The sequence below is a fragment of the Pseudocercospora fijiensis genome, assembly GCF_000340215.1.
Source record: "Pseudocercospora fijiensis CIRAD86 unplaced genomic scaffold MYCFIscaffold_9, whole genome shotgun sequence".
In the NCBI taxonomy this organism is placed as follows: Eukaryota; Fungi; Ascomycota; class Dothideomycetes; order Mycosphaerellales; family Mycosphaerellaceae; genus Pseudocercospora; species Pseudocercospora fijiensis.
This window is the reverse complement of record NW_006921540.1, coordinates 750042-817079: the sequence shown is the minus strand read 5'-3', so window position 1 is coordinate 817079 and position 67038 is coordinate 750042. Positions and strand designations below refer to the sequence as shown.

The window sequence follows — 67038 nt, the reverse complement described above, 5'->3', positions numbered from 1 at the left end:
AGGAGGTCCTTTACTCGGGTTCTATATACCTTCTTTAGGAGCTAGATAGTGCCACCTTGAAGCACTCTCACCCTCGGGCTAATCTAAAGAAGATCGTTAAGTTATACGAACTTACCCGCCCTCCGCCGACGGAGGAGGAAGTTAGTGCCTCTACAGACCCTCTACCGTCCTTAGATGCCTATCGGGAGGAGGATCCTACCGCTATTATAGATCCTGTTCTGCCTAAGAACTATGCCTATCCCTAGGTTCGTCTTAGTAAGCTATTAGGAATAACTTAAGAATAGAGGGAGGGTTATATACGGATTAACTATATATAGAGCGTTTCCGATATTAATTCCGATTCTAATAGTAAACTAGACTTCTAGCTATCTAACTCTAACTCCGAGGAACCTAACTAGTCTAGCGACGAAGACCGCCTAGAATTATAGCTAGATCCTAAGACTAAATAATTACTTGCTCTTCCTTGCCTCTACCTGCCTCTACTACGTTGCTTCCTTGCTCTTGTCGATCGTTCTCCGCGCTATTAATGCAGTACCGCCCTATACCTTTAGTCCTTACCTATTATCTGTTCCTACTAATGTTTATACTCTCGTTTGTTGCTTTTAGTTTATCCTATTATTGTCTTTTACTTTTGCCTTTACCTTCGATTAATGTTACTGTAACTTTATTCCTTCGCTCTTGTTTCCTTAGATAGAACTATACGAGGCGTGTTTTCCTAATAATACCCCGGGGATAGTATTAGGAAGATAGCCGAACCTAACCCCTCTACCCTTCTAGGACTACTTCCCTCTAGATTCCTAGACTCTAGCAACCTTCCTTAAGTAACAACGACAATAAGATACTCTACTAGAGGATGTTCCTGCCCTAATTAGCACTAGCTATATAGGATACTAAGAAAGGGAGGATCCCTCTCCCTTCCTAGCTCTTAGATAGATATAGCAACCTAGGCCTATAGCCTCTAAGAATAGGGACCTTAGGCCGCTAAGCTTAGTATCTAGAAGAAAGAAGAACGCACGGGCTACGTTTACATGCCTGCTGCTATAAAAGGTAATACTATATCTACAACGATAGTGCTATAGGCTAATATAAGCTACGCTAGGCCTAGGCGATTTGCTCCTAGTTGCCGAGCATCTCTAGAGAAAAGCTAATACTACTCCGAGGGTGTTATTAGTCCCGCTAGCCTTACTACTATAGATTACTACTAGGTACTCGAACTAACTAGTTACATTTCGAGTGCGCGGGAATCTACGAAAGCTAGAGGTTAATAAAGGCGCGTAGTCGCTACTAGCAATTAGCTAGATCGATTATTAAACTTTAGCCGCCCTACTAATAAAGGAGTCTTGTATACAGCTTCACTTTTTAGGGTCTATATGTAATTGTTATCCGTTTGCTTTACCGGAATATACGGACTACGCTACCTTCGTACCCTATTTAAGGCGAGCCTTCTAAGCTCTTTCTTCTACTCGAGCACTAACTAACTTACTACCGCCTACCCCCCCCCTCTTTTATCTAAACCCTTTAATTATTATTAACAAGCTACGAACGTTTTTGCAAGCTCGTTACTAACTCCTTTCTGCTCCGGTCGACTAAGATGTCTTCCGGCGCCCTAAATCCGCTAGGCGCTAGCAGTAGTAGCAACCTACTAGCCCTAAACCTAGGCGCACTAGTCCCGATCGAAGCCCCCTCCGATAGCGCCTTAGCTACTACAACTAGCCTCGAGTACTGCTTCTAGATCGTTACCGCCCTTAAAGACCCTTAAGAGAAGATCTAGAACGCTCGTACCCTACTACGCGTTATTAATAGGAACATTAAGAAGGCTACTATCTTAGTTACGTATAGTATAAACAACTTGCGTTAGTCTATCGGTAAGCGTGTCTTTAAGCGCGAGGTCCTTAACGATATAGATATTAAACAAGCCTTTCCTATCGTCTATAGCCTCGAGACGGCTAGTACCTAGATTCGCTTGCGCTTTAAGACCCTCGACTAGGCCTTCGAATATTAGGGAGGACTAAGTAGTCTTCCTAAGAGCCTTATTAACTTCGCCTACGGTAGACAAGAGCGTATAAAGCAGGTCTCTTCGTTCGTTAATAAGTATAAGGTCCGTCGTTAAGGCGCTAAGCACCTTTCCTATACTATAATCTATCGTATGTCTACCGCTAGTAAGAAGGTAGGCAAGTAGTTACTTAACTTGTCCTTTGCGCTTAACGACTTTACGACATCCTACTAGAAGCGGTACTACGATACAATTGTCTAGATCGATCTTAATATACAGACAACTAAGGATCTACTAAAAGAGAAGGGCTATCGCATTAATAGTATAGGTTTTATTATTAAAGGTTAAGAGGCTCCTATCGTTAATGTCCTTAAATGTAAGGCTCTTCGCCTAGAGATAGAGGCCGATACGGCTACTAGTCTCGCGCTCGCTACAGAGATGCAGGCTTAAGACCGTCGCTCGACCCGTAACTATAAAGTCCCTTAGGAAGTTAAGGACGAGCGCGCTAAGGCCGAAGTAGCGCGCAAGAAGGCATTGTATACTCGCTAGGCCCTCCGCAAGGCTACTAAGAAGTATAGCGCCCCTTCTAGGGCTAACTATAGTACTAACTATAGTAACTCGGATATTAATATACTAGATATACTACTAGAAGATATCTCCTCCGAAGGCTCCTTTAGCGAGCGTAGAGATAGAGGGCTCTCGCCGATCCTATTAACTAAGAACATCTATAGTTCTTATAAGGGCGACTCTATTGCGTACCTTATTACTAAGATCGATATAGTTCCTAAAGCCGATATAGGTAAAGCTCCTACTGCCCTATCTATCTATTAATAGCTCGACGACCTTAGCAAGCTAGGAGAAGAGCCGTTCTCTATGTGTGCTAACTATGTTAAGAAGGCCGCTAAGGTCTATAGTCTCTATACTAGTACTAAGGCGATTGTCCTCGTCGGCCGCCTATTAAAGATTAGTCGCAAGGTTCCTAATTAAGACGCCTTCGCTACCCTTAAGGCTAATTAGGCCTATACTAACTAGTTTCCTAGACGCCCTGTTGCCGCCCCGATATCTCTAGGACTCTACGCGTTCAACCCTACTAGTACTATTACTCGCGCCCTTACGCTAACGGATCGCTAGAGTAAGTTCGTTACCGGCATCCTTAGCTAAGGTACTTCCTTCGACCGCTTTCGCTAGACTAGCAATGCTATCTTCCCTTAAGTCTTTAGCTAGTTATAAGAGCCTCGTAGAGTACATCTTCCTTTCCTTATCGACCTAATATAGGAGGAGTTTAAAATATACCTTTAGTATATACGTGCGATGCCTAAATCTAAGTAGGAAGGCCGCAATGCCCTTTAAACTTATAGTGTAAGCAACTAAATCGTCCGCTAGCACCCTGCCCTATAGCTCTTAGCTATCGCCCTTCGACCTAATTACGTATACGAGCTTATCTCTGTCCCTAAGCCTACTAAGTTCTTTAAGGTTAGCGGTACTTATAAAAACTGTCCTTCTAAGGAGTCTACTCGTCTCGGATAAGATATAGTTAAGCTCGCAGCTAGCGAGGGTGCTAGTTACCTACGTATTAAGGTCTGTCTTATGTCTAAGGATAAGACTAGCTGCTCTACTATTGTCGAAGGCATATATTAGCCCGAGGTCTTTACGAACTAGGTTGAGAAGCTTAAGGCTCGTAGCCTAGTCCCGCTAAGCAAGATCGGTAAGCTTACTAATAAGCACCTTACCGACGACGACCTCGACTATATATTCGATAGTTAGCCTAATAGCGAGGGGCGTAAGGCGGAGTAGATCCTTAACCCTCTAAAGGAGTACGAAGTCTCTATTTAGATACTATACCTACTATATAGTAATCTAAAGACTAAGAGCAACCGTATATTAATTAACTTAGGCTACTCTCGCGTTATCGACGGCACTAAGATTAAGGGTTACGACAACTTAACCGTCGCCGAGGTTGCTAAGGCGCACCGCAATCTAACCGCCCTTCTAGGTTCGAACACCTTCGTACCGTTCCCCTTCCCTACCGCTATCTTAGTCGAAGGCCTTAGTTACATCTCCGACGCCCTAGTTAGTAGGATTCCTTAGTTAAGTTACGTTATTTAGAACGAAGTTAAACAGATCCTCTAGCTTAATAACGAGGGACTTAAGGAATATCTGTACGATTAGGAGAATGCTACGAAGGAAAAGGCTACTAACCTCCTCGTTAATTAAGCTTTCTACGAGGGACAGTACTTCGGTGCTAACAGCTTTAACGTATACGGAGGAGATTTCGAGAACCGACTAGTAGATAAGGTTATCGCTAGTAAGGATTACGGCGCGTTAAAGCAATAGTAGGTCTATATAGTGTTACTTAGGAAGTTGTTTTTGCATAATTATAGTATCTAGGATTAATGCTACCCCGGGGGTGTTATTACGGAGTTCTAAAAATGGCCTTAGCTAAGAACGCTAAGGATGTATATATGTTTGTTTTAAGCGCGCAATGTGAAGCGTATCTAGTTAGATACGAAGAAAGGGAGGGATATTAGCTAGTAACCGGCCCTACACCTATAGGCTAGTTTTGAGCCTATATAAGAGGCCTCCTTCTACATTGTAGATAGATTATTAACCTCGTATAGTACATTGTTTATATCACACTTCCACAATGCCTATATTGCAGGGCTCTAGTTACTAGCCTAAGCGACAGTCTCGTTATCCTATCTTGCTAAACATAGCTGCCTATATTGCTATAGGTTATGTTACCCTCGGTAGCCTGTACTATTGCTACGAGTAGTAGTAGTAGTATTAGTTTCCGTCCTTTAATAGGTCCTAAGAAATAGTTTAACCTAATGCTAAGCCCTACCTCGTATAAACGTCGTTGCGAAGACTAGCTTTAAGTTGTCTTAAACCTAGTTAAATATAAAATATATATCTATCTAGCTAACCTAGGTATCGAACTTGTCTCGGTCGCCGTAATAAAAGTCTAGCTTTCCGATCTTGAGAGAATCATTTCCGGTATAGGTTCCTAGTGCATTGCTAATACTAGAGGTAGTACGTCGAGTACTGCCTATCTCGCTAGAGGCGGGAGTTCCCCTTCCGACTTGTAATAAGGTACTTATCCTAAGGGCGTTTAAAGTGTTACGGTTACTCGCGACAGATCGTTAGGTAACTTCTTATTACGTGCAAGCCGAGGCTTCTTTAGAGAGGCTAATATAAGCGGGAGGTAGAGACAGAATAATTAGTACAAAGGTAATTCTAATTAGTAAGTAGGTAATATAAGTTGAACGCCTCGAGCTATAAGGGTATTCCGGCGTTCCTAAATACAAAGGAGACATCTTGTCTATAGTCGTAAGCGACGTAAGCGACGCTGTCGCTCTCGACCGCTCCTATCGCTCCTAGTAAGATAGAGCGACAGCTTAGCCTACTAGTCTTAGCGTCGCTCTAAGATCATATAAGGACTCTAACCAATCAGATCCGTAACAAGGAGTTAGACTTTAATTAACGGATGTTTAGGCTAGGGTTAGTACGATATATGCCCCTAAAGCCTAGCCTTCCGAGTTAGAACCTAATTCACACTTATCGTTATTATCGCTGCTATTATCTTTTCTAGTAGCTATAGCCTTGTTCTTAGACTTAGATTTATCCTTGTTTTTCGATTTAGACTTATCCTTGTCTTTTAACTTTTTCTTTAACTTGTCCTTATCCTTAGATAGCTTTCTATTAGGATATTGTTTCTAGTACTTTGTATTAGTATGCTTATACTTGTAGTGCTAACACTGCTTATTATTATCCCTAACCTCAATATTAGAGATAACTATAAAGGCCTTGCCTTGTTGCTAGTTCTATAACCTTAGAGGCTTTTCCTTCCTAAGGGATGTAATTATTGCTTCGAGAGTCTAGCTAGTCCCTTCTAGTTTATTATTATGCCTCTAGCTTCTAAGCTATTTATAGTACTAAAGACTATTAATAAAAAGTATCCTAATTATTATATCTAGGATCTTGATATCCTTAGGCTTAATACTATATACTCTTTTAAACTGCTTAGTAGCTGTTTTATACTTCTATACCTATACTTAGAAGTCTTTATAGTACCTAAAGGTGCTATTAGATTTTGCTTACTTAAGAGTAACTGTTCTAAAATCCTTTAGGGTATTATAGATATCTACTATAATAATTAGTTAGTATATAGCTGCTATAGTCTCGTAGTAGTCCTTAGTAGTCTTCTAGGTAATTATGCTCCTAAAGTTAGGTCTTAGATCTAGTAATATTATCTCAACTAGAATGCCTATAGCAATGCTATATTTCTCTATAAACTCTCTTAGGGCTTTATTAAAAGTCGGATTATTAGCGTAGTCGATTCTAAGAGGCTTATAGTATAGCTTTGCCTATTTTAAGTTATAAAGTATATATCTATACACTTTCTCCTTTAGTAGCTCTTTCTAAAGGATCTATCTCTATAATAAAAAGTTAGTCGTCCTCGTAAGGATGCGATTTTCCTTTATGCTTTTTACGGATTCTTTAGTATTAGCTATACTGCTAAGCTCTTTCTTAGCTCGCTTAGCTTATAGGTGCTAATTATTAGTTAGATCTAATTTAGTACTAAGTGCAGGGTAGCCCTATTTCGGTAGTTAACTCTAGAGGTATTACTTAATCTATAGCTAGTAGAATTAGCTTTAAACTAGTATCTCTATAATAACAATTCGTCTATATTAGTTAGGATAGGTAAGCGTATACGCCGGGCTTATTATAAGGAAGTAGTGTATAGAGAGTATTAACACGAGTAAATAGTAGTCTTAGCATTTAACGATATCGCCTAAGGAACGAGCGATTCTCGAGGTAGGAATAGGCGCCTTATCCTATAGTGCTAAGAGTTAGGTAACTCGGGGTTACCGGCGAGGCACCTCTAGGGTACCTTATAGGTACCTAGTAAGGGTCTCGGCGGTATAGAAGGGTATTCCCTTATAGTATCCCCCCCTCTCGATAGCCTATCCTTAGGTTATATATTTTTCCCGCGCCGCTACCTCCTCTACTACTTGCGCTTTCTTGCGCCGCTACTAGGTTAGTATAGCGATACGCGGTCTAGTAGTAGAAATATTACTACGGAACGTCGATAGTAGGATAGAGGTACCTCTAAGGTGCCTCTATATAGGGCTTACGCCCTAAGAAGAGTAGGGCGCTAGGGAGTAGTCCTATATAGACCTTCGCCCTACTTCTAGTAGAAACCTCTAGTATCGACGGCAAGCGCTAAACGACTAAAGAGCTATTCGCTAAGGCGTAGTCGTTACCGTATATATAGGTATCCGCTCGGCGGTTACGCTTATTAGGCTTAGCCTTAGAACGTGCTGTTTGTTCCTATTACCTTTAAGGTAGGGTTACGGTACCTTTGCGGTACTTGCTCCTTTACTTAGGGAACTTTTATATATAGGGTTTGTTTACTACTAGGAATTAGATAATCGCGTATTTTTCTTCTACTTTCTCCTTCTCCTAATTTCGCCCTCGATATCTACTAAATACTATAGTTTCCCTAGGAAACATAAAGAGTGCTTATACGCTAAAGCGTAGAAGTAGTCGAGGTCGGTACGCTTAGTTTTTACTAGGGATAACGATTAATAAGGATATGTTTATTACGCCGACCCTTTGCGTTACCTACGTTATATACGCTTTACTCGCGACCTCTTAGAGTTACCGCCGAGGTGCCTATAAGGTACTAGAAGCGTCTATACGCGAAATAAGTATAGGTCGCTAGGGTTAAAAGCACGCGTTTCGTTAAACAACCTTCTTCTTCTTTTTATTAATACTAACTAGTATTAGATCGCCCGCTCGATACTACTCCGCTCTAATATACTTCTCCTAGTCCTTTAAACACTAAGGCTAATACCTCTTAAGCACTACTATTACCGCTATTATTATAAGAGCTAACTCTCGCCGACCCTTTTATTATAGCTTTAGGTTCTAGTAGTAGCAGTAGTTACAACTTTACTCCTATTAATTAAGGCGGCAGCGGTATACCGCGTAGTACTTCGGACAACTCGTTTGCGTACGCTTAGAAGACCTTAGGTCGCGGCAGCCCCTTAGAGTACTATAACGATAGCCGCCTCTATATCGATAGCGAGGCTAATACCCCTTCTAAGGACGTCCTATTTAACTTCTATAGAGTAAGTCCGGTTCTCGAACCTCGCCTAGAGCTTCGTACTAGCTACGCTATCTATCTCGAGTGCGTCCGTAGAAGCTAGAATATCGGTACAAATAAGATAACTATCGGTAAGTAGCTCTCTATACTAGATAGCTACGAATTTAAGGAAGATATAAAGTACGGCCGATATAGACCTATATAGAGTTAGGGTTGTAAGCCTATAAGTATTACCTACGAGGCGCCTTAGAGGCACCCGCTAATCCGCTATATAGATCCCTCCTATAATATAGCGTATAGCTAATTTTCTCGAGTACCTCCGTCGCCGCGCTAAGGTAAGTATTAATAACTATAGCGCTCTTTATTAAGACACTCTTCGCCGTAAGGCGGATTAGCGTAACTACGCCGATAAGATATAGGTAGGCTATAACCGTATCCGCCTTCGCCTAAAGAACGACAATCTCCTTAACTGCGAACTCTCTAGCTAGGATTAGTCGAATTACGATAACTAGCTAAAGGCTAACTATTAGGCGGCTTAGGAGGCTTTCTCGAAGGGTCGCTTAGTCGATCTAACCGCCGAGGGTTAGAATATAACTATCGATAGGGAGATAGAGTAGCAGTACTTTAAGGCGATTAGTAAGGAGCATCTTAGTACGAAGTTTTAGCGTCTAATCTTCCTTAGCCGTAAAGTCCGCTAAGGGATTTTCGAGAGGTATCGGAGGTACCTACGAGGGATTTAGGTTAAGCGGGTAGGGTATAGAGTATTGTTTTTATAAATTTTCGAGCGAGAATATACGCGACTCGAGAATACCTTAAGTACGCTTAGCGTATAAGTAGAGATAGGAAGGTTCTACGAACGGGTATACTTTTAATACTATTATCCTAAATAAGAAGAGGATACTTTAGATAGCTAGGAAATTAATAACAGTTGCCCGGTAATATTAATAACTTCTATAAAGTTTATCTACTAGTACTGTTTTAATTTGCCCTTAGTCGGAGACTAGGCCGACGAGAAGAAGATGCTTTAGTCGTCGGTAGGGTCTTACGAGCCCTCTTAGAGGGCCTCCGAGGTACCTCTATAGTGCTTTAGATACCGGCGGCGTTTTTAATCTTCTCCTTATACTCTACGAGTAGATTTAGAGAATAAGCTAACTGCTCTTCCGTTATCTAATCGTCCTATTTAGGTAAATATCCCTTCTATCTAACCCTAAACTTCTTGTTCTTTCCTCTTCCTTTAAAAGCGACGATCTCCTCGACCTTATATTCTTCCTCCGATCTATCCTCCTTAATATCGTCGATAGGGGATAGCTAGTAGCCTTTACGAGCGTTATATCCTTCTAGTAGCGATATATAGAACACCGAATATAAGCGCTTTATCGACGGAGGCAGGTTAAGCTTATAAGCCTAGCTTCCGAAGCGCTCTATAATAGTAAAAGGTCTAAGATATTTATTATCGAGCTTGCGGTAAAGACGCTTCGTACGAATATTCTTTACCGATAATAGGACTTAATTACCGATAGCGAAGTGCTTATCCTTCGTTACTCTATTATAGTAGCGTTATTATAGCTCCTAAGTATACTAGAGCGAGGAGCGAGCTTCTTCGAAGTCTTTTAGTCTATCGGATAGAAACGTATACGCTTCTTCCGCGAGCTTCTTAGTCCTCGGCGGTACTAGCGAGGTACTATCGAGGTACCCTAGAGGTAGGTACTCCCTACTCGATACGATCTTAATACTATTAGGAAGGTTCGGTTTAATACTAAAGGCAACCTTAATTAGAGATTTACTACTAAGTCTATTATGCGGCTTACTATTATAAGCAAACGTAGTAGTATATAGCAACCGAGCCTAATCGTCTTAGTCCTAATTATAGTAGATATAAAGATAGTTCTTAAGCTACTAGTTTATACGCTCGGTCTAACTATCGGTCTAAGGATAAAAAGTAGTGCTAAGACGGCGTTTAATAGCGAGATAGTAATAGAAAGTACTCTAGTAAGCACTAGTAAAGATTAATCCCCGATTAGAAACTAACTTATTAGGAGCTCCGGTATTATAGACGACCTTATTAAAGAAAAGCTCTACTAGTACAACCGTGTTAATATCCTTTGTAACAGGGAAGTAACGTACTATTTTAGAAAATCGATCGATAATAACTAAGACGGAATTATATACACGACCTCTAAACCTAATAGAAGGCGGTAACCTAGTAATAAAGTCTATAGAGAGGTACCTCTAGAGTACCTTAGGGACCTCTAGCGGGCGTAGCCGACTATAAGGCTTATAGTGTTTAGTTTTCGTTCTTTAATAGACATCGTATTAGGAGACGTATTCGGATACTTCTTTAGTAATCCTAGGCTAATAGTACTTAGCAGCGATAATATATTAAGTTCGTACGGTACTATAGTGCCCGGCGATAGGATTATCGTAATTCTATCGAAGGATCTCTTACTTAAGAGGTATAAAGCTAGGAATATATACTTTTCCGTCGCAACGAAGAAGGTTATTATTATCGAATTCCTAGTATCCTTCTAGCTAAGGGCGCTAAGGTGCCTTTAAGGTACCTAGGAGGGGCTCTATTAGTACCTTATCTATACCGCTTCCGGCCGCCTACGTAGCTCTAGTTCGGATGTCTTCTATAAAAGCGTCCTTTTACTAAGCTTCCCGAATAAGGTCTATAAGGGACGCTAGTAGCTCGATAGCGTACGCCGTTTTACTATCTACTACCGTAGTAATAAGACAGCGAGGTATTAAGAGGTTGCGGTTCTTAGTACTAGCCGTCGGTCCTGCCCTAGTAAGGTATAGTCCGACGACATTATCGAAAGCGTAGTTATCTAAGTCCTCGTTCTCTTCTTAGAGGCAGAGGCTTACTATCGTTAAATAATCTGTTTAACTACCCTCGGGCGAGTCCGTAGGAGAGGACTATTCTACCGATATAGTCGCGAGGGGCCCGCGAGGTGCCTCTACGGTAGGCCGCGGGTCCCGGGTAACTTCTAACTAACGCTTAAGGCTAGGTAAGAGGTCCCTTAGCTCTCTGCGTTTAGTATTATCCTTAAACCTATCGAAGTAGTTAGGACGGCGGGAGAGACCGTCCGATAGATTAGATATTCCCTTCTTATACTCGATCGTAAAGTTATAAGTAGTAAGGCGTTTAGTAATACGGGCTTAACGGCTATTAAGCTCCTAAGTCGTTATAAAGTACTTTAGGTTATAATAGTCCGTTATAACTCTAATCGGATGCGCTACTCCTTTAAGGTAGTATCGCTAGACTTTAAAGCATTCGGAAATCGCTATTAATTCTTTATCTAGTATACTATAACGGATCTACGCGCCTACAAAACTCTTAGAGTAGTAGGCAATAGGGTACTAGTAGTACTAATAAGGTACCTCCGAGGTACCTAGTTAGAGGAGGATACTAGTATAGGCCGTATCTAAGGCATTAGTAATAACTATAATCGGTAAAGTAGGGTCGAAGTATCGCAAGATAGGAGCTTCTTAGAAGGCCTGCTTTAAAGTACGAAACGATTCTTCGGCATCTTCTGTCTATTACTATAGCCCTCTAACAACCTTCTTCTTCCTCTTCCCTTTCTCTTCTAACTTCCCGCTAGCTAACAACTTATTTAATAGGCGGGCGATACGTAAATATCCCTATATAAAACGTCGATAGAAGTTAGCGAAACCTAAGAAGACTTAAACGTCTCTATAACTACGAGGTATAGGCTAATCTTAGATAGCCTTTACCCGCTTTTTATCTATAACGATACCCTCTAGAGTAACAATAAACCCTAAGAATTCTATATACTTAGTATAGAATTCGCACTTAGAAGGCTTAGTATATAGCTTCTATTAACGTAGTCTTTTAAGGACTATCCGGATATACTTATTATACTCTTTAGGGTTCTTAGAATAGATTAAGATATCGTCTAAGTAGACTACGTAGATGCGATTAACTAGTCCTATAAGGGCTTAATTAATATATAATTAGAAAGTAGTAGGGGTATTAGCTAGGCTAAACGGTATAACGAGATACTCGAATAGTCTATAACGAGTCTTAAAAGCCGTCTTCTATTTATCTCCTTCGCGAATACGAAGACGATAATAGGTATCTTTAAGGTCCAATTTAGAGAAGATCTTAGCCTTACTAAGCCGATCGAGAAGCTTACTAATAAGTAGTAACAGATAGCGGTCCTTAATAGTAATCTTATTAAGGCTACGATAGTTAATATATAGACGAACACTACTATCCTTCTTAGGGACAAAGAGGATAGGTACACTGTATAGGGACTTGCTAGGCCGGATCTAGCCTTTAGCTAGAGCCTAATCGATGTATTCGCGGAGTGTCTTTAATTCGTTCTACGAGAGGTTATAAATAGGAAGTTATAAAGGAACTTTACCTACTTCTAGTTTAATAGCATAGTCGTACTAAGAATACTAAGGAATAATACTAGCAAGGTCGGTATTAAAGATATTAACGTAGTCTTTAAATACTTCGGGTACTTCTTAATAAACTTCGGTAGTAGCGATAATAGTATACCAACAGATAGAGCCGGGAAGCGAAGCTAATCTAGAGTAAGGGTCGTAAAGGGTTTTAAACCTAGAATAAGCAACAAGTGCCCCGATCTACTAACGATCTTGTTAACTGCAATCGATAGTAGCAGGATCGCGGTTACCTCCTCCTTAGGCGGAGAGGGTTATAAGAGCCTCTACTACCGGGGTATAGAGGTAGTCTAGAGGTACCTCCGAGGTACTAGCGACGTTAGGATTGTTACCTAGTAGTTCTTTGTTAGTAGTTTCGGGTCTAATAATATACCGGCTATCTTTAAGCTAGAAGGTAGCCGATCCGTTAACGATTACTATAAGAATACGACGGATAGGATTATTCGTAAGGACCTTATAGGAGTCTCCGAGGGGCTTGTTAGGCGCCTTAAAGTAGTCCTCTAGGTCTCCGGTAATCGGGTTCTAGATAAAGGTTCCCTTTCGGAAAGAGATAAGAGGATTAGTATCGGCGAGCTAGTCCTATCCTAAAACTATATCGTATCCTATAAAGGTCCTAGCCTAAAAGGTTTAAGGGATAGTACGCTCGGTACCCGTCTTATCCTTTACTATCGGAGAGAGGGAGTAAGCCTTATAGATCGTTATATAATTATTATCGAGGAAAGTAACTTTCGGAGGGACTAGATCTAGCGGTACTAGGTCTAGGACTTTCGCTATATACTAAGAGATAAGGTTAATTTAGGCACTATAATCGATTAGTGCCTTAAGGGTACGCGTAAGGCCCTTATAAGGCACCTTAACGTCGATAATAATACGTCGTTCTCTTCCTCTAGTATTAGGCCCTAGTCGTAGCAAGGAAAGGGAAGCGACTAGGGCTTCGTATTTTCCGAACCGGTAGAGGCTTAGCTATCTCCGGCGGAGGAATTAGAGGTTAGGTTTGCTAATCCGCCCTAGGCTTAGCCTCGGCTACGGTTTCTAAACTAACCCCGACCGCTACCTCTACCCCTAGGGCCCCTTAGAGGTGCCTACAAGGTACTAGGAGGGGTATCGGTTCTAGAACTAGATGCTTGCTTAGAAGATCCGCCGGAATTGCGAGTATTCTTAGCGGCATCTTTCTTCTTTATAGACTCCGAGTCTTCGATGCGGTATACCTCGTTAAAGAGATTATTAACGGTCTAAAACGAAATTAGCTTATTAATGCGGATAATCTCTACTTAGATATCCTTTAGAAGCTTAGTATAATAGAAGTCGATACGTGCAGTTTTATACGATCTATCTTTAGGAAAACTATGCTCGATTTAGCTTTCGACCTTCTTTATATAGGCGTAGAACTTTATTACTAGTTAATTAGCGTAGTATATAGCACCCTAGTAGGATATAGCATTCTCGGCTTGCTATATAGCTAGAGGCCTAATAGTGTCTTTAATAAGTTCTTTATACTCGGACTATCTAAACTTAGTATAGTTATCTATATACGATTAGATACGCCGTTTAACGGCAGTAGTAATCTCTACTAGTTTAACCTTACTAGTCGCTTATAGAGTGCGTCTAGTACCGTCTCGATCGGTACAATTTATATAGAAGAAGCGGGCCTCGTATACTTAGGCCTACTTAAGAAAAGCTTAGTTATTTATAGTAAGAAGCTCGGGAGGATCTTTCTTAAAGAGCTTAATTAAGGGGTCTCTTAGAGGCCCTAGAGGTACCTACGAGGCGCCGGTAGGACTTGCGGTCTCGTCGACGGTCTCTACCCTCTTCCTTTTAATAGCAATCTTACTCTTAAAGGAGGTAAGGAGATCTATAAGGGTTTTACGCTTCTAAACGTAAGCGTCGAAGGCTTAGCCTTCTAATTCCTCTAGTAGTAAGGCATCGAGGGCATTAATAAGTCGAGAAACTCGATTAATATTATTCTTTACCGTCTACTAGGTATTAGCCTAAGGGTTTAGGTCCTAATCCTCTTCTTTAGGACCGGATTCCGTATAGCTACTTATACGGGAGCTACGAGGTCCCTTTAAGGTACTTATAGTATCGTCCGGAGTAGTATCGTTATCTTCTTCGTTATCGTCCTAAAGTTAGTCTCTAGGTCTAGTAGAGAATGTTTATTCTTCTACTAAAGGGTTTATATTAGAACCTTTTCCCTTAGATAACGATATACCGGTTCCGCCGGTAGCCCTACCGCTTCCTTTAGGAGGCATAGTACTAATAAGTAGGTAGTACTACGTTAGGAGTAGGTACGCTAGTTAGAGATGCTTTCGGGTAGCTTAGAGGTACTTCGAAGGAGCCTAGTAGGTACCGACGACGTAGATACTACTACTTAGAGGTCGTACTTAGTACGGCTATACTCCTAAGGAGGATTTAGAGGCGATATTCTATAAGGAAGTAGTATATAGGGAGTATTAATACGAGTAAATAGTAGTCTTAGTATTTAACGATATCGCTTAAGGAATAAGCGATTCTCGAGGTAGGAATAGGCGCCTTATCCTATAGTACTAAGAGTTAGGTAACTCGGGGTTACCGGCGAGGCACCTCTAGGGTACCTTGTAGATGCCTAGTAAGGGTCTCGGCGGTATAGAAGGGTATTCTCTTATACTTATAACCTATTATAATTAAGCTAAGTAGAATAAGTTATTAATTAATTAACTATAGAATTATATAAGGAAAGGAATTAAGTTTCTATCTAAGCTAGAGGCTATATATATCGCTAGGAAATTAGGCCTTAGCACTTGGCAGTGCTAACTAATCCACAACAATATCTAGGTCCAAAAATAAGCTTTCCAATCCCTGGTTTGTCGGCCCGACCTCCGATCCAAAGGGCTTCGTTTCAATATGCAACATTTCTCCTGGTGAAGGAAGGACGAACACCACGCCATCGCCAAAAATGAACCTCCTTAATCAAAGCTGGGACATACTCACAAATCCCAAGCACACAAGATGGCTCGCACCTCTCCAAATCCTCGGCGACGCAGCATTATGCGCCCTCATCATCTCCACGGTTCCTTGTAAGCACAAAATCCCTCCACCAACACACACATCTCCCACCTCCCTCAGCTCCTAACAAAAGGGATATCACCAGACACAGAAATTGACTGGAAAACCTACATGCAACAAATAACCCTCTACCTCCGTGGCGAAAGAACCTATTCCAAAATCTCCGGCGACACAGGTCCTCTCGTCTACCCAGCCGCCCACATCTACATCTACACCACCCTCCACAACCTCACATCTTCCGGCGAAAACATCTTCCTCGCACAAACCCTCTTCGCAGCCCTCTACTTGTTTACTCTATACATCGTAATCCAAACATATCGACAAGCTGGCGTACCACCTTATATATTCCCGTTACTAAGTTTGAGTCGGAGGGTTCATAGTATTTTTATGCTGAGGATGTTTAATGATTGTTTTGCGGGGATGTTTTTGTTTGCGGGGGTTTATGCGTTGCAGAAAAAGTGGTGGGGGGTTGGGGCGGTGGTGTATAGTTTGGGTGTTGGGGTCAAGATGAGTTTGGTGTTGGCTTTGCCGGCGGTGGGGGTTGTGCTTTGGTTGGGAGTTGGGAGGGATAGGGCGATTTGGCAGGGGCAGGTGATTTTGGTGGTACAGGTGAGTGAGGTTGTGTGGAATGTTTGAGATTTTGGATGGTGCTGATGATTCTGTAGATTTTGCTTGCTTTTCCGTTCATTGCTGGAGCGTTGACTGGAGGGAATACTTCCGCCAAGGACTATTTCTCTCGAGCGTTCGAGTTCTCTAGGGTCTTCCTATACAAGTGGACTGTGAATTGGAGATTCGTGGGTGAGGAGAGGTTCTATTCGAAAGGATTCTCGTACGGACTACTGGCTGGACATTTCTTCTTGCTGTACACGTTCATCACGACTCGTTGGCTCCGTCCGTCCAACTGGAGTTTGCCAGAAGCCATTGGAGCTCTCGCGAAACCACCATCGAAGGAACATCAAGCCAGGATCTCGAGGAGGGTCACGCCGGACTTCATTTTGACTTCTATCCTGTCCGCTGTGATGATTGGGTGCTTGTGTGCTCGCAGCCTGCATTACCAATTCTTCGTCTACATCGCTTGGTCGACACCATATCTGCTGTGGAGGAGTGGCGTGCATCCGGTGCTGATATACATCATATGCGCTGCACAAGAGTATGGCTGGAATGTGTACCCGAGCACAAACCAAAGTTCGATGATTGTGGTCGGCTGTCTTGCATTGACCGTTGTTGCGACCTGGCTGGGCACGGGCTCCAGTTCTGATTGTCGCAAGGACGGAAAGGCGCAAAAGCAGAACGGGCATGTAAAGCATGAGCATGCAGAATAGCAATGCAAATCTCAGTCTTCATCTTCGTCGTCAGTCGGCATTTTCGGCCCTTGATCTTCTTCCTCGTCACTTTCTCCACCATACACCTCCTGCTTATTCTTCTCAAACGCCTTAGGCCAATATGTCATCTTCCTCCACCTCTTCTCATCTCTCACGATGTTGACGATCTCACCTCCCAGCTTATTGCCACGATCAGCTAGGGCAGTCGTGTCTACAACAACATAATTCCCTCGCTTGATCCAAATCGTAGATCGGAACTTCGAAGGAAGCTCGGCTAAGATGGGAATTAATACCTCGACCTCGTGATCAGCCGGTAGCTCTAGATTGTACAAATTGTTCCCGGCCGCACTCTTAACACGAGCGATTTTCTGGCCTTGCGGCAGGTCATCTGGCGGTGTCAAGGTTTCTTCTGCCACAGCTTGAATGTTGCGTTTTGGCTTTGGCATTTTTCTTCTTCTCCTGCAGGCCTGACTCGGCTTCGAAGTGGAATTCGTGATTGGCTTTTGCCCTGCTTGCGAGCTGTCCCGATTGTAGCTTGTGTTGCTCGAAAATGAGGCTGGAGCTTGCTCCGGTAGAATACCCGTTGTTCCGTGGTGTACAGCAGCTGTCGTGATTTGCAGATGCGAGATTTTCTCTTTCCAGCTCCAGTTTTCTGCTTCTGCTTCCCCGGTATCCAATTCCAGTGCCTGGTGACAAGGTCAGACTGTTGTAGAACGAAAGCTTCGGTCTGGCCACTGTTGTCAGGATCGAGCGGCTCCAAACGGTCAATTGATATTGCACATACAAGTTCTCTTTCGCGTGTCCGGGTTGTAGCTCCCAGATAGGGCAGTACCTTGTAGATGCACATGCAGGAGAGATGTCCCCCACGCATTAGATCTCCCTCCGCCGTCGCTTATGCTTCTAGCGCGGCTGGGAGTATCTTGAGGGTGTACAGCGTACAGTTGAGACCGTCACCATTCCATCATTTGTCGACAACCTGCATGCAGTAGTTCTTGATGTGCAGGTGAGCTCGTGGCGAATGATGATAAGGGGATGCAAGCAGACACGGTCATGTACGCACTGCCTGCTCACCGCCGTGATGAACGTGAGTCTGAGGAGCTCGTGAGGTGAATTACCTTTCCCCGTGCGTCAAAGCTTGCCGCCATTGGTTGAATGGGGAGCAGAATCGCGACAGTGTGCATTCACTGCCGCCGATTGCGTGCAGCGATACCAATTCACGTGTCGTCTTCTACGGCTCAGAAGCAGGCTGATAAGCGTTGCACGGGAGCAGAGGCGTTGTGGGAGGCGATGTTGTGAAGAAGTGTTTTCCACCACCACAACGTCTGTTTGTTCTCGACATTTGGGTTTGCGGTTTGTTTACATCGCGGCGGACATATAAACACTGGAGCCTCGTCGACCTTGCTCCCATTATTATTCGAGACAGACTGCCACGGTCGTGAGTGGAGAGACGTGTCTCAGCGGGCGTCATTGGATAGCGCAGACGCCGTGCAGCTGTCGGTCAGTCCAATGCTGCGACTCTTTCGATCCATCAGCAGAGGGCGACGCGAAAAGAGCACCGACGCCCGCAGCAATAACCAGAACCAGAACCAGGGCTGGTCGGCCTTCGCTTCACCCCCAGAACGATCGCGATATCGTCGAGTCGCCCAGCACGCCGAGATCGATGACGCTTTCGACGAAGACGAAGACGACGACGACGAATATTCCCCCCGCCATCACGCAAATGGCGATTACTTCGATGGAAACGGCGGCGGCGGCGAGTACGATGACATTGACGATGGAGACGGAGAAGAGGACGAAGACGCGGTAGAAACGCCACTGCTACCTATCTTCTCGGCAGCACATCTCGACAGGCTGCCTCTGTACAACATAACACATGCAATCAGATTGCTGATTGTGCAAAAATGCGAGACGACGTTGTCTTGGGACCAGCTGCGTAGTCCGCAGGTCAGTCAATTCCTCGTCAAGCCCATACAAGGCTCAATCCGAGCGGATCATTTCAACAGAGCTACACTATGTGCGCTGCTCGCGAATTGCCTGCAGTTTCAGAAAGAGGGTCAGATGAATCCCGGCAATGTGGGCGTGTCGAGAACGAGGGCACTTGTCAGCGAGCTTTTGGCAATGCGTCTGCTGAGAGAATTCTCCACCCGAGAATTGATCGATTCGCTTTCATACGACTTCGATCCTCTACAGGGCATGGTCGATCCGGCGACAGCTGCGCCAGGACAAGCCGTTCGCAATGCGAGAGCTCAAAGTAGGTTCGCGAGAGTGAGCACTATTGAGATTGCTATTCGAGCAGAAGCAAAGCGCTTCCTCGCACACTCTTTGGTCGTGCAGCATCTCGAAGCTATCTGGGCCGGCAACATTGTCTTCCACTCCGAAGCCGACAATCTCCACAGGAAACATCGCCAGTCTGAAGAAGAGCGACGAGGGCGTGCAGCGGGATACGGGACTACGACAACGGCGAGCGACCTGCCAGCGGATAATGTTCTCTCTCGCAAAGGCCACGCTAGCAAGCTGCCAAGTAGGCGCTCGGAGACACCAGTATCACGTCGGACCGTGACACTGTACAATCCCAAGGATGCATCGCTTTTCAAGCTCAGCCGTCTACGTGTGCCTCGATACAGGCAGATCTTCAGCACTCTGAGCTTTGCCATCATGCTTGGCCTATTCATTGCTGTCTTGGTCGACAGAAGCTTGAACATCACGCCATTGGAAGTGGTCCTGTGGTTCTGGAGCATCGGCTACATGCTGGATGAAGTGGTCGGATTCACCGAACAAGGCTTCGGCTTGTACCTTCTAAGCTTCTGGAACGCCTTCGATCTCGGCATCCTCTTCTTCTTCGTCGTCTACTACTGCCTTCGCCTCTACGGAGTTGTGCTGGCAGAGTCGGGCAAGCACAGGATTGCCGGCATTGCATACGACGTACTGGCTGCGAACGCAATTCTCCTGTTCCCACGCCTCTTCAGTGTCCTCGACCACTATCGCTATTTCTCGCAGCTGCTCATCGCCTTCCGCATGATGATGCAGGATCTGATGGCCATCCTGGTGCTGATCGTGATTTGCTGCTCCGGCTTCTTCGTCGCTCTTGCCTTGTCGTTTGCCGAGACGCGCGACGCGAGTGGCGTCGTGTACTCCCTGTTCCAAATCTTGATGGGCTTCACTCCGGCTGTGTGGGATCACTGGGCTTCGTACAATGTGCTCGGTCGCGCGATTATGGTCGTTTTCTTGACCATCTGTCACTTCCTCGTCGTCACCATCTTGATCACTGTCATGACTAATAGCTTCATGGCAATTGTCAAGAATGCGGAAGAGGAGCATCAGTTTCTGTTTGCCGTCAACACCATCTCCATGGTCAAGTCTGATGCATTGTTCAGCTATATCCCGCCCTCGAACGTGTTCGGCTGGTTTCTCAGCCCGCTGCGATACATCATACCACTCCGACAATTCGTGAAGCTCAACCGCACAATCATCAAGGGAAGCCACTTCCCCATCCTGTTCGTCATTTTCTCCTACGAGCGCACCATCATGTCACGGACCGCGTATGCACCTCTCGATCTGATTGAAAGGCAGTCGTCTCGCAAGACCCCAGCGGCTTTGAGCGGACACAAGCCATCAGAGCCGTATACGCCAGCACACCGGCTTCGAGAGCCATCCGTCATCAGCTTTCGGAAAGACCGAGCCTTAGAAGAAGTGTTCCGGCGACCTTTCAGAGGCGATACCGTACGCACGACTACTCGAGAGATGGCGATTGAAGGGCGTAACTCAGTCACTGCTGTGGACCGGTGGATGGCTGAAGCTGATCATGAGGGAGGTGCTAGCCCGCCCGATGAGCAGCCCAGAAGCGTTCTTGAGCGGCTTGAGCATCGCCGACCGAAATTCAAGCGTGCCAATACTGCAGATCGACGAAGAGGATTTGCCAAACAATCGAGAGATTTCTCCACGGCCACTCGAAGCATCGCCAGTGATCCCGACTTTATGTCTGCGCATAAGAGACCTTACAGAATAGTCGAAGAATCCGAAGACCCAAAAGCGAGCGTTGAGACCCTCCCTATCGACACCGAAGCGGATGGCGACGATGAGATTAATGATGAGTCGGATATAGGTGGGCCAGCTTTGGGCGAGAGCGCCATATCCATCTCCAATCGGACCCCGCACAGCGAGAGCGAGGCAGAGTATTTCCAGACGCCGACTGGGCCTAATAGTCCTATAATGCAACTGTCTCATGCCGCCCAAGCCCGCCTGCGATACTCGCCTGAAGTGACTCGTGGTCCTCAGTCGTCTTCGCCGAGCAAGTTCAAGGCAGTAGAGAGATGCCATCATGATCGACAAGCATCGAGTGGAACCATTCTCTTCGCGCCACAAGTTGACTACGACTCGTCCGTCTCAAACCAGCAGCCTCAGCAAGCCACTGGCTTCAAGAGGACAAGCGGTGCGACAACGCCCACGCCGAACTTGCTTGCGCCTGGCAAGCCTGGTACGCGGACTCCTATCAGGAAGCCGACTCAGCAAGCGAAAGCACGACCCATCATGCCACCACGTGAAAAGACTGGGCCGAATCTTACCAGCATCGGCGGCATGGCTTTCCTTGATATGCCTCGCCCGCGCCAAACGTCGTTCAATGCACGAGCGTTGGATCTTGCGAGCGAGATTGGTGACAACAGACCGAATATCGACGCTGGCGGCATCTCTGGCATGCCTGCCTCATTCTCGGAGCAAATGATGCGCGAGCGAGAGCTTCGTCGCATGGCAGAAGAGGAGCGCCGGCGCAGCGAGGAGGAAGAAAAGGGCATGGTCAATCGCATCATGCTTGCTCGGATGCATACTCTTGAAGAGGGCTTCCGTGAAGTGCTCAAGGAGATCAAAGATATGAGCCAGAACGCCAATTCCTCTAGGAGGGAGAGTGAGGCAGATTCCACGGGCCATGTCAAGCATCTCAAGACCGGCAGACCGAAAATCGAGACGCGAGATCAACCCGCTGCCGCAGGATGGCAGACACCGAAGACACCTATCGGCCGCATAGGCGGAAATGAGAAGTACAAGAAGGCATCACCGAAGAAAGTGGTGCGTCAAAATAGCAAGAAGGGCAAAGACAGCGATCGACCGGGAAGCAGCGGCCTCGACGTTGCAGTGCGCACAGCTTCTAGCGAAGGAGAAGCCCAGCAACGATTGAATCTGTATGCGCGCCAACAACAACATCCTGGTGAGGCGCCAAGCCCGGAATCAGTCAGGAGCATCATTGAGCTGCCCAAGGAGGAAGCAGCGGCAGAGCAGAGCGCCGGCGAAGGCGCTTCCAATAAACCGAATACAGCACGTCCCTCGACGGCCATCCGGACAGAAGACTTGATAGATGATGAAACAGCGGGGAGGAGACCGGATAACGAGTAAAAGTGGAGGAGGTAATAGATGATCTGGTTTATACATTGCGGCGGCGTTTGTACGACTATAATGTGAAGGCGACACGTCTGATTTTACGGGCTTTGTGTAATAAGATGCATATGGGTGGGTTGCGGCGCTATCTCTTGTGCGTTTCAGCGGTGGCATCCATTCTGTGCTTGAGTGTTTTGCGGATAATCGACGGACAGGATTTCGATGTGAATTTCTTCCTTTCTACATTTCTTGTGACCCAGAGTGGTGAAGCGCCATAGCAATACCGACGGCAACGATATTAGGAGAGTATATCTGAAGACGTAAATGGAGTCGAGGCTCAGAAGCTTGTCGATTTGAACGAAATGTCTACTAACACCTTCACAGCTTCAGAGAAACTACGATAGGCCCCGACCTTACTACGGCTTGCCGTTGCGTGTATACAGCTTTGCATAACGTAAGGCTGTTGAGAAAGGGCAGTTTGATGCTACCTTATCGATATTCATTCTACGCCATCTCTCCTCCTCATCTCCATCATTCGACGACTAATGATACGAAACCGCATTCCTCCTCTCCCAGCGCTGTCCATTTGCCCGAAAATTTCGATCACGCTCGTCTGCTGATCGACGAATGGCTTCGTCCTGGGTGTAGAGACGATGACGATGACGGCTCTGACCACGACTACGACTTTGATCAGGAGCGTCGTAGCGAGTGCTGGCACGGTTTTCTGCGTTGCGACGCGTACCTCGATGACGACTTCGGCTGCGGCTGCGGCTGCGGCTTCTGCCACGCGCGAGGAGTAGATCGGCAGGTATCGTCCTGGCCGGCTGAGTTGATCGCCTTTCCGAGCCACGTGTCGAGTCGGAGCGGCTTGGAAGATCTGGAGAGTCGTAGCTGGTGTCCGAGTCGGACAGAGCTGGGCTTGGCAGGAATGGTGTTGAGGATCGAGATGTTGAGCGAGAGCGAGAGGGTGAGATGGCGCGTGGAGAGTCGTGTCTGTTCCGACGATTTTCGACGGGTCGAGGAGGAGCGCCAAACTCTGGGAATGGTGTTGAGGATCCAGATGTCGAGCGCGAGCTCATGGCGCGTGGCAGATCCGGAGAATCGTGTCTGGTGCGTCCATGGGTGAACCAAGCTGGTACAGACGCGTCGCCTGATAGAGCGGGACTGGGCCAGAAAGCATTGGTTGAGCGCGACGAGGGGCGGGAGTGTTGAGCATCGATGAAATATGGAGTTGGGGGCCGATCGCGAGTGCTGGAGAAGCCATTGCCGTTGAATGGGTCGGAGTCGTCGTATTGCTGTTGAGCGAAACCAACTCTCAGAGAAGCGCCTGAGGGATGGGTACGGCGGCTTCGTGAGTGTGGTCGTAACCGATTGCGGATGGGAGGCGAATGAGGACCTTCGTCGAATGTGGGCTGCTCCCAGTCTTCGATGAATGCACCATTTGGTCGAGGCGCGAAGTAGTACTGTCATGCTGGTCAGTCAATCATGGATTATAAAATTTTGATCCGCCGACTCGAGTGCTTGCCTTGACCCTCCGATCATGATCTCGTTTCTCTTTCTCTGCCTTTTCGCGAAGCCATCGCTCGGTACTGTCGGATCGACGAGGTGTGCGCTCGACTGCGCGCTGAGTCAACAGCTTTTGAGCTGTGTACTGGTCATATCTCGATCCCATCACGGCTGGTTTCGGGAGGTGTGTCTAGATCGAACAAGGAGATGAAGACGAGAGTTATCGTGTTAAATACCATGATCTTGCGAGTGAAGTTGTCCTGTGTTGTCGAGGGCAACAAGTCCGTGCGTTCACCAAGTGAATGAGTTGTCCTTCACGTGCCTGGTCCATCACCTTGTCCGTTCACCTATATTTCGCCATTCAAACGGCTACGAGACCTTCATTCCTGAGGGAAGGTTCAATTCCCATATGCAGAGGTTGCCATAATGGTCGGGGACATGTTGTTTAACTGCAAAACAAAATCTTGTGATTGCAGGTTCAAAGAAGCAGCTTCTCTCTTGAACGCGGGCGGTGATCAGGTCGATGGAGCGAGAGACAGAATTGAATGTGTTTGGGTATGGCGTTGTCTGTCGCGTTACGCTTTTTGCCATCTTCTATGTGATCGTGCAGCTTGGTCAACCAGGAGGTAGCTGGCAAAAACCGCTATAGATCGTCAGCGCCAATCTTTACACGCAAACGATATTCTAGAGTCTTATTGATGTCTTGTCATTTGCGGCCATTACGTTTTGTAGAATTCCCAACAAGAGAACATGTGCTGAAAATTTTGTAGACAGGATGGATGGCTGCCAGCGACCTAGAAGCACCTAGATCAGTGGCATAGGACCCGAAACATCTATTGTAGCACTCTGGCAGCTTTGGCACAGCAAAGACATCTTCAATGTCTTGCTGGTTTTGTTTGACTGGCTTTGTCAAGGCGAACAGCTCAGACCTATAAATGCGATCAGTGCAGATGACTTGGACTATTCGGACGATGGATTTAGGTTGCAATATATTCATGACGTTGAGTATTCACGGCCTTGAATTAAAGGCAGTGAGCCTCTTGGTAAGCTTCGTCATCCGTAGCGGACGGTTGCTGCTCCTTCACGAAACCAGTCATCATTGGCTAAGCTCTCTTCAGTGGACGCATAGTTGATGATCGTACTTTTTGTAGTGGTATAGGCGTGGTACGCATCTGCTTGGCATTCAGTATTGCAGAAACGCGTGAAATGCACATTTTGCTCACCGATGCCATTCTCGCTCCCGACGCCCGAGCTGCCGATTCCTCCCCAGGGACTGCTTGGGTCATTGCGATGGTGTGTATTGACTGAAAGGTTAGCTTATGATCTACGCAGGCAACGGCCACAAGAACCTACTCCAGCAGATCCCAGACTCGATTTGGTCAGATATGCGATAGGCTTGAGACAAGTCGCTCGTCCATACCGCAGCACCAAGTCCAAATTCGCTGTCATTGGCAAGTCGAATAGCTTCATCCTCACTACTGGCGCCTACTACAACGATCACAGGCCCAAACGCTTCGTCACGCCAAATCCTTTGTTCGGTGATTTTCGCCGATGTTGAATCTATGAGGACTGTGGGAGGGTAAAAGTAGCCTTTGCTGAAATCGGTGCCATCGAGCTGCGATACACCCTCAAGCAATGCGCCTCCAGCCAGTATCGTGATACCATTTGCTTTTGCCTCGTCGACAAGGGCGATAACGTTGCCAAGCTGTCTCCGAGATATCATGGGACCCATCATTGAAGCAGCATTCGTTGGAGAGCCCATCCTTCGCTCTATCGATTCGCATTTGATCCTCAACTTCTGCAAAAAGTCGGACATGATACTGTTCTCCACGATAATTCGAGTGGCAGCGATGCAAGTTTGACCACTTGCAATGAACGACCCAAACGCGACTCCGTTGACCGCAAGATCGATATCGGCATTCTTGGTCACAATGACTGGCGCTTTGCCACCTAGCTCTGCTGTGAAATGTGCCAGGTTTGCACCAGCGATCGCGCCGATCGCTCGACCAGACGGTGTGCCGCCTGTAACATCCACCTTCTTCACGAGAGGGTGTGACACTAAAGCCTTGCCAGTGGTAGCCCCATAGCCAGGCAGAACATTGAATACTCCGGGAGGCAGGCCGACCTAAGCAAAGCATTATTAGCAGCTCTCAATGGAGCATCAGTCGTGATATCTCACTTCAGCGAATAGCGGTCCAAGCAGGATTGAAGTCAGCGGAGTCAGTTCGGAAGGCTTGAGGATCACTGAGTTACCCGCCGCAAGCGCAGGTGCGATCTTTTTGACAGCGATCAAGAGTGGATGATTGAAAGGCGTGATCTGCACCACAACTCCAAGTGGCCTTCTATCGATCCAGTTATGAAGCTTGCCAGATGTTGGCAGGACTGGACGTTCCTCGGTCCTTATCAAGGCAGCGTAGTACTTGAACCATTTGATCAGAGAAGGCACTTGTGCATTCATTTCCCGAATCGCACGTCCAGTCTGCTCGACTTCGAGAGCAATCAACTCTGGAAGTTTTGCGGTGAGCAGCTGTGCAATTCTTTCCAGGACGTCGGCTCGATGGTGCCTGTCTGCTCGCGACCAAATGCCGCTTTTGAAGGCATCGTGAGCGGTCCGAACGGCCGTCTCGACATCTGCATCAGTAGCCGCATGGCAACTTGGGGAGGTCAGCAGCAATCCAGGATCGCCATCAAGTATGGACACTCGTACTGCGCGAAGATCTCGCCCTTTGCGGGATTCTCAATGGGTATGCTTCTTCAGGTCAACTATGTTGACGGTATGGCATCTCTGGCTAGAACGCACAGGTCTGCTGAAGTGGTCACTTCTCCTCCAGCGATCCACAGAGGATAGACTTTTGCCGCCATCATGAGTATCCTCGGGAAGGAGATGGCTGGAAGAAGTGTGGTGACAAGAGACAGCTGAGTGTAGGAGTGTAATGCGCCTCGCCTATATAGCGCCGGCCAAGGCGATCATTGATAGGACCTCATCAATGTTCTCCATCAAAATTGACTGGCGCCTTCCGGTTGGCAAAACTCCGACGAAAGCATCAGACCATTCACATATGCTCCCGCACACGTATATCCTCCTCCATACCCAATCGCCCTGCTGGAATCGTGTCAACATGGAATCCAGGCACCCAGGTCAGACCGGCTGTCATGTCGCCTGTGATCAGTGTCAGTACACGCTCCAATACTCAGCATCGATGACTTGCTAGGATCTATACCGACAATGCTAGCAGGAAAGATGACCTGGCTGCCAATACCGGGCGTATTTTGCTTCTGATTGCCGGTATCTAGCAACTCTAGGCTTCCTTCTCCCAACAATGTAGATTTTCTTGGATGCAAGAGCATGAGACATCCTGCGGCCACGCCCAGAGCCGGGCCCAGTCACAACAGCGACATGATTAGGAAGGCGGAAAAGATCGTCGTTGTTGATGTCGGTCATGGTGGGCGTACATCAGCTCGGATACCGGGTCAAGTGGAAGCTAGGATTGTCTGGAGTACATTTTCAGGCGTGAAGTGCAAAACTGCCATTAGATGGAACCCTCGTCGTGTCCCTCGAACAAGCCATCGCAGGACCTTTCTGCACCCGCCAACTAGCAGACCTAGGAGCGCGAGTAATAAAAGTCGAACGTCCCGGAGCCGGAGATTTCAACAGATACCACGACACCCGAGTAAAAGGCCTCTGCTCACACTTCGTCTGGACAAACCGAAGCAAAGAGAGCCTGGCCCTCGACCTAAAACAACCCTCCGACCTCTCCGCCCTAAAAACAATCCTCGAAAAAAGCAGACATCCTCGTCCAAAACCTCGCCCCGGGCGCAACAGAACGTATGGGTCTCGACTACAAAAGTCTCAAAGGAACCCACCCCTCTCTAATCGTCTGCGACATTTCCGGATACGGAAGTACAGGCCCCTACCGCAACAAAAAAGCCTACGACCTCCTCATCCAAGCCGAAGCAGGCTTCTTATCCATCACAGCTTCACCCGGTCAGCCGGCAAAATCCGGAATCAGCATCGCAGACATCGCCGCGGCAACAACAGCCTTCCAAAACATTCTCGCCGCGATACTCCAACGCTCTCAGAACGGTGGTCGGGGAGGTTGTCGTTTGGATGTGAGAGTATGTTAGAATGTACGACGGAATGGATGAGTTTTCACTATAATGGTGCAAACCCACCCCCGTTAGCGGGGCGCGGAACATGCGAGTATTTATCCTTATGGTCCGTTTCAATGTAAGTAAGGATGGAGTTGTCATGTTAGGAATGCAGAATAAGAGGGAATGGAAAAAAAATTTTTTGTCGAGAACATTTTGAGGAACGAGGATACTTTTGCGGGATGAGAGGTTTTCGGAATACGAGTTTGAGGTCGCAGAATCGAAGGGTTTTGAAAGAGGTGATTGAGGTTGTGTTTCTTTTTTTTTTCTGAGGAGACGGAGAGTTTGCTGGAGAAGTTGCAGGAGAATGGGATTGCGAATTCGAGGTTGAGGGATTTGGAGGGGGTTTGGGAGCATCCGCAACTTGAGGCTAGGGAGAGGTGGGTGGAGGTTGAGACGGAGAATGGGATGATTCCGACTTTGAAACCGGCGGGTGCTCCGGATGGATGCGAGGTGAGGATGGATGCTGTTCCGAGGGTTGGGCAGCATAGTGAGGCGATATTCAAGGAGTTTGGGATCGAGAGGTAGATGTTGCCAAGGATTTTTTGCATCTGGTTGGAATTCTAGGCTGCTACTGTATTACTCTAGGCTCTGGGGTATCTCTAGGGGCCATGGGTTTGTGTTGCGCAGTCAAAAAATATTGCCACGCCGATATCCTGAAGCGAGCGCGATTTCGAACTCAGGATCATGATCTTATCTGCCTCCCTCCACTTCGCGATTTTGAGCTCTTCGATCGCGGCACGCCAGAGAGGTCTTTGATATCCGTACGAGCTGACCACTAGTCGAATCTCGCTATGAGCATATCCATCTGATCCTCGATGTTCTTCAATCCAGTAATAACATTCGTATCAGGACCTTTACCGGGCGTCCAAGCAGCGTGCGCGAAATCAATCATTTTGACCGCATGCGTCGTAGGCAGGGACTCCTCCTCCTCCTCTTCTTCCTCCTGAGATTTCTTGACTTCGAAAGTCGTCGGCGCGCGCTCATCCACCCTCGGAGTTTTCGGATCGCCACCCATCAGCGTATCCAACGCATCAGCATCACCCTCATACACGATCAGGATACTCGCACTATACATCCTGGACTCCGATCTCTCCAGACTGTGTCTCGCCTTCGTAATCTCCGCCAAAATCGTCTCAAGAAGTTCCCTCGCATCCTCTTTCCTGACGGCGCCGGCGCCAAGACTACTGAAAAAAGTCGCAAACCCATCCTTCACATTCTCCGCATTGAACTTCCGCCCGTAGAATTTATCGTAAATGTCAAAAGAATTTCCATTCCACACTTTCATGCCCGCGATTCGGAAGTTTAGAGATCCACTCGTCGTTTCCGCCGCCACTTTGTCGAGCCGCGAAGCTTTCTCGGCTTTCGTCTGCTCCGGATCGTACAGCACGGCGCCAAGCTTGAGATCCATGACGTTGGCACGTTTGAAGCCGTGTTCGAGGTTCTCGAGCACGATGGCGGTCTCGGAGGCGATTTTCTGGCCGTGGAGGAGGTTTTGGTCTTTTTGGTCTTGCGTGAGTGCTTCGTCGGATGCGGCTGTGACGGCTGGAATGGTGGCGGGTGCGCCGAGCGAGAGCGTGCCCATGAATGTTGGCATTAATTCGTAGAATTTCGGATGGTGTTGTAGGCTTTCTTGGTAGAATGCGATCTCGGCTTGGGTGCATGGTTTGATGATCAGTTCGCCGGACTCGTCGGACAAGACTCCATCGTGGCCTGCAGCGGCGTGCTCGAAGGCTTTCAGCTTGGCTGAGTCCAGCTTGGGCGCTGCGTTGGAAGCCATGATGATATGATGTGCTTCTCCCTTCTGCGTGAGAGAGCGTTGCAAAGAGTGGACGTGTCGTCGAGTTGAAGAGTTGGCAAAGTAAATGGATGTGGCGGCGGCGACGGCAACGATAATTAAATATGAGGTGCAGTGGCCTGCGATCTTCACATGGCAGCTGGGAATCCTGGTCGAAAGCTTGGCGCCGACAACTGCAGGGGTGGCAAGCGAGCGAGCGAGCGTTACACCGACATGAGGCTATCTCGGCGCCTGTTTCGCGCTTGCTTGATCGATTCTCAGACAGGCAAATATTTGCTCGCTACGTGTTGAGATACATCTCGTATTGCATGAACCGATGGTCATACAAACGTTGACTTATGCCTCCACCTCCACCTCCGCCCCCATAACCCCAACAGCATCAAGATCAATTTCAGGCTCCCTCGCCCTCACCCAAATCTTGGCAGCAGGATTCGCAAGCATGGTCACCCCAAACTCCAGCCAGTCCGCATCTTTCGGATCCTCGAACTTGAAGTCATACTTGACGATCAAATGCATCATCGCAATCTTGACTTCATTCGCCGCGAAGAATCTTCCGGGACAAGCATGCTTGCCGTGCCCGAAAGCCGTGAATTCGGGACAAGTACTGACGAGGAGACTGCTGTTTTGAAATGGTGTCTGCTTGCGCCGCTCTACGAATCTCCAGGCATTGAATTGATCGTGGTCATCGCCCCAGATGTCAGGCGACCACATTTGGTGCGAGGATACCGCAGTGTCTGTGCCTTTGGGGAGGTTGAGTCCGCCGGGGAGAGAAACGTTTCTGGTTGCTTTGCGCGCCATGAATACCATTCCAACCGGCTTGAAGCGCTGGGTTTCCTTCAAGAAGGAATCGAGGAGGCGAACTTCGGTTAGAGCTACTTTCTGCCAACCGTACTTCTGCAGCACTTGGATAACCTCCTCGCGAAGATGTGGAATCACATCAGGGTACTTGCAGAGGTTGAGGATAGATTGGCCGAGTAGGTCGGATGTCGTGTGAATCGCTGCGTTGGTCAGTGACAGCTGAATATCAACGTCTTTATACGGTCGTCCTTTGGCGGAGGTGCGAAACCACTCGATGCTGTCGTCCGGGACATCAGGCTTCCTTCCCTCCTTCGCTGCACGGGCAATTTCCTCATTCCTTGCTGCAATGTAAGGCTCCATGAGCTGCTTTGCCTGTCTCCGATCCTCACGAGTTTGCCGAGCGAGCGGATGGAACCTTTCAACAATCCACCAGAGAGGGCGAGGATATGACTTGACTTTATCGACAGCACCGAACAGATTGCTGGTATACTCTCGAGAGATCCGAAGCCATGTCTCGTCACTAGCGAGTGGATCGCCTACAAAGATGCGCGCAGACAATCGAGCGACCCATTTGAGGACATCCCCACGAAGCCATACTTCGTGCCACTCCTTATTATTGCCCCAAGTATCGTTCAGGGCGCCAGTCATCTCTCTGGAGATTGGAATGGTAAATCGTGGGAGACTGCGAGTGAGGCCCTTCATGATTGCCTCCTCGAAGTGGCCGGGCATAGAAGTAGTACCATCTAAGCCTTTAAAGGTTTCGAAGTGGCTCAGAAAATGCTGTATCACCTGCGTTAGCCTCGCATACAGTAAAGGTAGAGTGGAAGCCGTATCAGAAGTTCAACATTATGCTTGGGACCCGATACTGGCATCCGGCATGGAGCCGCACTTCTAGTGATTGCACCTTTGCTGAGTGTTCTCATAGGGAAAGATGGGCTCTGCTTACAGTTGTCGTGAACGCGATGAAGCTGAGTCCATCTTCCTTATTGACAGCTTCAATATACTGCGGTGGAAGTAAGACTGTCTTATCAACCTCCATTCTCAAATAAAATGGCCTTTCCCCAAATTTCTTAAAGCCATCCTGTATCAGCTTCTTCGCATGAGATAGGTATTGCGTCTTGGCCTTATCACCGAATGGATCCCATGGGAATTTATTGATAGTTGGCAGCTTCGGTCGTCTCAGTCTTGCGATAATGTACTGCAAGACCTGCGCACCGAGCAAGACGGTGATCACGACTGCAGCATAGAGTCCCAGACTCGGTGCTTTTGCCTCCGTAAGCTGGGCGAGAATGTGGTGAATAGCGGCATTCGGCGCGTTGAGCTGAAGTGGCTCGCCGCTGGAGTTGAGCTCCGTTGGGGTGTCCATATTGTTGTTGATGTCGCGATAGTGAACATGTCAATCCATCGCAGACGCCGGTGCGATTATACGTGAAGTGCAAGTAATAGCTTCATCAGCTCGTATGGTTACGAGATGTCTCCGTTGCTGGGAACCCTTGTTGCGATAATCCCTGTCTGGTAATCACGACAACTTCCCGGGGGGACATTAAGGGCATGATCTAGCAAGATTTCCTGCAGTCTCTGGATCTGCCTTGCATTAGATAGTGGTTTCAGACACTTCCCAGTCAACACTCAACACCAACGGCGAATGTACTTGAGGAAATTTTGTTCAGAACAGCGGTTGTGATCCTTGTATTCCCGAGCTATGCAAGTGCTCACTATCAGCCTCCACAGTGCTTCTTGGTTGCGATGTTCCGGGTGTGCTACCTTGGCGTCTGGGATTGATTGCTCTCCTTTGGTACAGCTCGATGTTCTTCCGATCAAGGTCGTCATTACCGCCAAGCTTATGCAGCTGACACCATGATGCACCGAGTATGCCAATTGGCTAACGCAGGTTGCGAGCAGTGGCACATTGAAGCGTAAGGCCGCAGACACATTTGAAAGATTTTGCATTCACGCTGCACTACAATACATCAATACAAGGCTTCATTTCGTTCTTGATATTACCTGACTGTGGTATCCGCTTCGTAGCTCGACATCTCGGTCTGCTGTCTAGAATATGAGATCCTCGTCAGCTTCGTCTCCCAGCACGTTCTTGGTTGCACTTTGGTCCTGGCCTTGAGTGTCGTTCTCTTTGTCGCTGTCCCTCCGCTTCTTTTTTCGTTCTTCCTCTTCCTTGGCTTGCGCCCTCTCCTTCAAACCTTTTACCTTCTTCAATCTGAAGAATTCTTCTCGATCCATCTCATCCAGCTCTGAATTGATGTATTTGATCGTTCTCTCGGTCCGTGGTATGATGACGTGTTCACTGAGTCAAGGTCAGCATGGGTATAGGATGGATTACGATGTCAACGTACATGGCGTTCACTCTCCGGTTCACAATCTTTATGACCTCGTCCAGAATTACGAACGCAGTCTGCAACGATGCAAGCTCGACCAGCGTCTCGACTGCGCGTGTATATGTCTCTCGGCACTTTTGTACCTGCTGACCACCCTTTCCAAGACCAGTCATTGCGTATTCGCTGACACCTTCTTGCTGAAAACTTTCAAAGGTTGGCAGAAATACACCAGACACATTCTCCTGCTTTGTTCGCACGCGGAACTTGGCTTGCCGCGCTGACTCTACAATCTGATATGCAAATCCAGTATTTCCAACGGCATACGTGACTTCGGCCAGCGAGAATGCTGCTATCTGCATCACGCGACCCATCTTTCGTTTCGCTTCATCGATTCGGCGTGTAATTTCTCGAAATCGCTTGGTGAGGGCTTCGGACTTGCGCTTGAGCAGATCGTGGCCGATTTGGGCGCCTTTCAGCTTTGACTTCATCTGCGCAAGAGACTGACGGGTCGGGAAGACGGCTTCTCTGTCCTATAAGCGATAGCATTGTCAGCTGCGATCGTGACGTCTGGTAGCAGAAGCTATGCGCACCTGGCCCGACATGTTGGAAAGATGTCGTAGGTGCAATTACGATGAAAGGGAGATGTTGTGATGCCGAAGGTCAGACGGTATGTTGAGTACGATTGGTTCCGCATGTGAAAGCGAGGGCAAGTGAAGTGGCCTGGTGGTGTCAATGAGGGAGATGCAAGCCCCAGCTCCCGGGAAGCTTGAGGGCAAAGTGGAGCATGGCGGAGCGGATCAACGAAAGAAAGCCAACCTTAAATCTCAGGCTTCATTTTCGTGCCGGCAGTTGCCGCCTGGCATCGCGCGCATAGCGCGTGCCCTTGAGAAGTTCGCCGGGCTCGTTCTTGCCATGATCAAGAGCCTTAGTTTCTCATCCCTCGGCTTGCCAACACGCCGCAAGTCTGGCGGCCCCAACGAGTTCCTCACTATGGCAAACCTCGCCGCGACCACGAAGACTGCACCGCCGCAGCAACAATCCATGCTCTACCTCATCTCGCACAATGACGAGATCTACGAGAACGATATTTTGCGCAGCGCTGGCAACGTGAGGGCTTGGCTGGACTATGCACACTTCAAGCGGCAACATGGCACGTTGCTCGAGCAATCATTCGTGCTCGAGCGCGCCTGCAATGCGCTGCCCCGAAGCTACAAATTGTGGAAGATGTATTTGGAGCTGCGCGCAACCCATTTGAAGGGCAGGAATCCGGCCAAATGGAAGGCGGAATACCAGAAAGTCAATGCCCTGTTCGAGAGAGCCTTGGTGCTGCTCAACAAAATGCCGCGCATTTGGGAGATGTATCTGGAGTTTCTCATGTTACAGCCGCTCATCAGCTTCACCAGACGGACCTTCGATCGTGCACTACGAGCGCTGCCCGTGACACAGCATGGTCGCATATGGAAGCTCTATAGACCCTTTGCGACCAGCGCAGGTGGAGAGACGGCGGTCAGGGTGTGGAGGAGATATATCCAGCTGCATCCCGAGTACATCGAGGACTTCATAGAGCTGTTGGAACGGGAAGGCCGCTACACAGAGGCCGTGCAGCGCTATATTGAGATCCTGAACAATTCGAAATTCAAGAGCAGGGAAGCAAAAGGTCCGTTTCAGCATTGGACCGAAATGCTGGAGATTTTGATCGATCATGCCCGAAAAGTGCCGAACCCCGTACCATTACTAGATGGTCGCGCAATCGACGTCGAGACCATTGTGAGATCAGGCCTTGAACGCTTTCCGGACCAGCGAGGCATCCTCTGGGTAGGCCTGGCCAGATACTACATCAACCTGGGCAATTACGAACGCGCGCGAGACATCTTCGAGCAAGGCATCACAACCGTCATGACAGTCCGAGATTTCAGTGTTGTGTTCGACACTTACGCCGAAGCAGAGGAAGCCCTGATCTCAATCAAACTCGAAGAATCTGCCGCGCGACAACAGAAAGGCAAGGTGGATGAAGACGCAGATCTTGATCTCGATATTCGCATGATGCGCTTTGAGCAACTCATGGACCGCCGGCCTTTCCTGGTGAATGACGTGCTCTTGCGACAAAATCCTCACAATGTCAATGAGTGGCGGAAACGTGTTGCTCTATGGGGCGATAACAAGCAGATGGTGGTGCAAACTTATGCAGACGCGATTGCTGCAATTGCACCAAAGAAAGCCGTCGGCCGCTTCCACGAGCTCTGGGTCAACTACGCAAAATTTTACGAAGCTGGCGGGGATCTCACGAACGCGCGGATCATCATGGAGAAAGCCGTCAAGGTACCATACAAATCAGTTGCGGAGCTTGCAGAATGCTGGACCGAATGGGCGGAGCTAGAGCTTCGGAATGAGAATTTCGACCAGGCCGTCAACATTATGGCGACCGCGACCAAGGCACCAAAGAGGAGCAACGTCGACTACTTTGACGAGACGCTTTCGCCGCAGCAGAGAGTGCATAAATCTTGGAAACTATGGTCTTTCTACGTCGATCTTGTGGAGTCTGTATCCTCGTTAGAAGAGACGAAGAAGGTTTATGAGCGGATCTTTGAACTTCGCATCGCCACGCCGCAGACAGTCGTCAACTATGCCAACCTGCTCGAAGAGAATGAGTACTACGAGGAATCGTTCAAAGTCTACGAGCGCGGCCTCGACCTCTTCTCGTATCCTGTCGCCTTTGAACTCTGGAATCTCTACCTCACCAAAGCAGTTGACCACCGGATATCCATCGAAAGATTACGCGACTTGTTCGAGCAAGCGATTGAAGGGTGTCCACCTCGCTTCGCCAAAACACTCTTCCTGATGTACGGCGCGCTGGAGGAGGAGCGTGGTCTTGCACGACACGCCATGCGGATATATGAACGCGCAACACGTGCTGTTGCGGACGAAGACCGCGCCGAGATGTTCGAGTTCTATATCACTAAGAGTGCTTCGAACTTCGGACTCACGTCAACGCGATCGATATACGAACGCGCAATCGCTGCTTTACCAGATAGGGAAGCTTCGTCAATGTGCATAAAGTTCGCAGAAATGGAGCGTCGGCTCGGCGAGATCGATCGCGCACGAGCCATTTATGGCCATGCATCACAATTCTGTGATCCTCGCGTTAACGCTGAATTCTGGCGGAAATGGGAAGCGTTTGAAGTACAGCACGGCAACGAAGACACTTTCAAGGAAATGCTGCGAATCAAGAGATCCGTGCAGGCCCAATTCAACACGGACGTCAACTTCATTGCATCACAAGCAGTGGCAAGACAGCAAGCTGCCAGTGGTCAGACAAATGGAGCTGCAGAAGACAATGACGAAGTAGAGATGTCAGGCGAGAAAGTCGATGCCATGGCTGCTCTTGAAAGACAAGCAAGAGCGCCGGCCGGCTTCGTTGCAGCTTCGAGCGGTCCAGAAGGTGGTAATCGGCCAAAGGTCAACCAGGATCAGGAGAATCGTGCTGTTCCAAACGCTGATGAGATTGATATTGACGATGACCTTTAGAGTAGGCGAGTTGCTACGTTACAGCGGAGCGGTATCCATAGCCATCTCGAATGGACGGCAGTATCCTCATCCAGACCTATCGGGCATGTTACACAAGAACTTTGTCTTGGTAGTTTGCCAAGTGGTGTAGCGAGCTGCACTGCCAATGTTCTAGAGTCGTATTTTCGCGCTGGGGACGGCAGGATTCGTTAAAAATACATAGCGTGGCTGAGCTCACCGGTGCAGCTTCAGCCCCATCTGCTTGCATCTGCATTCTTGTCGCTCGCTCAAACGAACGACATGAGAGCAGACAATGTCACAACACCGCGAGAGTGATGAGGCCTTGAATTCCAGGCAGCGCATGAGCTTGCACGCCTTACGCACAATCACCTCACCAGCGATCCGGACAAAACGAAAACTGGCCCGCCGTCGCACGAAGTTGCAACCATTCCATCACGAGCCATTGACGGACCCAGCAAGGCAAATCAGATTGTTCCGCATCTTGCCTGAGAGTACGGATACTCAACTTAAGCTGCAATTGGAAACACATGACCTTGATGCGGACCTCGCGAAAACCGGCATTCCCAATGTCGCACCTCCCTTCGTCGCCGTATCGTACATGTGGGGTATCAAGACTAGAGTACAAAGCATCACAGTCAACGGCAAGTCGCTGGATGTCACAGCCAATTGCCGTTATGCGCTCTGGCAAGCCTTCCGGTGTCCGCTCGTACCGCTGGATGGCCATATATGGGTCGACAGCATCTGCATAAATCAAGGCGACCTGCGAGAAAAGTCCGAACAGGTGAAGATTATGGGGTCCATTTATCGCAAAGCAACGAATGTTCTCGCTTGTACTGGAAATCATAGCGACGATAGCGAGTACATATTCGAGGTCCTGAACGACCTACAAGCGACTAGATGGCCGTGGCCGAGCGACCGCGGCGGCAGTCTGCAGGAGCGACTCGGCTTCAGCACTTCTGACGACGACGAAGCATATGGTCGCTTCGTCCTTGGTTTTCAAGAATTTGAGCAGCGAGCCTATTGGAACCGACTCTGGATCGTGCCTGAATTATCTCTGGCAACATCCATCACTATCCTTTGCGGATCGGACTCACTCTCTCTAGGCGCCGTCAACGACCCGCAATCCTTCTACCATGGCCTCCTGGACATTGCCCGACAAGTCGGCAAAGCGGTATCAGAGCATGATGATTTGCCGATGACCAAGCTTCTCTGCTCCATCAGCGGCGAGACACTTCATCGCTACAAAAATCGCGGTGCAACCGATCGAGGCTACTCCCTCCTCGTGGCACTGAGCGAATTTCATTCCTGGCAATGCACAGATACCCGGGACAGAGTGTACGCCTTTCTGGATATTGTGAAATGGCCACCTCGTTTGCCTCGAATAGAACCAGACTACACAATCACTTGCGCAGAACTGGCGAGGCGCTTGGTACCTATGGCCATGATCGAAGGCTGGCACATTGCAGCAAAACGGCAAGACAAGGATTTGAAGCTCATCTTCCAACAAGCGCTTCAATTGAGAGATTCTGAGGCGCGGGAAGTCTGGCAAGATGTTGATGCTGCGGCTGTCTGGAAGTATTATTGCCAGAGCGGCAATGAGTGGCACACGACTGGGTATTCTGAGGCCTTGAGCTGGAGAAATGGAGAGCAAGGATGACGACCGTGGAGTGCAGCGCCACTTAGAATGGCACCAGCTTAGCCGAATATGCATGTCTTTGGGAAGTCGACCGGTATCGTTACCAGCTTCTGTAATGGACTTTTGCCGCGAAACAGGGCTACATATCTGGCAGCGGTATCCTAGCACCATGAGAAGGCTCCGAATAGACATGCTTGCCGTGGGCATGCGGAAAATCCTTTGTCCACGCAGCAGAGACGTCAGTCATTGCGAGGATAGGAATACAGTATTTTCCGGACTGAGTCGCCTGAGTTCATGCTGCAGCAAGCGTTTCTCTCCAACACACGAGCGCAATTGGACAAATTTAATCATGACCAATATCGCTGGAGCACATCCTCTCAGTTCTGTTCAACCCGAAGAGCAGAAAGAAAAGAAATGAGACGCTATGAATCCGATTCCGATGTGATATCGAAGAAACGGGAATGAACGCTCGAGAGGAGAGGCCTGGGCAGTGGATTGAGAGCCAAAGGGGAAAGATCGAGGAACTCGCAGAAGACTCGTGCATTTTTAACACGTTGTCCATCTCCGATCGGAGACATTAGATGATCGACCGCAGAATCCCACATATAGCCAAAATCACACCACTTATCCAGCCCTCCATGCCATCCTATATATAATGAACTCTCTTCTCAACCCCACAGCCTCAAAACAAGGACATTTCGCAAAATCCTTGTCCCAATTCAAAAGGTAGATATATATTTCTTTCATTATTATATTGTGAACGATCTGATCTGACTATTCCCTCTTATCGTCTTCTTCAGACTTGTTTCTCTTACGTTGAGAGGGTAGAATATCTTGTAGTGGAATCTCCGTTTAATGACAGTCTTTGTTCTCTAGGAGTTACCCACATCGGCGTGGCGTGGCGTGTAGCTTTGAATGAAATTAGAAGCTGGGAAGGAGGATGTAAGATGTTTGGTACGATACCCATTCTTAGAGAAAGGGAAGAGAGGTGAGGTAATAGTAATAGGCTTGCGTCGTTAATAGGAAGGAAGTTTTTTTTTTATCTAAATGTAGTAGGTAAAACGTCTTTGTATTATTGAGGAAGTTGTGAATTATGATTATAGCTAGGCTAGACTAGATTGATTCTGATTAGCTCGGATAGAGCAGTTGCTAATAACCTGGAAGAGGCAGTGTAGGTTGCATAGTAGGGCTATAAAAGTCTAAGATTAGGTGACGGCTATTTATGGTAGTTATAGGTGTTCATCCGGATCTATGGATAGATAAAGCACAGCAGTAATGGACAGGACTCGAATAAGTGCCTTTACCTCTGCATACGAACGGAGTTTGGACACCTGGTACTTTCCTCCATTGCTTATATTGTTGGTGCCGCGAAGTATCGCGAAGCTGTGGTCATCCCGGTTTATCCTTGTCACAAGGTCTGTTCAGATCTTGTGTTGGCTGCATGTGCCCTCGACGCACGCGTCTATTGGAAGCTGCCGATTCTGAGCTCCTGACCAATTCACATGTCCATATTTGTACGGCTAGACTCGGGATTCGGCTTTGGTGAGAGCACATGCAAGTCGGCTCTTCTACCGGCGCGTGATCCGAATGAGCAAGACAAAAACACCATCTCTCGACCATGTTTCTCTTCTTCTCGACATCCACCACCGACTCAGTTCACGGCGTGGGACTGTTGCGTCTCATCTCTCATCTATCCTGAGTCAATGACTTGGTCTAGGAGAGGGGTGCCTCGTTGGAGTGCCAATTATCCGGTGACTATTGGGAGAACTCTCGTATCGGCACGCGGCGACCATTTTGCGACCAGCGACCACTGCAGACGGCCCGGCCGGCTCACAGTCAGAGATATCGTCGCTTACTGGGAACATCATCCATAGTCATACGCCGTATGACCAGCTTCGTACCTCTGTGGTCTCGGTTTCTGTCTATCCTGCATCGCCGATTGATACCCGATAGCCACGGCGTGAGGATGCGACTATCGGTCCACGGCCAGGTCGCAATTTGCGCTGCGATGTGGACTACAAGATTGTCGATCATCGGAGCAGCATATCTGCCTGCCATGCCATGAATTCCTTCGCCGGTCGACAGAGGCCATGGTTTTCGAAGTGATCACCAAGCATTAATTTCATTCATGCTCAATCCGCTCACTAGTCCTCCCTCTCCAAAAAGCTCGGATCAAGCTCTACTTTCTTCTCGAATTTCTCCCACCAAGCTTGGAAAGCTTTGAGAGGAATAGTGTCGCTTCCAAAACTGGCGAGAAAATTGAAGGCGTTCCCAATAATGCGCTGCGCAAGGACTTTCGTGGCGACTGTTGCAGGAGGCGTGTTGGCCACGCGTACCATGGCCGTGGAAACATTCGCTGCGCCTGCGGGCTGGCCACCACTTTTCAACGTTGCAAGCTGAGCCTCGACTTGTGGAATGGGCTCGATAGAGACACCAACCACGATTTCTCCACCTGCAGCATTCCCAGCGGCTTGCGCGGTCGGGTCGTCGATCATGGCGTTCTCGTCTAGATTCCCAGACCTCGGACCAGATACTTTAAAGATTGCGCTTTCTTTCCCAGGTCCGATGCCACCCAAAAGCTTGAACTCTTGAGATGGAGGGATTTGAACGTATACCGTAGCTGCAGTGCCCTCTGGGAGAATGAGTCCAGGCAGTAGAAATACGACTATATGGCTGAAAGCTGGTGCCGGTGGGATCTTGAAGGCATATTGGGCTTCTGTTATTGCTTGAGGCTGTGCGTCAACAGGTCGACCGGAGATGATGAGGCCAAACATGCTGCTGATGTTCTGCGTGTCGAGGGTACTGAAGAGGGAAGAAAGGAGTCTCGACTTGCCGATTGAACGCTATTTGACCTGCACACAGCGCAAGAGCCCTCTTCTGATCCTCATCTGCGTTTGAAGTGAAGTGTCTCGGAAGAACTCGATGCGAGGAGAAGGTTCGAACACAGCCGAAGTTCATCCACCTTGACAAGGCTGGACCCTGCATCTTCAGCTCTCGCTCTGACGCTCAAGCCAAGACCAACCACCTCCTCTCAGATCTCACGGGGAAGGTCAGCTCCCAATGACATCGGGCACAGGTTGATATACACGTTGATCTGCAAACGAGTTTGAAGAACCCGCCATGGCGTTCAACCTCAATCGCCTCAAAGACTTCATACCGAAAGAGCTCCCCAGCATCCCCTCCTGGTCATCAGCTCACGAAGAAGACGACGAATCCCGACCAGGCACCGCGCGAACCGGCGATTCGGCAGATCCCGACGCTCAAGAAACACAAGTGCCAGTCTCAATGATACTGGCAGAACCAGACCCAATCAGCTCCGGCCCCAAGAGCAATCTCGACCTCATCGCTGAATGCGACAACTTTCCCTACTACCAAACCGATCCCAAGCTTTTCTTTGCACACGTCAATACCTACTATGCCTTATACGTCAAAGACCACCCCGAGGTAGAGCTCGGTTACCTACTCCCAAGCGTGACAGAGGTGTTTAGAGGTCTGCCGGACTGGAAGATCAACGATGAAGATCGAAGTCTGACGTTGGTCACGGGCTCGACAGAGCAGGAACGGAGCAAAGTTGTGGGTGCCACGATACGTGCTATGTATGCGACAGGTCACTTCAAAGTGCTATCAAAATGGCGGGATGAGCTGTATCCTGTCTATGGGCCGAAAGGGCAGCTATTGTTCAGCATGGAGAGATCTGCGAGCGCGTTGTTCGGAATCGTGACGTACGGCTGCCATATGACGGCGTACATCAAGGGGAACGAGGCAAAAGAGCAGCAAATGAGGATCTGGGTGCCAAAGAGGGCCGCAAGCAAGAGCACGTATCCTGGCATGCTGGACAACACTGTTGCGGGTGGTATTGCGACGGGAGAGAGTCCATTCGAGAGCTTGGTCAGAGAATCTGCAGAGGAAGCAAGTCTGCCAGAGGAGATTGTGCGGAAGGGGGCAAAAGCCGCTGGTACAGTGACATATTTCCATATCCGCGATGAGAGAGCGGGTGGTGAGACGAGGCTACTGCAGCCAGAGTGTCAGTATGTCTATGATCTGGAGCTTTCGCCAGACGTGACGCCGAAGCCATCGGATGACGAGGTGGAGAGCTTCCAGCTGATGACAGTGGAAGAGGTGAAAGCTGCAATGCGGAACGGTGAGTTCAAGCCGAACTGCGCGCTGGTATTGCTTGATTTCTTCATCAGGCATGGGTATGTGACCCACGAGGATGAGAACTATATCGAGATCGTCGCGAGACTGCATCGGAAGCTGGACTTCCCTACGCCGTGAGCGCCGTTCTTCGATTTGTATGGCACGCGCATGCGACCATTCCGGCACGCAAGAAGTTGCGCCTTGGCCTGAGCTGTAGAAAAGCTAGCATCCCTCCTGTAGATGCGTGTATGTTGTGATACCCATAACGCGGCTCTTCTCTGCCGCGCCTGTGATCATGCTGTATCTCGCTTGTCCCACAACGCCTCGCTAATCGACTTTTTCTGGTTCTGCGCAAATGCCAGCCTCGAATTCCTCCCACCTCAAGCGCGCGCTCCGAGGTGATCGTTTCAAACCCATATCCAGCGCGCCGCCTACTTCTTGAGCAGCATATACACATACTCAATCTTCAGCGGACTAAGCTTCTTATACGGCCCATCAAGACAAAGCAGCAATCCCCCAAACGACACATACACCTTACTAACACCAAACAGTCAGCGTCCACTCAAACCCTCTCAACCCGCATTTCATGTCAACTCACATCCGATCCCCATCCTCCGGATCCTCAACCTTATAAACCTTCCCATAACAAACATAATCCCACATATCCGCCAAACTCGGCTCGGTATTCCTCGGTCTCCACCCCGTCGCCGCTTCTTCTTTCGTTCCGTCTAAATTCAACGTGCTGGCGATCAACATGTTGAAAGAGTCTTGGGTTCCGATGGGGTAGAGTTCCGAGTTGATGTCCAGCGTTATCGAGGTGGTGTTGTCGTGCGATGTCCCCAAAACTCGGTGGACGCGGTCGTAGGTTTCTGTGATGAGGGTGGTGCATTGGAAGGTTTCTTCGTAGAGTTGGGCGTCGGCCATTTTTGCGGTGTGGGTGGGAGGTCAATATTGAGTGTGGGTGGGTGCAGGTGGTTTGAGGTTGAGGTTGAAGTCGTGATGCGCGCATAAAGAATGCTTGAATGCATGTGAAGAAGCATGTGGCGGGAGTAGCCGTGATGCCTGAGGCTAGAACTACTGTACTGTAAGGAGAATTTCTCCATGTCATGTCTTCACACGGCACACAACCAGAGCGACCGCACTGAGCTGCAAGCCATACTTTCTATGCATTTGCCATAGTTCATCTTTACAGTACCGTGCCGTGTCGAAGATCGCAAAACGTGCTGTACCTGATCGACCACAGCAGCTGCAGCTGCAACACATGGTCGCAACAATCTTGTTCCAACTACACTACATCAATACGTACTTGTCGTATCGTGAAGCAAAGCTCGCGAGAAGTTAGTAGGAACAGGAAATTTGAAGCGAGTCATTGATGATCTTCTCATGGAGTGCGCTATACACTATACAGGTAAGAGATCGCTAACGCTCATGCAGTACTGTCCTTCCAGCTTTTTGATCCTCCCAATAAACACTCTGCATGACTCCTCCTTCTGCCGCCGTTAAATCATCCACGTCTCAGTTTTAATTTGTCGCAAAAAATTTACTTGGTGAGTGGTCGTGGGCAGCCAAGGTTGGCGAAGTCGGTGCCGCTTAGCTTGGTGAGGACAAAAGCCAGAGCATCGACGCTTGGGGTAATGACACCGTTGAGATAAGATGGGACGGACTGAGTAGCGAGCGAATAGAGCAGGCAAGATGTGGTCTTGGCGTCAATGTCGACTGGGATAGAACCATTCTGGATAGCACCGAAGCTGATTGCGTCGAAATGGCCGTCGGCGGTGTTGCCTCCGAAGAGAACTGGCTTGAGGAGGTACATTTTCAAGATCTCCTGCGTAACCTTGTTGTTGTCGTATGGGTCGACACGGTTGGTCCAGTTTGGTGGGAGCTGCTCCTTGCCGTTGAAAGAGTAGGTTCCGTCGGAGTTCTTGGTGGCACCGAAGAAGGAAGAGATGGTAGCGTAGTCTGGTTTGTACCCGTTGGTGCCAGATGGCATGAGCTCGTAAAGGAAAGATGCGGCACCGAACAGCAGCAAGCTGAGTGGGCCGAAGTAGAAGTTGGGGTTGTTCTTGAGAGAGTCCTGGTAGCGGTCATATCGGTACTGGGCAAGACCCTGCAGGTCGTAGTTGCCGCCGGTAGTTTGGGTCATCTGGCCGAAGAGGGTGCCGTTGAAATTGAAGTTGTCACCCTGTCCAGTGAAGAAGTCGTTACGGGTGAGCGAGCTGTCAGCCTCGAACTTGTTGTGGCCGTCAAGGCCTGGCTCGCTACCGGTCAGGGCTGGGTTGACAGATGTCCTTGTGGTAGCATCACAGCCGATGGAAAGCTTCTCGGTGACAAGATCACCGTCGGTCAAGGTGAGACCGAGAAGAGCCAAAAGGTTGGCCAAGTCGTAGCCAACGTTGTAAACGTTCTGCTGAGCGTCAACGAGCTCGTTGTACGTGACGATACCGTCGTGAGCCAAGAAGTTGTGGTTGGCGGCGACGTTGAGACCTGGGCAAGGTCCACGGATGTCCTTCGAGTAGTCTGGGGCGACAAACTGATGGGCAGTGTCACCTGGAGCTGGAACTTGATAGCCACCCTTCTCGTTACCCTTGACACCGTTCTTGGCGTTGTTGTATGGGTATTGCGAGGTCACTGGGTTGGCTGGCTTGTGGTCTGCGTTGAATGGGCATTGTGCTGCACTTCCTGGACCAGAGCCGTTTTGCTGTCGTCGAATGCGGCGACGCTCAGCCTGGATCATGCGAGAGTCAACGCCAGGCATGTCCATGACGAATGGGAAGGCAGAAGCCCCCGCGAGGAGGGATGCGACGACGAAGGTCTTCATGTTGATGGTGTTTGAGTCGCTGTGATTTGGGTTGTTGACTTGAACGTGGAGAGCGATGTGAAGTGCTGATCTACAGACATATATAGTGATTTCTCAAATCTGATGAATAAATGTTTGCCTCCGAGGGAGATGCCTCTAGCCAGAAGTTGCCCTACGACTGCCCATCTCCGCATAAGGCACTCGACGCCTCGTACGCTGTCCGAGTCGGAGTATGACCCAAGGGCGTTTCCTGCAATTCGCTCGATGCAACATAGTCAGGAGTGTACAGTATAATACGGGGCGCATCATTGGCCGTCAGAGGCTTGCCTCGTTCCCGTAGCGCAGCCATCATTGTAAACGGCGTGCTTAACCGTGCATACAGGCCTCGGCAGGTAGATGAAGTGCTGGATGTGGCTGTGATCGTCGTTTAAGCTTGAATTAGGATTCCACCATACAGCACGCCTCGGACTTAGCTGACCAGGTGACGCTCGAACGCCACTGGGGCTCCGCAGTTTTTAGTCGCTAGGAGTGCTCAGCGGCGTTCGAGAATATGGATTTTCGATGCTGGTTTTCACCTGGGGCAGGTTTGAGCGGAGGCTGCAGGTTTTACGCCGGCACCCCAACAATGTAGTGGAGTTGACTACCATACTAGAGATGGCAGGTGCCACCTGTCACAGGTGTTACCTGTCAGGGTTCACCTGTCGCCACCTGTGTAAATAGACTTAGCCACAGACATCACCTACTACGACTTATGCCTCACACGCGTTACCTGTATGATTCTCTTCTCTATACTCTATTTCGCTTTCGGGGAAGGGACTCTCGTGGCGCAGACCGTCGAAAAGTAGGCAACACTACTGAGCGTTACATTCATCATAATTTGGGGGTCACAGCTTTCCGTAGGCCAGAGCTGCTGTTCTCTTCGTGCCCTGAGTTTCAGGTAGAAAATACGTCAGAGGATACATACCGCAATGGTCAAGTGAGCAACTTTCACGGATCGAGGTATTCCATATGGCCAAAATCTGGGAAGTAAAATGCAGTTTGTCCAAGCAATTCTCAAGAAAGCGGAAGCTTCGCCGCGACTGCTAGGGCTCCGTTGTGAATGCGACAAGGCGTTCAAATCCTCTGCCACTCATGGCTTATTTTCAATCGCTCGAGATCCTGTCCGGTGAGCGGTGATGCTTGATGATGGCGTGAAATGGAATTGGAAGGAACGGCGCGTGTCCTTGCGGCTGAGGGGAAGACATGGGGTGCCTGCAGGTCCAGCGAATAAAGCTCCTAAACATCACCGAGGCACTTACTGTAGAGGCAGATCTTTGGCTCATGGCGCATTAACGCATCGGGCAGGAGGAGTGTGTGACTACTGCAGTCGATAGGCGAATATGTCGGTACACACTGCGACATATCATTGGAGGTGCACTATTGATGTTTGGATCTTACAAAACACCCAACAGGATTGGCCGACAAACTTCGCAATAGCGGGTCCAGCAAAGCGAAGTCATGCAGCCAGCTCACGTTGAAAGGCGTGAAAGTCTCGCGCTGAAGCGTGGCTTCGTGCCCGTGCTTTAGATGGTCGCAGCAGAGCAGGAATACGCGGTGTCCTAGCATCGCTCGAACACGCGGTAAAGGCCTTTGAGGTTGGCAACTTCGATAGTGCCCTTAAGCAGGCATTTTGTAGCCACCAGCCTGGCCTTGAACGCCGGGAACAAGACGTTCTCAACTGCTCGATGGACTTGTCGTCGTCTCTCTGCGATATCTTCATCCTCCGACTCTCCATCTTCGGGGGCAGGTGGCAATGACTCTGGCGCATAGAAGCTTGCTAGCTCGCGAAGAAAGCTCTGGAAGCAGCCTTTCTCGTCTGTCCAGTCAACATGTGGTCCTAGCCTCAGCAGGAAGTTGGGAAGTTTGGCCATCGATGGTGCGTAGCCCTTGATCAGGAGCGGAATGGTTAGGAGGTCGCCATCTGCAGTAATTTCCATCGAGAAGTATTCCAGAAGCATGTCTTTACGAGACATGAGCTGGTTGGCCACGGCCGATACAACGTTGTCCCAGTCGAATTCCACGTTTTGCGGCTCTAACGTTTTCGCGTGTTGGACTGCAATCTGGAGCAGGTCATGCAAGGCCAATGGAGGGTTTAACCGGATCGACCCAAAATTGCCGAAGTCTGTCAGGCCAAGCTGGTAAAAATATTCCGCGGCAACCATTCCATAGTCCACGAGGAAGAGACGCACCCCGCCCTGAATAGCGGCGATGCGCTTGCACTCGTCTGCTATACCGACAAAGGTATGGTTGGCAAATGTGTCTGTAAGCTCATTATGCATGTTCTCTCTCACCGAGGCTCTCAACTCTTTGATGGTGGTCAGACGGCATATCGTAGGCTCCTTGTCCGTATACTCGTATTCCATTCCATTCGAGGCATGTTCGCGGGACGGAGACGACGCTCGCTGTGCTGATGGAAGCATGGCTGTAATTTTCCTCGTCTTCGCGTCCGTCCTCACGAGGTTGTTCTCGTACGGCTTTTTCGATGCAGTCTGATGAGACGTCGGAGGTCGCTTTTCGCCAGCAGTCGAAGTCGACGGAGTTTCAGGGAGTGTATTCGCTTTGGATATGCTAGGTGTCCTCGCGCCGCTCAGCAGACTCTGCGTCATAAAGGTCCTGCTTGTATCGACCTTTCCAAGCCTCGTGCGGACTTCCTCGCAGACGAGCTCGACGATTTCCTCTTCGTTCAGGAAGTTGACTTCTCGCTTTGTTGGGTGCACATTGACATCGACACGTGCGGCATCGATCTCTAGGCTAAGATAGACGAAAGGCTTGCTGCCTTTCGGAAGGAAGACAGAATACGTCTGCTCCAATGCTTTCTTGATCGCTGACGATTCGACAGATCTGTGGTTGATGAAGAGTAGGAGTGTAGTTCGCTTGCCACCATAATTGGCGTTGCTGACAAGACCCTTTGCAGTGAACCCATACGGTTCATTGGAGATCTGGAATTCGATGAGCTCATTTGCGACAGTTGTGCTGTGGGTGAGACGGATGCGATCACGGATTGAGGCGTTGGCAGGTACAGCAATACCAAGACCGGCTTCACCATGCTTCTTGCACGAGAATGCAACACCTTGACAATGAACTGAGTACTTGCCCACCAGCTCGGCAATCTTTGCATACTCCTCGCTGGCAGAACGGAAAGCGCGTCGCCGGGTCGGCACATTGTAGAAGAGATCCTCAACAGCAATCTGCGTGCCTTGCCGTCCCGCACAAGCCTTGGGATCAGCAGATTGGCCGGGCTTTGCAGGTGTCAGTTTGCCACCAGCATAGTGAGCTTTCCAGGCACAACTAGAATCTGCTGTCTTGGTCGTGACCGATAGATGTGCTATGTGACTGATGCTGGCGAGCGCTTCGCCTCGGAATCCATACGTGCCAATGGCCTGCAGGTCTTCAAAAGCCTTGAGCTTTGATGTGGTGAAGCGCTCGCACAGGATTGGCATGTCGTCCTTGCTTATGCCGCAGCCATTATCGGTGATCTGCAAGAGTTTGAGGCCCCCTTCTTTGACGAGAATCTCCAGGCTTGTCGAGCCGGCATCCACTGCATTCTCGATCAACTCTTTCAGGGCATGCACCGGTGCAACAATGATTTCTCCCGCAGCGATCTTGTTCACCACATCCTGCTCAAGAGCCCTTATGCGGCGAGGTGCTTGCAACTCATCCGCTTTTCGCTTTGTGCCGCGCGGCGGCGACGAGGTCATTGGCGGGTCCATCTCACATCGATGCGGTGTTGATATAGATGGTGATGGTGATGGTGATGGTGATGGTGATGGTGATGGAAGTGGGAGGGAGGAAGTTGTATGGACGCGACGCGCTTCTCGGCTACGAGTCCGATTGGCGAGAGCTTGCAAGGACAGACTCCACTTCTCTTTCACAGCACAGCAGGCATGCTCTTCAACATTCTGCCCAGACATCGCAGCGTGTGTCTCATGAGCAGATGGCGTTCAGAAAGCGCAACATCTCAATCGGCCGTTCGCCGAACTCTACATCAACCGAATCACCTGCGGCCAATGTTCCTGGAGTGCGCCCGTCGCCTCTGACATCGCATTCGGTCACTTCTACTGGCACTGCATCGCTAGATGGTTTGCTTGGTGGTCACTCTGGCCTTGCGCTAGGGAACAGCCTCCTGATCGAAGAAAGCGGAACCACAGACTTCGCAGGAGCACTTCTCAAGTACTATGCGGCTGAGGGCATATGCCAGGGCCACGTCCTGCATGTTGTTGGCCTGGGTGAAGGTTGGGTGCGGGAATTACCCGGCAAGGCGGAAGAGAAGAGCAAGGACAACCTTGCCAGATCAGCAGCCGACGAAGAGAAGATGAAAATTGCTTGGAGATACGAGCGATTTGGCCAAGCTGGGGAAAGAGGTGCGTAGGTTGTAGCGGCATGAGGTGAGTGTTCGAGCTGATGGTAGGTACAGCTCTTCCGGATCGAACAATCACACCATCACCAAGCAGTTCTGCTACGTCAGAGATTCCTTTCAATCACACATTTGACCTGAGCAAGCGTCTTGCAACACTGGCAGACGCAAGAGTCAATCACATTCCAATATCTCCTTCTTTCACTTTCGATGTGATTATCCAGTCTGTCCTGCGCAATCTCAATACTTCGCCGGATGCAGCGATCCATCGGCTGGTAGTCCCATCTATCCTGAGCCCAGCCATGTATCCGCCGACTTTGAGCAGGCCAGAAGCACTTCTTGGCTTCTTCCGGGCTTTGCGGTCTCTACTTCGACAGTTCCCAAGCAGATTGACTGCGATGGTCACATTGCCTCTGGAACTTTATCCGAGAGCATCTGGTATGGTTCGGTGGGCAGAGATTCTCAGCGATGGTGTCATTGAGCTCACACCATTCCCACACCTCATGGATGCTTCAAACAGCCTAGCAGAAAGCGGCGGCGCACGCGGGAATGAGGAGCAGCCGCAAGGTCTGGTACGATTTCATAAGCTTCCGGTCAACTCTGAGCGCGGTGAGGGAGGAGCAGGTGCTGGAAACAGCATAGGCGAAGATCTAGCGTTCACGGTTAGCAGACGGAAGTTCGTCATTAAGCCCTTCTCCTTGCCACCTTTAGAGGGAGATCAAGAGGCGCAGAAGGACGCCGGGAGGGTCACTGCGAAGGATGTGGAATTTTGAGAGGCCTTGTGCAAGGACGGCCCCTGCATGCCTTGAATATAGTCGTTGAGCCGCAGTGGGATCGCATCATGTGCGCGTGGGCGAAGAAGCGGTTAAATGACGGTCACATCGCTCCTGAGCGCGCACCACTATGGAAGAGAGGTATGGGTATTGAAGTCGCTGCCAAAGTGAAGTCTGGTTGGGAGCACTCAGTAAGTCTCGGATTCTCCCTCATATGGAGCAATCGGCTGATTGATGATCAGTTGACTAAGGACCTCGCGCAACTTCGTCCCAGTAAAGAAGATGCCGATGCCGATTCCGATGCGGACTGATGGGCTTTGAAGCAGAAGACGTTTCTCGTTCAATATCGCCGCGTAACATAAAAGTCTGTGCATGTACGAACGGCAATGGGAGAGGCCTAGGTTTCGATGTTGTCATGACCTCGTGAAGGACAGCACGCAGACGAAAGTACCAGCTCAATTGATGTCAAGACGCGATGTTTCAGGTATCGCAGCATTCCCGTGAACTATTCCACATAAGAATCTCCAACAACCGCCAATGTGAGGGAATATTTTGATGCAAGCAGCTATCCGAACGTTAGAACTAGCGAGCTCATCCCTACAGCTGTCCCCACAGCACCGTTTGACACACACATGCACGCATTCGCCAACCTGGATCGGCGCCTCCTTACCCTCAACTTCCATCATCTTCCCACAACGACGACGACACACTCATTATGGTCGGAAACGCAGACGACTTACGCACCCTCCTTGAATCTCTACCCCAAGAATTATACGAAAAGATCTACAAAGACACCTTCACTGCCACACCCGGCTCAGGTCATCACTCCATACCAAGTTGACAAGTCTCGTGTGGTAGCAAAGTCACAAGTTCACCTGCTCAAGATCGATCGCGCATCACGTGCTCTCTTCACGCAATCCTACTACTGAAACACCACCTTCATCGTTTACGGCGTCAAGACATGCCTAGACTGGTCGAAATGCATCCCTATCGAGACATTTCAGATGATTAAAGATAGTCGATGCGTATCTAGGCGTGGAGAGCATGGTGGAGGCGCTGGGATGCTTTCCTCCCTTGCGGACTTCGTCGAGGACTGTATGAACGATCTTGAGGACAGACTCATCTTAAGCTTCATACGAGGCGGCGCGGAAGTGGATAGACGGCTGAAGCATCTTGATACGGTGGTGAAGGTGGGTTATGAGTTGGAGGTAAGTGAGCTAGTCGTTACTAATGTTGTGCGTTCCTCACGCGGATGTTGGAAATAGGTTACGAAGGATATTGAAGGGTTCTGTGCCCAACCTGCGACGCATTGAAGGTCACACGGATCGTGGTGGCGCCGGATTTTGCAATCATCTGCCAGCAAGCTTGACACTGTTACAAGGACGCCTATTAAGAGGCACAGCATAATTCTAGGAAGGAGCAATCGTGAATATCAACAGATCACATGACTAGGCCGAAATCATAGCCACGACCCCAAACAACCACCTCACCCAAACCCCTTCACTTCTTCTTCCTTCTTTCAAACTCCCCGATCCATCTCTCCACAACCGCCGCAATCTCCAAATTATTCCTCTCCACCATAAAAAAGTGCGCATTTCCAAAAATCCCTTTCTCCCAAAGTTTAATCCACGTAACATCCTTGACTCCAGCCTGCTGCAAAAACAACGAAAAGCAATGATCGTATGTAACATGCGGACTCGCATCGGCTGTCAAAAAGACATAAGGAACTTGGGCGATATTTGGGAGGGTATGTATTGTAGCGTTGGGATTCTGGATATAGCAGGATCTTTGAGCGGGGGAATCTTCACCGATGAGGATTTTATTCAGGTCGGAGGAGGAAGTGATGGGAGGGGAGTAGGTGATGGGTGTACGGGTTAAACCGTATTCTCTTGTCACGTATCTGTCTCCAGCAGCGGAAGAGTTCCCAGACCACCATTGGAAGGGAATATTGCCCGGTTCGAGATTGATGTTGGCTTTAACTAGCTCGGGACATTCGTCGGACATCAGGACTGTGTAGGTCCCGGCTGCGGAGTGGGAGATGAGATAGGATTTTCCGATCAAGGATAGAAGTTTGCAGCCGGCGGCTCGCATGGAGAGTTCTTGGCTTGTGGAATTGGTGGTTAGGGGGACGACGGATGCCATGAAGGCGTCGAAGATTGGGTCGCCGCGGGTTCCGTTGCCGGGCCATTGGGTGTGGTTGATGGCTTGGGGGTAGGCGGCGTAGATTTCTGGTGCGGTGAATCCTGCTTGCATGTTGGAGTCTGTGGTGCCGATTCGCAGCGGGTATTTTTCTAAGTCGTTCTGGCCGCTACGGCCGTTTGCGGTGATGTCGAGGATGTAGACTTGGTAGCCTTGATCGAGGAAGTATGATGCCCAACCTTTGCGGTTGTCAGGCGTGTTCAACCATAGCTGTTTGGCCGTCAGCACTGAATTGTGACGTGGAGAGGAGAGGGATTGGGCAAGCATACGGAACCGGAAGGAATGCCAGCGGACAAAAAGACAATTGGAGTTGCTTTTTTCGATCCGTGCACTGATGTAAGCTTCTCCACATATATCTGGTCAGAGTATATGCTTGTTCCTTCCGTGCTGTTGTAGACCTCGTAGTGCCCGCCAATGTAGAATGTGTCCCGATGATATGCACTCTCGTTGGAGGCACAGCCGGGCCTGATAGCATTGACACCGGTGCAGGTGGCTGCACTGCCAGAGAATAAAAGGCTGATTGAGGCGATCGACGCCCATAAGAGTCCTGTGTGAAGCATCTTCTCACAGAAAGATGCTGTTGTTTACAGCAAACCGAAGCTGAAGTTGGTCAACTCCGCTTCTACTTCTTCCACTAGCCCTCGCCAAGCTGATCTTCGACATGGTTGTGTGGTGGTACAATGGATGACACGAGGTCGTGCGACTCAAGAAAACCCCTAGGACCACGACGTCGAATGCTATTGGCTATCATTCTGGCACATGCAAAAGCCGAACGAGGGCAAGCTGGGTGAATAATTGATACTCTCGACAGGAATCTGGCCAAAAAAATATAATAACTTTATCGATGGTTGAAACATGGCAAAAAGGCAGGTCGCGCCCGGATTCGAACTATAGTACAGTCAGGACGAATTCCTGTTATATTAATCAATCTTGCTTACCCGGGGTTATTAGAACTTTTGGCATAATCAACTAGTCCCTAGTCCGCGTCGCAGACGCGGACGGCGGGCCTTACATTATTATAACTTCTAGGCGCCGCGGCTATTACTATTAAATCCGGGCGTGCCGGCCCTTACTTCGTATAAGTTACGCGGGTGCGAATTTCCTATTATAGCGGGCTAGGCCGGTTACGCTACGCGCGCTAAGCTCTAATCGCTTAAAATTCGACTAATATCGGCTAATAACTATTAAACCTTCTACTACGTCTACGCCTTTAATAACGCTATATAGTACTACCTCTACCTCTATATACCCTTCTTAATTAATACTCCTACGAGTAACGCTATAGTAGAACGTGTTACTAATTAACGGTAAGCGATAACGCCTATAACGCACATTTAGCGCTAACCTCTCGTAGTTAATATATCGGTTATCTCCCCTTTACGTAGCGCTATAATCGACCTTAGAACTCCTAGCGGCTCTCGCTAGGGCTCGGGCTCTCCTTACGTCCTATCTCCTATTACCCTAGGCTCCGACGATATAACTTTCTCTAGCGCGAACGGTCCCGTTATCGACGTTATTAATAGCGTCTAGTACCTACGTAGCCTCCTATATTTTATCTGTATCGCTAAGTTTATTGCCTTCGTATAGGTTCCCGGCTTATAGAACTAGGGTAGGTATATCTAGTAGCGCTTAACGCTTTAGAAACAAAGTCCGCTAACTGTTACTAGTCCTAGTTAACTTCTACGTTACGGCTCGACTACGTAAATTACGTAATACGAACAAAGTCGATATTATATATAATAACGTCCGTGCCTTATACTAAAACATCCCGAACCTCGTTACTTACTAGCCCGGCTACTAGAACCCTGCTATTCGATACGACTTTATAGGCATTATCTCCTACGACTTCTTTACTAACTCTCTCCGTTAGTTGCCTCTATACTCGACCGGCCTCTTAGGTACTAGTATCTATACTCCCGGCTACGGTCTAGCTAACTAACAGACTCGTCGGCAGCTTATTATCGCTAAATAGCTACGCGCCTACGATATGCTATATCTTAACCTCGCGTAGATCGAGGACTATTAGTAACGCGTCCTCCGCTACTCCTTTATTAACGCCGACCTCGTCGCTAATCCGCGATATATATACTAGAAGCAGCTATTGTTGCTACCTACTAAGTATCTAAGGTAGCGACTAGAGAGCTAAAATAGAGTAGGTAGCATCGAGCTAGCCTAAGAAATATATATAAAAATTCAAGTCTTCTTAACTTTACTATCTCTCTCCTCCTATATACTTACTCTATTACTTTTATAAGAATCTCTTCGCCTCCCTACTACTACTCTATAAGCCTATTATTGTTTTCGCAACCCCTCTTTAGAGATATTCTATACTGCGACTTGCCTTATTTACGACGCTATCTAAGCCTTTCGAAATCGCGCTCTAGAGTCGTATATCGCCCTCCTCCCGAATAGAGAAATTTATTCCTACCTACGCGTTTGTCGTACTCCTCTATTATAGCTCTATAGTTCTTCGTAGGATCTCTACCGACCGTTTAACGCTTTATTAGCGCTAATAGTTCGGTATACGCTATTAGTATTCCGCTTATAGAGTATATAGTTAAGATCTTTAAATAGTGCTTATACGACCTTTCGATCTTAGTTATTTTATACGTCGAAATTCTCGACCGCTAAGATCCTTAATAGTGCTATCGCCGTAGTCTTACGCCTCCTATTACGTATCTCTTCGAGTAGCAGTCCCGTATACTAGCACGCCTAATAGATTTCTATATCGAGGACGTAGTCGTAAAGGTCGATAAGCCGTTTCCGAATAGATCTAAAGATTTCTTTAGAATTGTAGCTATCTTAAGACGCGGGAATAATATCCCGCACGAATAGACCGAGCGTAGGGAGCTTATTCTCGATAGGAATAGGGCATTTCGGGTTAAGAATAATAGAATTATTTCCTTGCTACTGCCCTGCTATCCCCTTACGCTCCTCGCTATCCGATCTCTACCGTTTCCTATATATCGGAGATCCTATATATATTAGTATAGCAACTATAAGTTAGAATAGTCTGCTATAGGCTTACTTTCTCTAGATTGCGCCTAGTAGTACGAGTACCGCTTCGGTTTGTATAACGCTACGCAATTTGTATAGTTCCCGTTCTTCGTAATAGTATAGCTATGTCTATAGCCTACGAAATGCCCGCTATATATATAGTAGTTGCAATCCGTCTACTATATATAGCCGCCGATAGTATACTAGTCCGCGTCTATCCTAAGAATATAGATAAAAGCGCCTCTCTATACTCGAATATCGGCGCTGTTCTAAGTGTTTCCCCTAAGCGACGCGATATATTTAGTCCGAAATATTATATCTCGCCCTTCTTCCGCGAGCACTCGCTAAGCGTACGCGCTATATACGTCTTATAAACCCCGGATCTCGCTACTTTCGTACGCGTTTAAAACAGCTTAGGCGAACGCTTTCGAGTAATCGTAACCCTCGATTAGCGTAAATCGTAAGCTAGGTAGAATCCTAGGATTTCCGGGATAGTCTACGCCGTCGATTGAAGATAGTAGCGACGCCGCGGAGTAGGATTTAGATATAGTACGTAGAGTACGGAGAAGAAGGAGGAGCGAAGATAGAAATCTAACGTCGGTAGTAAAAGGTAATTTATACCGCGAGTAAGTAAGTAATCTCCTCCCTATATAATTACGTACGATTAACTATTCTATTTTCTAAGACTACCTATATATTTTATAGTAACAGTCTTTAACTTATATCCTTAGACGTATCGCTACTATCTACGCTATCTATATCTTCGCCGATATATCCCTACCCGTACTATATAACTTCGAGTAGCGGATTAATACCGCTCTCTTATAAACTGAGGCTAGTAAAAATTCGCTCTTCGTCTAGAATGCGATTTACGATTACGGCTAACTCCGCCGGAACCGCAATGCTAATACCGGGCTAACGGACGTTATATGTCTCGTAGAAGAGGCGATTAGTTAGTACTAGATCTAGAATGCTAAACTAGTAGTCGTCGCCGTATACGTCTTCGCTTTTATTATTCTTCCTAATAGGTCCGTACTCTTACGCCGCTACGTAACGACTGCCTTTATACTACGGGTCTATCGAACGGTACTACTCCTTATCTACTAGTACGAACAGGTTTCGAATATCTATTACGCGCGACATCGCTACGTATAGCTATCTATACGAGAAGGGTAACGCCCGAAGGTCTATACCGATATTATCGAGAGTTTAACCCTACGCTTTATTAATCGTTATCGCGTAGCATACCTTTAACAGAAATTAGCGCCTAGAGATCGCCTACGGATACCTTCTACTCTCGATTAATTTAATATATAGGATAAGGTACTCGGCGTCGTTATACTCGTCGTTAAGCTTATATACCGCGATATTATAGTCGTAGAGCGACGTTACTACTATACGCGTTCCGTTACAAATACCCTTATATAGGATTAGGTTTCTTATAATAGTTACTAGCGTTCCGACTTTTAAGCGTAAGAGGGCTAGTAGTAGACTAGGCAGCCGGAGTAGGGATGTTATAGTAGATATACTCTCCTCGACTCCCGACTATTCGAGCGCTTTAGACGCCGCCTAATCGACGTAGTCTTTAGAGTAATACTTATACGCCTTTCCGCTCCTAAATATACCGTTATAGAAGTCGTTAATCTAATCCGCTACGTCGTTATATACGGTAAGGAGCACGCGCCTACGTAGCGTAGTTCGATCGACGTACGAAGCCTTTATTAATTCCTAAGGGTAGACGGCCTTTACTAGCTAGTTAATGTTTAGAACCCTCTTTAAGTACGGAGGCAGGCGTATCGGGCAATTAGCGTATAGTAGATTATACGCTAGGCGGAGGAGCTATCGCGAGTACTTTATCGCTACCGACGCTTCGGACTCCGCTCGTAGTTGTATATTTTCCGTTAACTATAGCACCCTAACGTCCGTCTAGAACGGCGCAGCGGTAATGTATAGCTACGTAGCCGCCGCTACCGCCGCGACCTCGTCGCCCTTAGAAGTTATATTAAAAAGCAAACACTACGCGAAATCTCTACTAAATACAACTAGGACACTACCGAACTACGGCGGCATTTTCTCCCTAAGTATCTCTTTAAGATCGTATAGAAGGTAGTAGACGACTATAAAGTCGAAGCGCCGCTACGATAGCGCCTCGTCCTAGATAATTAATATAGCGTCTTTAATTATATCTGCTTCGAAGATGCCTTTCTTTAGTATCGACCGTAAATTTTCGGTACTATCGATAGGGATCTTAAAGCGATAGTGCGCCGTTATACTACCTAGTAGTAGTAGGGCTACAATCCCGGTAGAAGCTATATAAAGCATAATCTTCCCTTCTGCGCGAAACGCCGTAACTAAGGTCTTATATATAAACGTCTTCCTAGTACCGCTAAACCTATTTAAGAAGCGAAGGAATAACGACCGCTTTGCCTTCTACTCGATACTAGCCCGAATCTCGACGAACGCCCTTCGCTAACTAGGGTTTAAAGCCTCTAATATAGACGTATATAGGTCGAACTAGTCTAATCGGTTATAGTCTAACTCGCGCCGCTTCGCTATATTAACCCTAAACTTCGCTTCCTAATATTCGTCTAGCATTAGTAAGGTAAGTTCCTACGGGTTTACTCCGGCGCGCCTTAGCTAGTCGATAATCGTCTAGAGCCCGAAGCTACGGATTTTCTTCTAGCGATCCTCGTCCGCTACGAACTCTTCCTAGCGACGGAGCGTTAAGTAAACGTCGCTATAAAACTTATCCTAATAACGCTCCTAAAACCTTAACTACTTATTACTACTTAGCTAGTTCTACGTAATAAGGACTATAAATATCTAACGGAGTATCGACGCCGTCCTAGTATACGCGGCTTCCTTAAATGCGACGTCCTAGTAGTCTTCGGGTTGCACCTTACCTAACGCCTTAGCTGCTTGCTAGAAAGTCTCGTATACGATACTATTATAGGTACGAAGATGCTCGTACGATCGCGGGCCGCGCGTTACCTATAAGAGCTTTAGTAAATATAGTAGTTTACCCTACGCTCGCGATAGCGTAAGTAGACGGCTAATCGACTACTGTTTCTTCCTTAGCTTCTAAGCGTACGCCTTTAGATCCTACGTAAACGATCGCGGGATAGCGATATATAGTAGATCTATCGTCTACTTATAGAATTTAGGATCGGAGTACAAATCGAAGAAGGCCGTTAACTTCGAGCGCTATAGACGTCGCGCCCTATCGTATACCTCGTCTAGTTCTTCGTTTATATCGAAATATATTAGATCCTCGCTAGGCAAATATATATTAAGTCGCACGATAGCGGAAAACGTATTCGCTTCCTTATAAGAGAAGATCCGGTATACCGCTTAACTAGGACTAATATAGCGTATATTAAGGTACGCCTTCGTTTCGTCGTCTAGATACTTAATATATATTAATACGCGCTCGACCGCTTTAAAGATATACTTGTAAATGTACTTTACGATCGCTACCGAGCGTACCTATTCGACGTTAATATAGTACCTAAAGCGCTTTAGTAGGTATAGATTATAGGGAACGATCTATTAGTTGTCGAATATATACGACTTCTTCCCTATACGTTTCTTAAAGCACTTCTTATTATCGCGACGCCGGTACTTAGCGAAGCTATCTAGGGGTAGGGTAGTATAGTCGCTAAAGCTACGCGGGAACCTCTGTAAGAAGGGTTATATTAGTAGGTAGATAGGGTGGTAGTGAATCCGTTTAGTATTCGATAAGAATCTAGGAGGAGAGGGAGGAAGGTAGGAGAGTTAGCCCAACGCTAAGCGCTAAGCCCTGCCTAAGGCATCGAGACCCTAGCTTTACTCGACCTAGTTACATGCCAATCACGTATAGCCTCTTTAGCCCTAATATATGCTTCCTTTCTAAAGGCCGCGCCCTCGTAGCCTGCCTATATTCCAATCCCGACCTCTATTGCCGCTAACTTAGCAAGTCTAATAAGCTGCTTAGCCGCGCTAAATTAAACACTTAACCACCTAATTATATAACTATGTTAAACCTCACCTCTAAACAATACAATATACAACTCTAACTGCGCTATCCTTATATATAATAAAGTAAAGGGACATAAAGCTACAAGAATTAAGGACTATCGACTAATTATAATACGAGCGCGTCTTCCCTACTGCAATAGGTAGACGTACGAGGTATTGCAGCACTGCCTCCGTTCTGAGTGATGTCGTACGAGTTCTTTGCGTCTACTCTAATAGACCTAGAAATGTCCGCTCCGAGGGTTTGTCCGCTTCCGAAGGTTGTTCTTGTTATTACGAGGGCTATTATTTACTATCGTAGTTTCACTAGCCCAAATTGGTTAGGTTTGGTAGCCTTTAAGTGTCAATCTTATCTTATCCTTTTAAAAAACTCAGTTCTTCTAGTTTCTATAGGTGAAGGCTATTGTAAGTGCAGTAGTAGAGGTTCGCCTCGCTTAAAGGGTTAGATAGATCGAGGAGTAACCTATTGTCCGCAAGATCGACCCCGGCTAGCTTAGCTCTATAGTTTTGCCCTTAGTTAGTCTATTAGTCGCTTAATCTTTTAGGCGGCTCAAAGCTTTAATTAAAGCTTTAAGCCTGTTAATTAAAGTTTTGATTAAAGATGCCTTAAAGTTTTAACGTAGGTAAGGTTAATAATAGTAGCGACTAGGTAATGTTAATAATAGCGGCGCTAGTCGTCTTAGCGCCAACTTCACCTCGCTTCTAATCTTCTTCTTCAACCAATAGCACACTCCGCAATACCGTTACTAACATAGCTGCGCCGGCCGCGCCGTCTTCGCCGGTTGCCTAGGCCTCGAGGCCTCGACAGAATAAGAGAACAAGAGGGGGACCTGCAGGGCGCGTTAGTAAAGAGTTGGAGTCCTTAAAAGAGCATACGATTAATTAATAGACGCGTCGTAGCGCGCCTGGTATAGTCTTATTGTCCTAGTTTGCCGGCCTCTAATTAGTTAGCTAATAGCACCCCGGGGGTAGCATTATTCCTAGGCGACATTATAGGCCCTTAGCCTTCTTCTTGTTCTTTATACTAGTCCAATACTTATCTAACAACTCAGTTATATCCTTAAAGGAACCTTCAGCTTCCTATAAGTCCTATTCGGGTAAATAGCCTTGCTATCTTAACAGGTACTCCTTCTTGCCTTGCCTAGTCCGGTGCTTTAGAATACGTTCTACAAACTATAGCTCTTCACTATCCGCTAGTATATCTTTATGTTTAGCAGGGGCTTTATCCCCCTCGCGTAGGTAATATAGCTTAAGGAGGGATATATAGAAGGTATTATAGATAGTGTAATAAGGTAGAAGCTACAACTAATAGGTCTATACGGAGGAGCCCTTAACTTCTCGAATACGGAATAGACTAATGTACCTTAGTGCTAGTTTAGGGCGTGTTTTACTATTAGGTAATAGGTGTTTGCGGATGCGGAGGTTCTTCGTACTAAGCATAACTATATCGCCTTATTTGAAGGTTATTAGCGTATAGTGTTTGTTATAGTAGGCCTTCTAATAGGCCTAGGCCTTTGCTAGTTTGTTAGCCATTATAGCGTGAATTTCTCGCATCTTTTGAACCCTCTTAATAGCCGCTAGTGTTTTAGGGGTTAGTACTTAACACGCTTCCCTTTCCTTACGCTCGGCCTCGAGCGAGGTAAATGGATCTTATAGTAAGGCAGCGTTCTAGCCTATTATAGCGAAGTAAGGTGACACCTTAGTAGATAAGTAGACACTGTTATTGTACACGAATTCGGCTAGTTGTAGGAGATTAACCTAGTTATTAGGGTTCTTATTGATATAGCTGCGTAGGTACTGCTATAGCGTGGCATTCTGCCTTTCGGTTTGACTATCTGTTTGTAGATAGAATACTATAGATAGGCGATGCTTAAGTCTTATCTGCAGGCAAATCTCACTCTAATAATAAGATGTAAATGTCGAGCCTCGGTTAGAGACTATCCCTTTAGGGGTCCCCTAATAGGTATAGAAGATGTTGTTCTATAGCGCTTCTACTATATTAATAGCAGTCTAATCTTTCCGTGCCGGGATGTATCGAGCGCCCTTAGTAAACCGGTCTATAACGACTAGGATAGCGTTAAAGATATCCTTGCTTCCTCTTCGCTTAGTAGAGGGAAGACCTGTAATAAAATCCATTGTAAGCTCTATAAAAGGCTTCTTTAGAACAGGGAGTAAAGACAACTCGCTAAATGGTAAGTGCTTTAGTACTTTAACTCGCTAGTATACTGCACAGGTCTGTATATACTCCTTTATATACCGCTTACTATTTAGCTAGTAGTATATGCGCGATAGTAACTCGTGCGACCTCTCTATACTATAGTAACTAGCGAGTTCACTATTATAGTGCCTCTTTAAAAGCTCTTATCTGATCGATTGTTTAGCGGGGATATAGTATCTGCCCTTAAACTTTAAGTGACCTTTATCGTCGATCGACTAATTGTTGTTACTCTTGCTAGATCGAGTCGCCCGCCTACTTACAAGCTTATTAATGCGCTCGATAGCAAAGGCGTCCCTCTACTAAGCACGCAACAGCTTATCTATAAACGATTGACTATCCCTATTTGTAAGGTTATTTAATAGTACCCTCGCTATCGAACGAGGTACGCATTATATACATCTAATAGCACTAGCAGCCGGATCAACTACAACCTCTTCTATAGTGCTATCGCTATAGATAGTAATATCTTCAATCGAGTCGTTATAGCTCGAGCGATCTACGTCCTTTCTTTTAACGTATACTAGAAGAACGACAACTCCGCTATAGTATTTGTTGCCGCCGCGGGGTCCGGAAGTCCGCTTATCCTACGCCTGCTTTATAGCAAGGTCTATAGCAATCTTATGCTGCAGGGTTAGAAACAGAGAATTGATGTGTTAGGTTTCGCTGTCGTAATTAGGTCGCCTCGATAGGCTATTAGCAGGGTTACTTACGCCTAGCCGATATAATATATTAAAATCGAATCCGGCGAGGTAGACGGCCTATCTAGCCTATCGACCTATAACCCTAGTAACCTTCGTAATTCTACGGAGGTTGTTATAGTCCGTGTAGACCTGAATAGGGTGCTAAGCACTATCGAGATAATAGCGCTAGTGCTTGAAGGCTTCTACGATTGCTAGGAGCTCTTGCTCGTAGGTCTCGTACCGACGTTCTATATCGATTATCTTCCGTAAAAAGAAGGCAATCGGGTGCTAATAGGTATTATTAGCCTGCTGTAATATAATAGCTAATATAGCGAACTGTAAAGCGTTAGTCTCAATTCGGATCTGCTTACTTAGCACGAAATAGTACAATAAGGGGACATTAGTAAAGCGTTGCTTTAGGCCGTTAAAAGCGGCTTATGCTCTATTAGTCCATTTGAACTCTCTAGTTAGGTTAGCCTTGGTTTTAGTAAGCTTAGTTAGGGGTATTATATGCCGTGAATAGCCCTTAATAAACCGACGGTAGAAGTTAGCAAAACCTAGGAATGATTGAAGCTCTTTAATAGACGTAGGAACGGGCCATTTAGTAATTGTTTTGATCCGGTTAGGATCAGCCTTAACACCCTCGGTTAAAATGAGAAAGCTAAGGAATAACACCTCCTTAGCAGCAAAGGTGCATTTGGAAGGCTTGCAATACAAGCTATAGGCCCTTAGGCGATCGAGTACCTTACGGACTGTAGCCTAGTGTTCCGCAATGTTAGGAGAGTATGTGTAAACTAGGATGTTATCTAGGTAAACTATATAGAGGTAATCTAATAGGCCTAATAGGGCCCGATTGATATAGGACTAGAATATAGTAGGGGCATTAGCTAGCCTAAATGGCATGACTAAGTACTCAAAATAGCTATAGCGAGTACGAAAGGCTGTCTTCTATTCATCGCCCTTACGAATGCGAATGCGGTAATAGGCGTCCTTAATGTCCAATATAGTATAGTAGTAGGCACTAGAAAGGCGATCGAGGGTCTTATTAATAAAAGGAAGTAGACAGCGATCTTTAATAGTAACAGTATTAAGCCTACGATAATCGACATAGAGGCGTAGGCTACTATCCTTCTTTAGTACGAACAGGATGGGGGCACTAGCAGGGCTGTTACTGTACCGAATGCGACTATTAGCTAGGTTTTCCTCTAGGTACTTACGCAATATAGCAAGCTCTCGTTTACTAAGGTTATAGAGGGGCCTAAAAGGGACCTCCTTGCCCTCTATAATGTTAATCTTATAATCTGTCTCCTTAAATATAGGCAATGTCGATGCTAGGTGATGTTTAAATACATCAATATAGGTCTCTCGAATAGGCACTAGTATACGTTCGAGCTAATTAGGGTCTATGCTATTAGGGGGTATAGGTTTATCGTTATTACTACCGAGCAGGTCGGCAGTCGGATTAGCTAAGGCGGAGGCTAGTGTTAGGTTGCTAATAAATAGGACCCTAATATTATTAGGACACTCGCTAATGTCGATATATTCAATGTCCTCTTTCCTAGCGATTCCAAATCGCTATTATTAACTGCCTAAGTCTATAACTATAGCATAGTACTTAAGAACAGGGTTGCTAATAACAATGTCGGATAGGAGGCTGTCTATGTCTACCGCGTAGGCAGTGAAGTTTAGTAGGCGTTCATTTCCGAGGTCGTCTTTTAGAACTATAGGAACATAGTAGGCCCTATAGGTTAAGTGCCGAGCGTTATTAAACTAAGCAAGGGTTAGTAGGTTAGTCTTCGGCAGTTGTCGAAGGTCTAACTACTTAGCTAGGTAATAGCTAATAAGGGCGCTAACTGAATTTCCGGGGTCTAGTATAACCTTTGCCTTATAGTTAGTGTCGGGCCTAGATATAAGACAGGTACGTGTAATAGCTAGCACAATATCGATAGTCTTACGCCGTATAAGGCTAATAGTTAGTGCGGCGCTTACTCTTTTTTCGAAGGACCGATAGGGGTGGCATTAGCGGCTAAAAGGTGCTTACGGTGCTTAGCGGCAGTACAGTCGATTCGGGCCTAATCCTTAGGTTTGTCGCATTGGCCTAGTAGATAGCTAGTACTGTTACAGTTAAAGCACTTTAACCCGGTTAGTAGACTGCCGTAGCTGTTATTATTGTTAGTAGAGCGGTTAGCATTGTAGGGATACGAGCCCCTTCTACGGCCCCTATCGCGGCCTCCTCTATATAGCCGTCGGCTACGGCCTCTTCTACGGTCGTTACTGTTCCCGTTATTAGTATTATTGTTATAGTAGGAACCTTGGTTTCCTCCGCGGCTACTACGATTGCCGCGGTTAGTGCTAGCTAGTCGGATCCTCGATTCTAGTCGTTATTAGAGCTAAATAGCCCGTTCGGCTGTTTCTACTTCGACTATGAATTGAATGCGCGTTAGATTGGCCTATTCGAATATACGACGGCGGTCTAATTCAAGGATAAGCTCCTACCTGAGTTTTGGGCGTATCTTAGAGATCTATATAGAATCAGTCTTAGCCGGGAGATCGTCCTCGAGGGTCTTTAAATAGGCCTTAAATAAACGAGCCGATTAATTAGTCTTTTGTTTAGCTCGAAGGTACTAGTCCTAAGCATATTGTTGCCTTAGGATAGGGTTTCCAAGGGTGTCTAGCATAATAGTCTTATAGGTCTGCTACTGAACAGCGGTCTAATTAGTAAGGGAGTCGAAATAGTTATTCTAGGTGCGTTTTAGGTCTCTATTAATGTATTGCATAGTATAGACGACTAGTAAGTAGTCATCTAGCAGGGCCCTTAGTGCATTCCGCTAGTTCAATTTACAATTACGTATATAATTATTATACTACTTACGGCTAGAGCTATCAAATACAGTACAGTCTTTAAGCTTAGTATCCTTCTTTTGAATAGAAGGTACTGTTACTAGTTCTAGTCTAGTAGTAGTTATTAGGGCTTCCTATAGGCGGCGAATCTCGAGGAGATTATCCTTTAGCTATTGTTCTTGACGTAGGGCAGTAAGCCTGTTCTAAGTAGCTTCTTAAAGTCTCGCTACTAGTTGAGGGCCAAAGGCTAGCTAGCTATATCGTCGATTGACAATGTTGTTAAGAATGTCGTCAACAGGCAATTCTGGATTATTACCTAGAATTGCAGGTTCTTCTTTAGCAGGTCCTATAGTAGGCTCTTCGGTAGGAGGCACTTTAGCAGGTGCTCTAGTAGGCACTTTAGCAGGCACTATGCTACTAGCATTGTCGTTGCTAGCGCTACTAGCGGCAGTACGGTTGTTGTTTCGTAATAAGCCGGCTATTGTAATAGGGGGTAATACTAATAATGTATTATTAGCCCCTAAGATGCGGATGTAGCGGAATTAGTAGGTATTAGTCTAGTGCGATTAACTTAGTATAATAGGCCGTATAGAAGGCCTTGCTTGATAATTGGTACGGTTGTTTCGATAGAATAGTACGTATAGGTCCCGTTCTTAGGGCGTAATATAGTTAGATTAGTCTTGTTCGTAGCTACACCGCTAAAAGCTTGAAATAAGGACTATCTAGCTGCTGCCCTTAAAGGGTGGATCGAATACTATGTAAGAAGGGTTATATTAGCAGGTAGATAGGGTGGTAGTGAATCCGTTTAGTATTCGATAAGGATCTAGGAGGAGAGGGAGGAAGGCAGGAGAGTTAGCCTAACGCTAAGCGCTAAGCCCTGCCTAAGGCATCGAGACCCTAGCTTTACTCGACCTAGTTATATACCAATCACATATAGCCTCTTTGGCCCTAACAACCTCTTCTTATACTATATAGCTCCTCGTCCCTAGTCGCACTCCCGCCTATAGTAAAGCCCGTAGGTTATACACTTTTTAACTAACTTCCTAAGCGAACTATCCGGGTCGATGTCCTCGCCTAGCAGTTCGGCGAGAATAAAATTATCGATATAGGTAGCTAGCTCGCCTACGACATCCTTGTCTATCTAAATTAGTATATATATATAGGGCAACCCGCGCTTCTAGTACTCTACCCTCTAGCAGCGTGCGATACACTTCCCTATTATATTACCTTCGGATAGATTATTAAGGAGCTACGCCGCCTTATAGGCAAAAATACGCGCTACGATATCTAGTCGATCGGATGCCCTCTAGTTCGTAAACAAACAACTCTGCACCTCTAGCTAGTCTAGATTCGCTATTATAGTAATAAAGTATATTAGTACCCTAAAGTACTCTACTAGCGCTATCGAATCTTTATACTAATTGTATATCCGAGTCTACCGATCTCTATCTACGAACGACGATAGTAGGATTACCCGAGGGAACCTAAGACTTTCTAGGCCCTCCGCTAGTTGCCTAGACTTAGGATTCGTACGCTGCCCGCCTACGGGCTCGCGCCTCTTATTAAGCCTATCTGCAACCTTACCCGCTATCTGCCGACTAATATCGCTAGCGTTTTACGTTAGGAAGAAGTCTTGCACCTAATTATATAAGGCGGCGCGAATAGTCGCTTAGTTCTTACGATACTATAGGATTGTATTTAGGTCGATAGTAGCCTAAGCGTCGACCGCTAGCTACTAGAAGAGCCGCCGCTTATAGAAAATAGTCGGGAATACCGCTAGACGCGTATATAGTATAAACTTCTAGTAATTACGTAGCGTTATACTTTTACTGCGTCTAACTCCGCGCTCTAACTCCTAGGAGTAACTAGGCGTGCCTTTCGCCTAGAGTAAAATATAGTAGAGTAGGAAGTAGGCGGGATAGAACCGATTTACGCGCTATAACCTACCCGTACTACTATCCTCGCCTTAAGACGCGATAG

At 47.6% G+C, this 67038-nt stretch overlaps 21 protein-coding genes across 21 annotated transcripts; 8 read left to right on the top strand and 13 right to left on the bottom strand.

Moving 5' to 3' along the window:
• Window positions 1-15465: 15465 nt before the first annotated feature.
• On the top strand, window positions 15466-16897 carry MYCFIDRAFT_190681 (glycosyltransferase family 58 protein; the record flags this gene model as incomplete). Its single annotated transcript, XM_007932575.1, has 3 exons — window positions 15466-15586; window positions 15661-16118; window positions 16241-16897. 3 exons carry the CDS (start codon window positions 15466-15468, stop codon window positions 16895-16897), a joined length of 1236 nt encoding a protein of 411 aa, XP_007930766.1.
• An 11-nt stretch (window positions 16898-16908) lies between these two features.
• MYCFIDRAFT_64332 (uncharacterized protein) lies at window positions 16909-17343 on the bottom strand (the record flags this gene model as incomplete). Its single annotated transcript, XM_007932439.1, has 1 exon — window positions 16909-17343. The coding sequence occupies one exon, from the start codon at window positions 17341-17343 to the stop codon at window positions 16909-16911; it is 435 nt and encodes a 144-aa protein (XP_007930630.1).
• A 1060-nt stretch (window positions 17344-18403) lies between these two features.
• On the top strand, window positions 18404-21772 carry MYCFIDRAFT_144515 (calcium channel non-ligand gated; the record flags this gene model as incomplete). The annotated part of the gene is made up of 1 exon (XM_007933000.1): window positions 18404-21772. A coding segment is annotated over one exon (3369 nt), but the record flags the coding sequence as incomplete, so codon positions are not given.
• A 991-nt stretch (window positions 21773-22763) lies between these two features.
• MYCFIDRAFT_80791 (uncharacterized protein) lies at window positions 22764-23844 on the bottom strand (the record flags this gene model as incomplete). Its single annotated transcript, XM_007932574.1, has 3 exons — window positions 22764-23300; window positions 23404-23727; window positions 23842-23844. 3 exons carry the CDS (start codon window positions 23842-23844, stop codon window positions 22764-22766), a joined length of 864 nt encoding a protein of 287 aa, XP_007930765.1.
• Window positions 23845-24823: 979 nt separating this feature from the next.
• On the bottom strand, window positions 24824-26632 carry MYCFIDRAFT_144318 (uncharacterized protein; the record flags this gene model as incomplete). Its single annotated transcript, XM_007932573.1, has 6 exons — window positions 24824-24945; window positions 24994-25074; window positions 25124-25895; window positions 25950-26424; window positions 26478-26519; window positions 26571-26632. The coding sequence occupies 6 exons, from the start codon at window positions 26630-26632 to the stop codon at window positions 24824-24826; spliced, it is 1554 nt and encodes a 517-aa protein (XP_007930764.1).
• A 603-nt stretch (window positions 26633-27235) lies between these two features.
• MYCFIDRAFT_216620 (uncharacterized protein) lies at window positions 27236-29732 on the top strand. Its single transcript, XM_007932571.1, has 3 exons — window positions 27236-27886; window positions 28193-28372; window positions 28508-29732. The coding sequence occupies exons 1-3, from the start codon at window positions 27599-27601 to the stop codon at window positions 28523-28525; spliced, it is 486 nt and encodes a 161-aa protein (XP_007930762.1). The 5' UTR covers window positions 27236-27598; the 3' UTR covers window positions 28526-29732.
• On the bottom strand, window positions 28467-29732 carry MYCFIDRAFT_212366 (uncharacterized protein). Its single transcript, XM_007932572.1, has one exon. It carries the CDS (start codon window positions 29697-29699, stop codon window positions 28698-28700), a length of 1002 nt encoding a protein of 333 aa, XP_007930763.1. The 5' UTR covers window positions 29700-29732; the 3' UTR covers window positions 28467-28697.
• Window positions 29733-30053: 321 nt separating this feature from the next.
• Window positions 30054-31554, bottom strand: MYCFIDRAFT_80786 (uncharacterized protein; the record flags this gene model as incomplete). Its single annotated transcript, XM_007932570.1, has 2 exons — window positions 30054-31295; window positions 31462-31554. 2 exons carry the CDS (start codon window positions 31552-31554, stop codon window positions 30054-30056), a joined length of 1335 nt encoding a protein of 444 aa, XP_007930761.1.
• Window positions 31555-31908: 354 nt separating this feature from the next.
• Window positions 31909-32523, top strand: MYCFIDRAFT_178515 (uncharacterized protein; the record flags this gene model as incomplete). Its single annotated transcript, XM_007932569.1, has 5 exons — window positions 31909-31931; window positions 31962-32030; window positions 32076-32195; window positions 32238-32340; window positions 32386-32523. 5 exons carry the CDS (start codon window positions 31909-31911, stop codon window positions 32521-32523), a joined length of 453 nt encoding a protein of 150 aa, XP_007930760.1.
• A 41-nt stretch (window positions 32524-32564) lies between these two features.
• MYCFIDRAFT_64329 (uncharacterized protein) lies at window positions 32565-33450 on the bottom strand (the record flags this gene model as incomplete). The annotated part of the gene is made up of 3 exons (XM_007932438.1): window positions 32565-32817; window positions 32867-33378; window positions 33439-33450. 3 exons carry the CDS (start codon window positions 33448-33450, stop codon window positions 32565-32567), a joined length of 777 nt encoding a protein of 258 aa, XP_007930629.1.
• A 439-nt stretch (window positions 33451-33889) lies between these two features.
• MYCFIDRAFT_37172 (uncharacterized protein) lies at window positions 33890-36373 on the top strand (the record flags this gene model as incomplete). Its single annotated transcript, XM_007932334.1, has 1 exon — window positions 33890-36373. The coding sequence occupies one exon, from the start codon at window positions 33890-33892 to the stop codon at window positions 36371-36373; it is 2484 nt and encodes an 827-aa protein (XP_007930525.1).
• A 340-nt stretch (window positions 36374-36713) lies between these two features.
• Window positions 36714-37202, top strand: MYCFIDRAFT_144752 (uncharacterized protein; the record flags this gene model as incomplete). Its single annotated transcript, XM_007932567.1, has 1 exon — window positions 36714-37202. A coding segment is annotated over one exon (489 nt), but the record flags the coding sequence as incomplete, so codon positions are not given.
• A 563-nt stretch (window positions 37203-37765) lies between these two features.
• Window positions 37766-38976, bottom strand: MYCFIDRAFT_178512 (uncharacterized protein; the record flags this gene model as incomplete). The annotated part of the gene is made up of 9 exons (XM_007932566.1): window positions 37766-37825; window positions 37854-38202; window positions 38237-38295; window positions 38331-38385; window positions 38431-38533; window positions 38563-38643; window positions 38683-38717; window positions 38772-38855; window positions 38897-38976. 9 exons carry the CDS (start codon window positions 38974-38976, stop codon window positions 37766-37768), a joined length of 906 nt encoding a protein of 301 aa, XP_007930757.1.
• A 262-nt stretch (window positions 38977-39238) lies between these two features.
• Window positions 39239-40126, bottom strand: MYCFIDRAFT_178511 (uncharacterized protein; the record flags this gene model as incomplete). Its single annotated transcript, XM_007932565.1, has 9 exons — window positions 39239-39392; window positions 39422-39436; window positions 39468-39498; window positions 39528-39641; window positions 39670-39687; window positions 39718-39838; window positions 39873-39936; window positions 39967-40060; window positions 40093-40126. 9 exons carry the CDS (start codon window positions 40124-40126, stop codon window positions 39239-39241), a joined length of 645 nt encoding a protein of 214 aa, XP_007930756.1.
• Window positions 40127-40153: 27 nt separating this feature from the next.
• MYCFIDRAFT_64327 (uncharacterized protein) lies at window positions 40154-40783 on the bottom strand (the record flags this gene model as incomplete). The annotated part of the gene is made up of 1 exon (XM_007932437.1): window positions 40154-40783. The coding sequence occupies one exon, from the start codon at window positions 40781-40783 to the stop codon at window positions 40154-40156; it is 630 nt and encodes a 209-aa protein (XP_007930628.1).
• Window positions 40784-41294: 511 nt separating this feature from the next.
• MYCFIDRAFT_64326 (uncharacterized protein) lies at window positions 41295-42284 on the top strand (the record flags this gene model as incomplete). Its single annotated transcript, XM_007932436.1, has 1 exon — window positions 41295-42284. One exon carries the CDS (start codon window positions 41295-41297, stop codon window positions 42282-42284), a length of 990 nt encoding a protein of 329 aa, XP_007930627.1.
• A 293-nt stretch (window positions 42285-42577) lies between these two features.
• MYCFIDRAFT_37035 (uncharacterized protein) lies at window positions 42578-43070 on the bottom strand (the record flags this gene model as incomplete). The annotated part of the gene is made up of 2 exons (XM_007932329.1): window positions 42578-42683; window positions 42745-43070. 2 exons carry the CDS (start codon window positions 43068-43070, stop codon window positions 42578-42580), a joined length of 432 nt encoding a protein of 143 aa, XP_007930520.1.
• Window positions 43071-43686: 616 nt separating this feature from the next.
• MYCFIDRAFT_199582 (uncharacterized protein) lies at window positions 43687-44964 on the bottom strand (the record flags this gene model as incomplete). The annotated part of the gene is made up of 1 exon (XM_007932561.1): window positions 43687-44964. One exon carries the CDS (start codon window positions 44962-44964, stop codon window positions 43687-43689), a length of 1278 nt encoding a protein of 425 aa, XP_007930752.1.
• Window positions 44965-46541: 1577 nt separating this feature from the next.
• MYCFIDRAFT_80777 (uncharacterized protein) lies at window positions 46542-48680 on the bottom strand (the record flags this gene model as incomplete). The annotated part of the gene is made up of 1 exon (XM_007932560.1): window positions 46542-48680. One exon carries the CDS (start codon window positions 48678-48680, stop codon window positions 46542-46544), a length of 2139 nt encoding a protein of 712 aa, XP_007930751.1.
• Window positions 48681-48916: 236 nt separating this feature from the next.
• MYCFIDRAFT_144445 (uncharacterized protein) lies at window positions 48917-50109 on the top strand (the record flags this gene model as incomplete). Its single annotated transcript, XM_007932559.1, has 2 exons — window positions 48917-49347; window positions 49431-50109. 2 exons carry the CDS (start codon window positions 48917-48919, stop codon window positions 50107-50109), a joined length of 1110 nt encoding a protein of 369 aa, XP_007930750.1.
• Window positions 50110-50980: 871 nt separating this feature from the next.
• Window positions 50981-53271, bottom strand: MYCFIDRAFT_190666 (uncharacterized protein; the record flags this gene model as incomplete). Its single annotated transcript, XM_007932558.1, has 4 exons — window positions 50981-51014; window positions 51635-52518; window positions 52578-52801; window positions 53247-53271. The coding sequence occupies 4 exons, from the start codon at window positions 53269-53271 to the stop codon at window positions 50981-50983; spliced, it is 1167 nt and encodes a 388-aa protein (XP_007930749.1).
• Between the last annotated feature and the right edge of the window lie 13767 nt (window positions 53272-67038).

What these genes read in the sequence shown, in the direction of transcription:
- MYCFIDRAFT_216620 (XM_007932571.1), top strand. Translation starts at nt 27,599, where the DNA reads ATGGGTCTCGACTACAAAAGTCTCAAAGGAACCCACCCCTCTCTAATC. An exon ending in GTTGTCGTTTGGATGTGAGA is followed by an intron (nt 27,887 to 28,192) that starts GTATGTTAGAAT and finishes TTTTTTTCTGAG; the next exon opens with GAGACGGAGAGTTTGCTGGA.
- MYCFIDRAFT_212366 (XM_007932572.1), bottom strand. Translation starts at nt 29,699, where the DNA reads ATGGCTTCCAACGCAGCGCCCAAGCTGGACTCAGCCAAGCTGAAAGCC.